The sequence below is a fragment of the Magnolia sinica genome, chromosome 11 (genome assembly GCF_029962835.1).
Source record: "Magnolia sinica isolate HGM2019 chromosome 11, MsV1, whole genome shotgun sequence".
Lineage (NCBI taxonomy): Eukaryota > Viridiplantae > Streptophyta > Magnoliopsida > Magnoliales > Magnoliaceae > Magnolia > Magnolia sinica.
The window spans coordinates 25,815,881-25,887,969 of NC_080583.1; the positions used below are offsets into that span (position 1 = coordinate 25,815,881).

Here is a 72,089-nt window from a genome sequence, read left to right on the forward strand (position 1 = left end):
ACTTGGATGAACCTCTTAGATACCGCAGTATCCATTTCATCGCTGTTTAATGTTCTTTGCTGAGATTGGCAAGATACCGGCTAACAACACCAACCACATATGATATGTCTGGGCACGTACACACCATAGCATACATCAAACTTTCTACTGCTAACGCGTAGGGTATCTTCTTCATCTCATCCACATCTGCCTTCATTTTAGGACACTTCTTGTCACTCTATATGAAGTGACCATCCAGTGGAGTACTGATCGACTTCGCTACATTCATATTGAATCGCTCTAGGACTTTCTCAATATACCGCTCTTGTGACAGCCAAAGTTTCCTGATACTTCTGTCATGGGTTATCTCCATTCCTAGGATCTGCTTAGCTGGCCCCAAGTCTTTCATTGCGAATGAATTGCCCAACTCCTATTTTAGCTTGTCAATCTTCTTGATGTCTTTTCCCATGATGAGCATGCCATCAACGTATAAAAGCATAACTAAGAAATTACCATTTGAGAATTTGCGTGTGAACACATGCTGGTCCGACTCCGTTCTATCATACCCATGCTTTAACGTGAACGAGTCAAACTTCTTGTACCATTGCCTTGGAGTTTGTTTCAGCCCATAGAAGCTCTTCCTCAGCCTACACACTATATGCTCTTTGCCTTTGACTTCGAACCCATTTGGTTGATGCATGTAGATCTCTTCTTCTAGGTCACCATGGAGAAAGGCATTTTTAACATCTAACTGCTCTATCTCGAGGTCCATGCTAGTCGCCAACCCAATCAACACCCTTATGGATTCATCTTCACCACTGGTGAGAATACTCCTCGAAGTCTATGCCTTTCCTCTGACTAAACCCTTTCACCACAAGTCTGGCCTTGAACCTCGTTTGTGAATTCTTCTGCTCAATCTTCTTTCTAAATATCCACTTGTTGCTTAGAGCTTTCTTGCTCTTAGGCAATCTCACCATATTATAGGTGTGATTCTTATACAAGGATTTCATCTCCTCTTGCATAGCTTTCAACCACTCCCTCTTATGCTTGTCGACTAGGGCCTCAGAATAATCCTCTGGCTCCCTCCCCCCATCAATGAGTATAATGTACTCATGCGGCGAGTACCTCTTGGATGGCTGTCTGTCCCTATATAACCTCCTCACCTATGGCTCAACAGGTGAATCAAGTGGGGGTTGCTCCCCTTGTCCATCTTCTGTAGGAACTCCCTCATCCTCTGTGCCTTGCTGTACTCCCCTGTCATCAGGCACCATGGGAGGAATAACCGGATCTATGTTCTTTAACTCACCTGAACTTGGCTGGTTCTTCTCTAGCTTACAAATGTCTTCTATATTGATCTTCAAAGAATATCACATCTTTACTCCTGACGAGCTTCTTCTCGGTCGGATTCCACAATTTGTAACTGAACTTTTCATCACTATATCCTAAGAACACACACTGCCTAATCTTCATATTGAGCTTGGACCTCTCATCCTTTGGTACGTAAACAGATGCCTTAAAGCCAAACACCTTGAGATGACTATTCGATGGATTCTGTCCAGTCCACACCTTCTCAGATACTTCTCCATTCAATGCGGCAGATGGAGACCTGTTTATCAAATACACTATCGTGTGCATTGCTTCTCCTCAGAACATCTTAGGCAACTTCGTATGGGATAACATGCATTTGATTCTCTCTACAATGGTGCGATTCATTCGCTCAGTCACACCATTATGCTGGGGGTCTTGGGAACCGTCTGTTCATATCGTATACCCAGTGACTTACAATACTCATGAAAGTCACCGATGTATTCACTACCATTGTCAGTGCGGATGCACTTCAATAATTTACTCGTCTCTCTCTCTCTCTCGACCATAGCATGAAAAATTTAAACACACCAAAGACCTCGTCCTTAGATTTCAAAGCATAAACCTAAACCCTCCTAGATGCATCATCTATAAAAGTGACAAAATACAATACCTCACCTAAGGTTTTTGTCCTCATAGGACCACAAACATTAGAATAAACCAAATCTTATGCATGCACTTTATTAACATGAGAAGAGATTTAACAAATGAAACTTTTTTTATTTCCCTGATAAACAATCAATACATGTTTTGAGAAATATATCAGTCATGTTTGGGAGGAGCCACTTTTTTGCTAGTAGTTGAAGCCCTTTTTTCACTCATGTGGCCTAGATGCCTGTGCCACATGTCAATAGCTGAATCTTCCACTGCGTTCAATCCACCCTTGCACAAACTGAAACTTGCCTTGTAGAGGGTGTAACACTTCTTTCTTCTGGCTACGATCAACAAACCCTTGATGAGCTTCCAACACCCATTAACAAATTGACTTTCATAGCCATCATCATCCAACCTTCCCGTCGATATCAAGTTGAGGCGAAGGTCTGGAATGTGCCTCACATCTTTGAGAACCAATGTGTAGCCCACATCGGTCTTCACACAAATATCACTGACCTCTACGATCTTCGATATGTCAGAATTTCTCATCTTCACGGTCCCAAAGTCACCTGACTTATAGCTTGTGAAGAAGTCCTTGCGTGGAGTAGCATGAAACGAGGCTCCTAAGTCTATCACCCAGTCGATGTCCTGACTCGTAGCCGTGAGACATACATCGTGATCTGCTGAAAGAATAACTACAACGTCGCCATCTGAAGCGACCGCAGTGGAGTCTAATTCATCTTCCTTCTCCTTTCCTTTTCTTTTCTTGTCGTTTTTCTTCTTACGACATTCATGCTTGTAGTGGCACTTCTTGTCACAATTCTAGCATTCAATATCCTTTTTGGTACTTGACTTGCTTCTTGATTTATCTCGGGCCTTCACGCCCTTTCTGTTCTTTCCTCTCCCCCGTTCTTGTGTTACAAGGGCCTCTTACTGAGTAGACCCCTGAGACTTCCTCCTTCTATCCTCATTGAAAAAATAACTAGTTACCTGTTCCATGGACACCTTTCCGCCTGGCACGGAGTTACTCAGAGACACCACCAATGTCTCCAATTATCAGGCAATGAGCTAAGGAATAGCAAAGCCTATAATTCTTCGTCCAGGACCATCTTCATAGCGGAGAGCTGATTCAATATATTGCTGACTCCATTCATGTGCTCAGCTATAGAACCACCATCTTTAAACTTGAGATTCACCAGTCGTCTTATTAGAAAAATCTTATTATTGGCTATCTTCCTCTCATACAACCCTTGTAATTTCAGCCATAGGCTAGCGACTGAGGTCTCCATAGACACATGGTGAAATACGGAATCGTCCAACCATTGTCTAATAAATCCCACCACCTTCCAGTTCAATTTCTTCTAATCATCATCTGTCATATCTTTTGTTTTTGCTGATATGCCTAAGATTGGAGCTACAAGTCCTTGCAATAAAGTAAGTCCTACATCTTAGCCTTCTATATGGTCCAGTTAGAACCATTGAGTCTGATCATCCTTGATGAGCCACCTTCCATAATTCAGAACCGATCCCACTCCGTTCAATAAACTTGGCACTCTAATACCACTTTGTTGGGGGCCGTTACACAAAACCTTAGGATTTAGACTTCCAAAATACCAGAATTATGGGATAATAAAGTAATGAAATAAATCAAAGCACAAACCACATAACACAAGAGATTTTTACATGGAAAACCCTCAAAGAGGTAAAAACCACGGGACCTCGTCCATATCAACAATCCACTATGAAGTAGAACGTTACAACCAATCATAAGCACACACCGCTTAGATCAAACCTTCTTCATTCACGTAGGAGTGGATAAAGAATAAGAGAATAAAGAAAAACAGAGAGATCTCACTGATTACGAGGACGTAAAAGCGCTGAGATGTCAAGTGCACAGTAAATCACCTCTACGAGCAGAACCTTCCTTCCACAAGCTTCCTTTCTCTTTCTCTCTCTCTCTCTTACCTTTGATAGCTCTAAACCCTTTAGCAAACCCCTGCAAAGCTTTAGGAAACTCTCTTGCATTGCCTATAACAGCCCTATGGACCCATATTTATAGTTTAGGCAACTCCCTTTAACATCTCTTGCGAAACCACCTCAAATTTACGCAGTCCGCACAAAATACGAACATGAATCTGTGTAACCTCGATTGGTTGAGCAAGGTCCTCGACTGGTCGAGCGACCCACTCGACGGGTCAAGCACCTCCCTCGACTGGTCGAGCATCATGGAGTCCCAAACCAATTTGCTCGCTAGACTTTGAGTCAAGCACCACTCGACTGGTCAAGTGAGCGTGTTCTCTCCTCTTTCTAAGGAGGAAAAACCCATCAATTTGAGCCTTTAAAAAAATCAATTTGATCTACTCCAAATCAATCCTTACGACAACCCATTCACCCACTAACTCGAATCTAATCAACTTCATTCATACTTGCATTTGCATTGTGCATCATCGTTTTCACTCCCAACCTAGCTGCTTATCTAATTAGTTCGAGTATATGCTCTGTGCCTCGTCGGCATACCGGATCTTGCCCATAAAAAACTCAGATTAACTAAGCTTTCGACTACTTCTCTAAGTAGGTGAGTCTAGGTAGAAAAGTATGACCTAATCCATCGCTTGAAGTAGGCACCGCATTACCACACTACATTCGCACACACTCACGTCATCTGTGTACAAGAACTTATCCAATCCTTGATATTTTGTTGTCCTGTGAAGTAGATATCGCATACTTATATGGGCAGAGAGGGTGCCTAGCCCCTTCCATCTTTTTCATCGTGGTCTCTTACTCAAAATTTTTTATCACTGATTAAGAGTCATTTTTAAAACATGGAATCCTCTTATCCCTTCTCTTAAAGTTTCCACATGGTCTAACTGACTGTGGAAATTTAAGTAATTGGTTAGTGGCAACTCTGTTTCATTGCTTCATATCTCTTATCCTTTCCAACTCTCCATCATCCACATCATCTTGTTAAAAGACGGTCTTAGACATGTTTCGTCTATCATTCTGTTTCATTACTTCCTATCCTATCCTTTCCAACTCTTCATCTTCTCTTGATATTGTTCATCTCTCTCTCTCTCTTTCTTTTGTTCTCATGGCTTTTTCGTCTTCTGAAGCTTTTAGTTTCAAATTTATCGCGATGAAGATTCCTATCCTTGAAATGGTTAATCCTATTAACGAGCGTTTTGAGGACTCTAATTCTCTTCAATGTTCTTTCTCCTCCCGACTCTCCTTCATTTTCTTCATCATCAAGTTCTTCCAATTAAGGGTACATTCTTGGTCCAGCGTTCCACTCGTCTTTTATTGGTGATCTTTCTTCCCTTTCTCCATACTTCCCTTCTTATCTTAAAGAGAAACTTCTTCTTAAGTCTGACCATCTTGACTGGTTAGTGTGGAATCCCACATCTTTAAAGTATAGACTCTTACCGCATCCACATTTTAATTGGATTATTTGGTTAAATCAAGTGGAAGCTGAATTTGGGGGCCATTGAAGGAAAATAGGAATTTATAATTATATGTAACTTTCACCCTCGATTCCATTATTCACCCCGCTTTGTTGGCTTTGGTCATTTACTTTTAAAATCGATCTTCAAATGTTTTCATTTTTAGCATGGGCCCATGAGTCCCACAGTCTTTGATATTTGCAACATCACTAGTCTTTCGATTGTTGGTGAGTTTGTTAAGGCCAGTATTCTACGGTTTTATTCCTACTTTAATAACCACAATGCCCATATTTTTTATGATGTTTATATTAGAAAGAAAAAGGGTATAGGTAATGTCACACCCCAAACTCGGAAACCGGGCTCACAAAATTTTCGATCGTTGAATCCGGCGCCGACAGCCTCCATAGAACCCCATTCCCGGCTCCTAGCGCCCATTCGCCAGATTCCGATCCTTGGATGCTACGAGGAGGATTTTCAACATAAGTTTGATTCATAATAAGCATAACCAAAGGCATAACCCACAAACAACAACCAAAAACTTCATCACATTTTCACTATAATAAAAAACTTTACAAGTACAATGAGCATAAAGGGAAATACAATGATGATGAACAAAACTCCAAAATAATCTGTCACGTGCTCAAGCCTCAGCGTTGCTGCGATCCAACGTCACCTGCACGCAACGATCGTGCATAAGCTTATAGAAAGCTTAGAGGGTGGTGAAAGTGTATGCTCAAGGTGGTAATGCAGTTATGCAGTATCAGAGTAATGTGGAACATGCTGATGAAAAGCCAAGAATACCATTAGTCGTACCAAGGCCATGCAGTGCAAAATATGAATAATGTCGGCCATACCAAAACCATGTAATACGAAATGCAACTCAAGTATACAAATTCTCATCTAAGTCTACATATCGATACAGCTCAAAATCTGAAATATCACCGGGGTCCAGTACACTCTAAGCCAAATTACCGCCCCATCGTGCACAATAAGGTGAGTGGAAAAGACCTCACTATCCGCCTGCCAATATCGGGCTCAGCTCGTCAATAGCGGACCCATTCCTCGAGCTGGTCAGACTCAGCCCAGCATTGCCCCCTACTCTCAGGCAGGTAAGGCCGCACCCCCTTCCAACCAACCACGACACAGTGAAAAGCGTAACCGTCAGGTAATCGGCACTCGGCGCTCATGCACCCACTCGGTCTATACGTTGGAGCAACCTCTTGGTACCATAAGGGTTTAGGGACTTTCACCCAGGGATATCTATATCACCCCATGTAAAACAATATTTTCGGTATCCAATCCTATCAACCACGATACGTCAGTGGAGGCTACGGCCCTGATGTCGCTAGGGCATACAGTAACTATATCACACAATGCAAATGCATGAATCACACCATCCAGTTATACAGTAATCCTACGCGTATCGTGCACTCATGTAGGGTAACACCCCCTATCCGGGAGCCCCTAAACAATCTACCTGAAGGCATATGCTATGATCAGCCACTTCTCATATCAAGCATACATATGATGCGTATGATCATGAGTTATGGAGCTATACTACACATGTTATAAAGTAATGCACTATCCTTACAACGCAGATGGCCTAGACGGCCTACACACAAGTATGGGCCAAACAATGGGCCCTAGGGAGAGTTGTTATGTGGACATTTAACCAACATTATACTTGCAATGTGGACGTCAAACCAACATTGCTCCCAAGGCACGACCGTCATAAACATCATTACCTAAACCATGTTGGGATCACACATTGCAATGGACCTTAGGTACATCCCATTGGGCCTTAAATACATTAAATGGGCCAAATCACATGGGCCTTATATTCACCAAGTGGGCCACATCAATGGGCCACACCAATGGCCTTATGTACATTGCAATGGGTCATAACCCGTGGGCCTTAGAATGCATCAAATGGACCTAATCTCATGGGTCTTATGTGTATCAAATGGGCCACACCAATTGGGCCTTATATGTACATCAAATGGGCCTCAACCCATAGGCCCCAATACATCTTTGAAAAGGCCAAGCTATATGTCCTAGAGGGGGGGTGAATAGGACAATGCCAAATAAAAACTTATAACAGCGGAATAATAAAGACAATGATAGCCAAATTAAATAACAATGCAGGAAAGTAAAACAACCTCAAAATTCAGATCTTGAGAGGTTGATACAAACGTTATTCTAAGGACAACCTTACACCAAAAACAGAGTTTATGGTAGGACAACCTTATTTCTAGAAAGGTCTTTGTATCAAGTCTCAAATCGAAGAGGAATACAGAATTAAATATAAACTGAAATGAAATAACTTGTAATTAAAGATGTATTGTTCTAGGGACAGCCATACACCATAAAAATGGCAGGGCAACCTTGCTGGAACAACTTTCAAATGAAATTGAAAATCAAGCTTATAAAGGAATAGCAGAAAGTAAATTCTAAGCTATTACAACATTCTCACAAAGCTTGAAATAATTACAACATTCACCACCATATATACATCCCACAAAAAGAATAAAAATTAGAAGAGTAAAACAATCAACCACAACACAAGGGTTTATAGTGGTTCGCCTGTGTGTTCACCAACTGTTATCCAACAGCCACACAAAAAGCTACTCCACTCCTAATATCCTCACACAGGGGATATTAGCGTTCACTAAAGATAGGTTTTCCCAGGTTCACCCAAAACCCTTACAATTGTGTCTTTGTATGTGGGCTTACACAATTAAAAAAACCCCCACTTCTGAGTTTTCCTGGCTCTCCTCAGATAACCAAAATAACAAGATTTTTCTAGCAAATCTTGAAAGAAACCAAAATAATAGAAAGGAATTTACAATATGTAAAATACCTGAATATCTTCTTCGTTGTAGCAGCCCGGTAGAACCAAATCAAAGTAGATGATTGAATGTCCAAGTTCAATGTCCAGTACTTGATTACAATGGTTCTAGTTCTAATTGATTTTAAATTAAACCAAACAGGGCTTGCCTTAATTGATTTTGATTCCAAAGAAAGGGAATAACAATTCCTCTTTTCAAATCAGATTGGAATAACAGAAACAAAATCAATTAAAATAAAGCTAAGGAAAGAAGATATTAAATAAGCACACTTAGCTTAGATGGAGCACAGAATTATCTCTCAGAAGTTCGACGAAGATTGGCTTGAATACTATAATTAAATCGATGATTTCTTCTGAGATTCGTGCTCTATTTATAGGTGAGAAGATCAGGTCTTCGACTGGTCTAGAGTGCTCTTCGACTAGTCGAAGCTCTAACAGATATTTGAAAAATCCGGCGGGATATGCTCAGACCGTTTTACGACTGGTCGTAGCCCTCCTACGACTGGTCGTAGGTTTCCTTCGACTGGTCGTAGGTCCTGCAAAGGTTCGCTGGACTTCGAGTCGTAGATTCTACGACTGGTCGAAGATGCAGAAACACTGTTCCTACGACTGGTCGAACAGATTCCAGGACTAGTCGAAGGCTAACAGATTTTATCCGGAATTTGTAACAAACTTACGACTGGTCGAGGATTTTCTTAGACTGGTCGAAGCAAGTCTAGGACTAGTCGAAGAAACCCTAGGACTAGTCGAAGAACAGACCAATCACATGTAAAATAACATTCGGCTTATGTATCCGAAATGACCTACTTCTAAGGTCATCCTATGGTCAAACAAACCTCAATCATGAAGTATGGACATTGAAACAAGAGACCATGAAGAATGAGCCTTGAAGTCTTGATGTAGACTAAACCTTGAAGTAGCTCAATCATGAAAGTGGCTTGAGTTTCAGCTTGAGTCTTGAGTTCAGCTTGACTTTCAACTTAAGTCTTGAGTTCAGCTTGACTTTTTCTTTTCAGCTTGAGTCTTGTGAGCAGTTCTTGCATTCAAGAGTCTTGTCTTGTGATCAGTTCTTTCATTCAAGATCTTGAGTCTTGTACTTGAGAGCTTTGCTTGATGTGAGCTTAGTTTGTTCATGAAGTCATGAATGTTGATCCTTGAGAGAGCTTCACGTAAGCAGGTTATATAAAACATAACAGAGATTTTGTCACCACAAATTTGACAACTTACAGGGATATAAACTATAACACTTACAATCTCCCCCTTTGTCAAATTAGTGACAAAACACATAACCAAACAAAAGTAAATCAACTGGTTAATACATGCAAATCAATATTCAACATTTAACATTCAACCAGTTTCACATATACTCCCCCTAATCAAACATATACTCCCCCTAACTCCCCCTGGGTAACATAACCACTGCTATTCTTCAAGATCTTGAGTCTTGTACTTGAGAGCTTTACTTGATGTGAGCTTAGTTTGTTCATGAAGTCATGAATGTTGATCCTTGAGAGAGCTTCACTTAAGCAGGTTATATAAAACATAACAGAGATTTTGTCACCACAAATTTGACAACTTACAGGGATATAAACTATAGCACTTACAATCTCCCCCTTTGTCAAATTAGTGACAAAATACATAACCAAACAAAAGTAAATCAACTGGTTAATACATGCAAATCAATATTCAACATTTAACATTCAACCAGTTTCACATATACTCCCCCTAATCAAACATATACTCCCCCTAACTCCCCCTGGGTAACATAACCACTGCTATTCCCCTCACACAATCACATTAAGAACAAACCATTCTCCCCCTTTTTGTCACAATATGACAAAGGAGAACTAAATAAAGGAAGTCATGAGAGGAAACATGAGGAAGTAAGAGAGTATAGCAAAAGAAATATTCAGAGCTACATAGAGATACTCAAGATAGCATCACATATATCCAGCATTACATCAAGAACAAATATTCAACATAATACATAAATAGAATCCAACTCATACCCAAGCAAATAAGTGCTAAGTAAGAAAGTTATTACAGACCAAAAAGTCTCATAAAAACTAGTCAGAATTAGAACTTGAAGATGGAGCAGGAATAGAAGGATCAAGTTGGTGCATGCCTTTGTTCAAGCGCCTAAGATATTTGCGCATATACTTGAATTGCAAATCATGAACAACAGACATGTTTTCCAACTTAACATTTATATCCTCAACTCTACCTTCTAATGCACTCAGACGTGCATCAAATGAAGAAGGCTCATAATCTGGATCATTAGCAGAGTCAGAATCCAGTTCCTCAAAAATATCATCCATATTAATATCAACACCAGCTTCTTCAGGACCACCATCAACACCACCACCTTGTTCAGGAAGCAGATCCAACTTCATCTTATTAATATTTGTATTGATGAAGATCAGATGATGGATTAGTGCTTCATCAACAGGCATATCGACTAACATATGAGTAGCCAATACAGTCATAAAGTATGCAAATGGAATGTCACTATGACCAGGATGGAGTCGAAACTGAAGAATAAAATGACAGATTAAGGAAGGCAAACAAATCTGAGTACCATTTGAGATAGCATGGATACCATTTAAAGTGAAACCCGCGCTCCACGACTGGTCGTGGGTATCTACGACCGGTCGTAGTACGACTGGTCGTGTATACTCACGACTGGTCGTATAAACCCCAAAAATTCAATTTTCTAGCAATTTTTACAAAAATTGAAATACAATCTAGCAAATATATACAATATTATACAAAAAGGCATAAATTATCAATTTAAAATGCACATGCCAAGATCAAATTTCATCTTTTTGAACTTGCTTTTATCAAGAGGTTTTGTGAAAATATAAGCACGTTGATCTTCAGTAGGAATATATTCTAGAGATATAACATTTTCTTCTACTAATTCCCTTATATAATGAAATCTAATGTCAATGTGCTTAATACGAGAATGCTGAATAGGATTTTTTGAAATATTTATCGCACTGGAATTATCGCAATGTAATAACATAGAATCCTGTTTAATTCCGTAATCACTTAGCATTCGTTGCATCCAAACAAGCTGTGTACATGCATTACCAGCTGCGATGTATTCAGACTTCAGTTGTTGAAAGTGATATAGAATTTTGTTTCTTACTAAACCAGAAACTAGACAATTTCCAATGAAAAACAACCACCACCGGTTGATTTTCTATCATCTAGATTAGCAGCCCAGTCAAGTACCCAGCTAATTTGACATTGGTTTCATGAGGATACCAGAGACCAAGATTTACAGATTGCGACATATCTAATAATTCGCTTGACAAAGAATCAAGTGAGATTCTTTTGGATCAGATTGATATCTTGCGCAAATACCAACACTTAGAGAAATATCAGGTCTACTAGCAGTTAAATATAACAAACTACCAATCATACTCCGATAAAGTTTTGAGTCAACATTTTTACCATTAGAGTCTTTTGATAGTTTCAGGGTAGTACTCATAGGAGTATCAAAATTTTTGCCATTTTCAAATCCAAATCTCTTGATTAGGTTTAAGGCATACTTAGATTGAGAAATGAATATTCCTTCAGGTTGTTGCTTTACTTGCAATCCAAGAAAATAAGTCAATTCCCCAACCATGCTCATTTCAAACTGTGATTTCATTAAATCTGCAAACTCAGTAGTCAAGTCAGTACAAGTTGATCCATAAATGATATCATCAACATAAATCTGTACCATTAAGATATGATCATTATGTTTCTTAACAAACAGAGTTTTATCAACAGATCCCATTTGAAAATTATGAGTTAAAAGAAATTTTGTTAGTTTCTCATACCATGCCCTAGGTGCTTGTTTTAATCCATAAAGTGCCTTTTTAAGCCGATATACATGATCAGTATTTTTGGAATCTTCAAAACCCATTGGCTGTTCAACATAGACTTCTTCATGTAAATCGCCATTTAGAAAAGCACTTTTCACATCCATCTGATAGATCTTTATCTTTCTAAAACATGCAATGGATATAAATAGTCTGATAGATTCAAGACGTGCTACTAGTGCAAAGGTTTCATCGAAATCAATCCCTTCAATTTGAGTATAACCTTGTACCACCAGTCCGCCTTGTTTCTAATTATATTTCCACATTCATCAGACTTATTTTTGAAAATCCATTTTGTTCCAATGATGTGTTTATCTTTAGGTCTTGGTACGAGATACCAAACATCATTTCTTATGAATTGGTTGAGTTCATCTTGCATTGCAACAATCCAGTTTTCATCAGCCAGAGCTTCTTTTACGTTAGATGGTTCAATTTGGGATGTAAAACATACATAATTACATATATCCTCAAGTTGTCTACGGGTGCGAACACCGGTGAGAGGGTTTCCAAGAATTTGTGTTGTTGGATGATCTTTAACAGTCCTTAACTCAGAATCAATCTGATTCGATGAAGTATCGGGTTTATCAATGATTAGTACTTCATCATTATCTGAATTAGAGATTGGTGTGTTTAAGTGATCATCAATGACAACATTAATGGATTCTTGAATCACACCAGTCCTTTTATTCAGAACTCTATAAGCTCGACTGTTTAAAGAGTATCCTAGAAAAATACCTTCATCACTCTTCGTATCAAACTTTCCCAAATTTTCATGATCACGTAAAATATAGCACTTGCTGCCAAACACTCGAAAGTATTTAACAGTAGGCTTTTTATTGAACCACAATTCGTAAGCCGTTTTATTATTATCTTTTCTAGTGTATACTCGGTTAATAATATAGCAAGCTGTGTTAACTGCTTCAGCCCAAAGATTTTTAGAGAGCTTCATGCTATTCAACATGACATTAGCCATTTCTTGAAGCACCCTATTCTTTCTTTCTACAATTCCATTTTGTTGTGGAGTTTTGGGAGCAGAGAATTCATGTAATATTCCTTGGTCGGTACAGAACTTCTCAAAATTGCTATTCTCAAATTCAGATCCATGATCACTACGAATTTTACTGATTTGAGAAGATTTTTCAGTTTGAATCCTTTTGAGAACTTTTCTTACTTCTTCAAGGGTTTCAGATTTATCCCTTAAGAAGACTACCCAAGTGAATCTGGTAAAGTCATCAACTATTACCAAGATGTACTTTTTACCACCACGACTTTCCGTTCTGGTAGGTCCTATCAGGTCCATGTGGAGAAGTTCGAGTGGTCTTGATGTGGTATTTGAATTCACCTTTTTGTGTGAGTTCTTTGTTTGTTTGCCTATCTGGCACTCACCACATATTTTATCTAATTTCTAAAGTTTGGGTAAACCTCTTACAAGTTCTCGTTTGCTCAATCGATATAGATTTCGATAATGTACATGTCCAAGACGTTTGTGCCATAAATCAGTCTCGTCTGTATGGACCATGTAACATGTTTGATTAGATGAGCTGGATTCGCTAATAATATAGCAATTTTTAGACGTTCTACGTCCAGTTAATATTACAGAACCCTTATTATTTAGTATTTCACAACTTTGATTAGAAAACCGAACATTATGGTTATTATCACATATTTGTGATATACTAAGCAAGTTGTGCTTTAGGCCTTCAACATATAAAACATTTTTAAACACAGGAAGATTAAAAAGTTGAACCGTACCTTGGCCTAAAATCTTGCAGTTGCTTCCATCACCAAATGTGACTGAACCATCAGTCATATCTTTCAGATCGGTGAATAAGGCTTTGTCACCTGTCATATGCCTGGAGCATCCACTGTCTAGGTACCACTTTGAATGACTTGTTGCTTTGAAAGCAGTGTGAGCAACCAAGCAGGTGACTTTAGGAACCCATTTCATAACTGTTTTGGGTTTAGGAACATAGTTGGTCTTCTTTTGTGTATACTTGTAGGAATGACCTATAGAGTTAAATTTTAATAGCTCCTTGAGTAAATCAACTATCTTTTCAGCTAGTGGATTTCGATTCTGATTAAAGTTGACATGGCTGTTTCTAGGTTTTTGAAAAGTTTTTGAATTTTTAGAAAAATCTTGATAAGTACTTTTCCCTTTTAAGTTTGAGGACTCTCCTTTAACAAACATAGGAGGAGTATACTTTTGTTTAGGAGGTAGATTTTTATCATACCCCAACTCGGATCGATCGCCACATTTTCTTGATCCGGATAAAAGTTTTTCTAACTTTGGATCACCTTGGGCATATTTCCATGTGTCCTTTAAACTCAGAAGAGAAGATACTTCAGTTTTAAGATTCTCAATTTCAGATTTTAAATCAACAATTAGTGAGTTTTTGAATTCCAAATCACATTTTGATTTTTCAAAACTATCTGAAATTTGTGATTTTTCTAAGACAAGTGAATCAAAACAATTTTTGAGTTTAGAAAACTTTTCTTTTTGAAGTTTAAGTTTGATAGACAATTTTACAACTTTCCTTATATAGGGCATTGTAAGCGTCTTGAAGATCATCTTCATTTTCACATTCACTATTCGATTTTCTTCACTTGTAGAGTCATTATCCGAAAATGTGAATTTGGCTAGAGTCATAAGAGCTTTGACCTCATTGCCCGACTCAGTTTCAGAATCTTCCGATTCAGAAGAGCCTTCAGAATCAGATGATTCATCCCATGTAGCCAACATACCCTTCTTCTTGGGTTTGTCCCTTTTAGGACATCTATTTGCTAAGTGCCCATATTCTAGACAGTTGTAACATTGACTATCTTTCAAGGATTTTTGAGATTTGGGTCTAAACTTCTTTTTGTCATTTGATTTTTGAAAATCAACCCTTTTCTTGCTTTTGAAAATCTTATAAAAAATTTTAGCCAAAAGAGCCATATCATCTTCTGAATCAGAATTTTCTTCTGAATTACATTTAGAAGATTTTAGCGCGATAGATTTACCTTTAGGAGCTTTAAAGTTTAACTCGTAGGTTTGTAGAGAACCAACTAGTTCTTCAACCCTCATATTATCCGTATCACGAAGTTCTTGGATTGCGGTTACTTTAGAATTGAACCGTTCAGGAAATGAGCGTAGTATTTTTGCACACACTTTACTTTCTGGGATTTTATCGCCAAGACCCCACATTGAGTTTACAATGTCATTCAATCTAGTGTAGAAGTCCATAAACATTTCATTTTCCTCCATATGAATTTCTTCAAATCTGGTTATGAGGAGTTGGACTTTAGATTTTTGACAATTGTAGTACCCTCGTGTGTCATTTCTAATACATCCCAAGCTTGCTTTGCAGAGTATCACAAGAGATGATTCTTTTGAACTCATCCGGTGATAGTGCATAAGTAATTGCATTTAGTGCTTTAGCATTTGCACTACTCTCACTTTTCGAAGGGTGGTCCATTGGTAATATGGTGAGGATTTCATAGACTATGAACCATCAACACCAGAAACATCAATGATAGGACGAATCCATTCAGACACAGTGGCTTGCCACACATTTTCATCAATTAATATGAGCAAGATCCTCATTCGGCTTTCCAATAAGCATAGTTGGAGCCATCAAAGGGTGGAGGCCTAGTGTGAAAGGCTATCAAAATTTGACATCTTAAATAGCTTAAATCGTTAGCTCAGAATTAAATCCAAAAAAATGAGCTATTAGGCTTTGATACCACTTGAAAAGGCCAAGCTATATGTCCTAGAGGGGGTGTTAATAGGACAATGCGATTTAAAAACTTTTAACTGCGGAATAATAAAGTAAATGATAGCCAAAGTAAATCACAATGCAGTAAATTAAAATAACCTCAAAATTCAGATCTTGAGAGGTTGATACAAACGTTATTCTAAGGACAACCTTATACCAAAAAACAGAGTTTATGGTAGGACAACCTTATTTCTAGAAAGGTCTTTGTATCAAGTCTCAAATCGAAGAGAAATACAAAAATAAATATAAACTGAATTGAAATAACTTGTAATTAAAGATGTATTGTTCTAGGGACAGCCATACACCATAAAAATGGCAGGGCAACCTTGCTGGAACAACTTTCAAATGAAATTGAAAATCAAGCTTATAAAGGAATAGCAGAAAGTAAATTCTAAGCTATTACAACATTCTCACAAAGCTTGAAATAATTACAACATTCACCACCATACATACATCCCACAAAAAGAATAAAAATTAAAAGAGTAAAACAATCAACCACAACACAAGGGTTTATAGTGGTTCGCCTGTGTGTTCACCAACTGTTATCCCACAGCCACACAAAAAGCTACTCCACTCCTAATATCCTCACACAGGGGATATTAGCGTTCAATAAAAATAGGTTTTCCCGGTTCACCCAAAACCCTTACAATTGTGTCTTTGTATGTGGGCTTACACAATTAAAAACTCCACTTTCGAGTTTTCCTGGCTCTCCTCGGATAACCAAAATAACAAGATTTTTGCAAATCTTGAAAGAAACCAAAATAATAGAAAGGAATTTACAATATGTAAAATACGAATATCTTCTTCGTTGTAGCAGCCTGGTAGAACCAAATCAAAGTAGATGATTGAATGTCCAAGTTCAATGTCCAGTACTTGATTACAATGTTTCTAGTTCTAATTGATTTTAAATTAAACCAAACAGGGCTTGCCTTAATTGATTTTGATTCCAAAGAAAGGGAATAATAATTCCTCTTTTCAAATCGGATTGAATATACGAAACAAAATCAATTAAAATAAAGCTAAGGAAAGAAGATATTAAATAAGCACACTTAGCTTAGATGGAGCACGAATTATCTCTCGAAGTTCGACGAAGATTGGCTTGAATACTATAATTAAATCGATGATTTCTTGAGATTCGTGCTCTATTTATAGGTGAGAAGATCAGTTCTTCTGGTCCAGAGTGCTCTTCGACTAGTCGAAGCTCTAATAGATATTTGAAAAATCCGGCGGGATATGCTCGACCGTTCTACGAGTGGTCGTAGGTCCTACGATCGGTCGAGCAATCCCTACGATCGGTCGTAGGTCCCTGAGTTCATTTGGACTTGAGTCGTAGATTCTACGCCGATCGAAGATGCGAAACACTGTTCCTACGATGGTCGAATGCATTCGGGACTAGTCGAAGGCTAACAGATTTTATCCGAAATTTGTAACAAGCTTACGACTGGTCGAGGATTTTCTTAGACTGGTCGAAGCAAGTCTAGGACTAGTCGAAGAAACCCTAGGACTAGTCGAAGAATAGACCAATCACATGTAAAATAACATTCGGCTTATGTATCCGAAATGACCTACTTCTAAGGTCATCCTATGGTCAAACAAACCTCAATCATGAAGTATGGACATTGAAACAAGAGACCATGAAGAATGAGCCTTGAAGTCTTGATGTAGACTAAACCTTGAAGTAGCTCAATCATGAAAGTGGCTTGAGTTTCAGCTTGAGTCTTGAGTTCAGCTTGACTTTTAACTTAAGTCTTGAGTTCAACTTGGCTTTTTCTTTTCAGCTTGAGTCTTGTGAGCAGTTTTTGCATTCAAGAGTCTTGTCTTGTGATCAGTTCTTTCATTCAAGATCTTGAGTCTTGTACTTGAGAGCTTTGCTTGATGTGAGCTTAGTTTGTTCATGAAGTCATGAATGTTGATCCTTGAGAGAGCTTCACTTAAGCAGGTTATATAAAACATAACAGAGATTTTGTCACCACAAATTTGACAACTTACAGGGATATAAACTATAGCACTTACAATCTTAATGGGCCTTAACCCATGGGCCATAAATACATCTAATGGGCCTTACAACATGCTAAGGTGGGGTCCACTTGGACTATAGATCTGACCCATTCTCTAAGCCCATGCCATAAAATAACCTTTTTAAAATGGATGGACAGATTGGATGCAACACCTGCCTCATGGTGGGGGGTCCACATGAAGGCCAACCATCACATATTTTATATAATATAATATATATTTTATATATAGTATATACAATATTATATATATAATATAATATTATATATATATATACACACACGCACACGCACACACACACGCACACTCACACACCCACCGTTCCCTGGACGGTGGGGACAGAACACATATATCACAGTGGGCTCCACCGTCCACCTGGACAGTGGTAATAAAACACATATATCACTGTGGGCTCCACGTGGGGCCCACCATAATGTTGATACGCCATCCAACCCGTTGATAAGGTCACGTAGACCTAGATGAAGGGTAAAAGCAAATTCCACCCTGATCCAAAACTTCTGTGGACCCAAAAGGGTTTCAAGGGCAGACATTTAATCCCACTGTTCCCTACGGTGTGGGCCACCTGAGCTCTAGATCAGGTTGATTTTTGGAGTAGGCCCACTTCAGGAAGTGGCTTACACGATGAACGGAGTGGATATAAAATATACATCATGGTGGGGCCCACGGCAGGGGCCGTGGGTTCCTGCTTTCCGCCCGCCCGCTGGTGCGCAGGCAGCGCTTGCTGCCTTCTGACACAGTAGCAGCGCCTGCTACTGCTGTTATATTTTTTATTTTTTATTTTTTTTATTTTCTGGATTTTCTACGGTTTTGCTCATGTGGGGCCCACATTAGGTGAATCTACCCCATCTAATGGCCCTCCACGGCTCAAAACAAGCAAAACAAGCCCAATATTGGACCTGTTTCGGTGTATAGAAACAACATGGGGTATTTCAACGGTAAACCCGCTGTTTGCCATGTTATGGCCCGCCTGAAAGTCTGATTGGTCCCATCTTTCGGCTCAACGCCTAAAACGAGCTTGGAAAAGGAATGGACGGCGTGGATTGATTACATACATCGAGGTGGGGCCTATAAGAGTGGGCCACCCCAAATGCTTGTTAATAAGATAAAATATGTGTTTTCCCTTTTTTTGTCCAGCGTCCAGGGACGCTGGATGGTTTGGCAGTCCACATGCATTGGGGTGGGCCCTGCTTAGGTGGGCCACCAAATGATGGATGGTGTGGGTACTACACATATAAGGTGGGCCCCACTTATAAATGGTTTGGATAAAATACCTACCTCATGGTGGGGTCCAACCTAATGGGCCACAAGACCATATTAACATAAGAAGAGAAAAAAAAAGAAAAAAGAGAGGGAAAGAGAGAGTGGGACACGAGTGATGGAGGGACCCCGACACTATGGGCCCTCCCTTGCAACCAAACATACATCAAGTGGGTCCCATTACACATGGGCCCATTAAATCAAAATCCAACGGTGGAGATCCCTTCTCCACTAAAATAGACGGTCTAGATGACCCTAGGTATGTAAGGAAAATAAACATCATGATGGGGTCCATGGAGAATGGCCCCATCATGGAATGATCATGATGATCCAAGTGGGTCATCGGCCACATCTTAGGGTCCAAAGTGAGATCCAAACCATTGATCGGTTGGCCTCACTTGGCCCATCTAAAAAAAGATTAAAACTACCTTATCAAAGCACCCCACCGCTTGATCTTCTTGCTCCCTTGGCTTCCTTAGCTCCTTGTGCTTCTCTTTGATGGAGGAAGATGAGAAATGGATGGCTAGGATGGGAGATCTAGGGATAGAAAGGTGGGCCTCACACATGCATTTTTCTCACCATGGGAGGGCTTGGACGTGAGGCTCTTAGTTGCTTAGGAATGACTTTGAAAATGAGAGAGAGAGACTTGTAAAGAGAGAGGGATGGGTGATAGATGTGTTGATGTGGTGAGTGATGGGTGTAAGAGCCCTTTTTGACTTTTGTGGCAAAAGTTGTAAGAAAAGTATGGGTTTTGTAAGAACTTTTTGACTTTTGGGGCTTGCTTGGGAATGGGTGAAAGGTGATGTGTACTTGACATGATGGGATTGATGGTTTGATTGATTGATGTGACATCTTATAGAGATTCTCTCGAAATTCGCACGCGCGGCGTTTTCCACGCACCGAACACTAGCCCACATCTCCTAACCATGGTATCGCCTTAGCTCGCGAGTTGCGGTATCGGAACCGCGGCAACGACGCAGTCGCTAAGGTACAAGTCTTGGGTTGAGTCAATTCAGGTTGACGGCATGTGAATCAGGGTCGCGCGTAAATACTGGTTAAGGGTTGAAGGTTGCCGGAATTCGACCGGGAAGACCGCGGAAGTCTATAGAATGGTACGGTCTAGGATATGAGCCTTATAGGTAAAGTCACCAATTAAGAATATTGTGCTTTTCTCTTGATGTGGATATGTCATTTTCTTTTCTGCATCAAAGCCAATCAAATGACCAAAGAATACAACTCTTTGGCTAATGCATTAGCTTCTGACCCAAAACTTTCCCTTGCTCCGTTTATTCTATCCCATCTCTATTGAGCTCTTCAGGAGCTTTTTGATAAAAAAAAACCTTTATATGGTTGGAGGTCCACTTTAGATTCTCTAACTCTGGTTATTCAAGTACTTCCCTTCCTTTTTTGTTGAGGCATTTAGACCTCGACCTCCTCATTCTCCAACCTATATGGCCATCGTTGTTCATTGTTTGTCTTATTATTGCCTCATTAATAGGTCTTTTCAAGATCGTCTATGCTTCTTTCTTTCTCGCACCCTTGATTGTCCTGATGATTTTTTATTTTTATTTTTCATTTCAAGATATGTCTTTCAGCCCCTCGTGATTTACTAGCACGGGATTAAACCCCATAACCCTAAACACATTAGGAATTTAAACTACTTGTGGGCTAGTTATTTAGTTGCCTGTGATATTCCCTATGGTGGAGCCTTTGGTATGCACTCATTAATTTCGACTAATGTAGAGCATTCCTCTCTCACCTTGCCTTTTATCCCATAACATTTATCCTCTTTTGCGGAAATTCTTTTACTTAAATAAAGAATACCTCTCCCTTCACAAAGACTTTGAACATACCATGAATCGGTTCTCCCTTTCTACCTCTCTATTGTATTGGTCATCAGCAACCCTAGGGTTTCGCATTTGATGGGTGTCTTATTACTAGGGTCGTCTGTGTTTTAAGAATGCCTTCAAACTTCAGTGTCTCTTTCCTCCATCTCGACCTCCAGTATCACAGGCTCCTCAACTTCCTACCTTGGTGGTTGTTGGGGTGTCTCAGGCTACCTGTGGCTTAGATACTGTTAGGGTGACTTAAATTATTAGGGGATGAGTTGGCCAAGGAAAATGAATGTAGGCATTAACCAATCCCACTCATGTTAAAAGGGTTGCACCCACGTGTGAGAATCTGCAAACAACATTTATTGTTGGCCGTGCAAGTACTCCTTCTAGTCCCTCATTAAATATCGGTGGCTCTCAGAATGTGGTTTGACCATCATTAGTAGTTACACCAGTCTGGGTTCATTATGTTACCTCTACTCTTGTTAGAGGTAACTCTCTACTGCATAACCTTACTGTCTGTTACAACATTTTTGCCTTCTTTGATTGATCACTTATTCTCCTTATTGCAATAACCACTGTCCTTGGTGCTAAGGAAGAGAAAGAAGAAGACCAACGGTCGTTGATCAAACAACACCAAGTCCTTATGAAAACTCTAGTCCCATTCCTTAAGCCGGTTTCAGTTGATCAAGGTTTCTCAAAAGATAATGCCACAAAAACTATTACAACTGATCGTAGACTAGGATAAAACATGGGGTCCTAGTTCGATCGATCAAACGATAAATGAAAGGACAGATCCCACCTCCGTTCCAACTCCCCAAGAAGTAGGAGCACTTGAAATTAGGATTGATGCCCAAGTACCTTTGGCCGAATAGGAATCAATCGAGGAAGATTCTCAATGAACCTCGATAGATTATGGAATGGGGGAAAGACCTCAGCCAACTCTTTCGACTTAGGGAATGCCACCGAGATTAGGGGTACTCTAGAGCCAATCTCAATGGAGTAGGGGCTACTGATATTCACACCGCAAATGTCTCTTTTATGGAATTCACAATTATTGTCTATTGCCCTCGCGTCATTGAAACCCCGCTTGTAGTACTAGAACCTTTACAGCTACCAACCGATGAAATCAATTGTCAATCATGCGACAATCCTTCTCATTCCTCTCTAAGTCCATAAGCTCCCCAAGTTCTCTTAACTGGGACATTTTTACTTTCATTGAAGCTTGGGTAAGCTCATGAAATATTTTGGGTAGTCCTTCAAAAGATAAAGATGAGGGGGCATTGAAGAGACTTCTTTTGGAATTCCTTGAAATGGAGTTATCATATCTCCCCATCTCGAAAGAGTTTTGACTTCCTTCCTCTAGTCACAGAGGAACTCTATAGAGTTGTTAATTTTGATATTAAATGGGCATTAAAGTTAGATCACACAAATGAAATGATTTCAGTAGTGTTCTACTACCACGTCACTAGGCATGATTTTAAGGAAGTGACCACATTTATAAAAAAAAAAAAAAAAAAAAAAACCGAAGAAAAATGACTAAGATTTTCTTGGCACTGAAGAATGAACGTGACTCCAATATCTCCCAGAAAGAGGATTTAATGGAAGAAATTCTCTAGACCAACTGTCAAATGAGGGAGTTGGAGGATAGGATTCAGGTACTAATGAGACATGCTGCACACTTGGATGAACAAATCCGAGCACTAAAGGACTATCATAAGCATATAAAAGTCCAAATAAATTGCCTCGAGGGAGAGGGAGAGGGAGAGAGGGAGCACTCATCTAAACAAAATGAGGGAAAGGATGAAGGAAGCGAGGTATCACTTCTTAGTGCATCAAAAAGTTGGTTTCGGGCTCGAAGGATGAGAGAATCCTCATTTTTATGACTTAAAAAAATAAAAAAAAATAAAAAATCATGGCACTAGTATGTCAAAAAACTGAATTTGACCTTGGGCCAAATATTTTGTTAATGTAAAACAGGTTTGAAACAACCATGAACTGTCACAAGTGTTTACACCCAATTTTGGTGCCCCGATGTGGACCAATGAAAGGTTGCCATGTATTGACACTACAGAGTTAATACTGGTATAAATCCTACCCTCGCCCGAGAGTATCTTCGATTGATCTTCCTTCGGTGTTACGCATGCGGTTATTAATACAAGGCATAGACACTTACGCTCATTGTTGGGAGAACGAATCAGCAAATGCTACATGGCCACGTTTATCGTACAATTAATGAGGTAGTGTGCTCAACATGACTATAAGAGACTTGCTGAGAGAATTAATCTTATCACTATTTAGCAATGACACCATCAACGAAGCCATCTCCCATAACCCTTCCAAAATGGGAGATCTTCTTGGAGACATTCGGAGACTCTGTAGCATTCAAAAAGGTTTCAAATATTGGAGGATCGAGCCAATATCCAAGTGAATTCGGCTACGAATTGGGCCTAAGTCTAGAGAGATAAACATATTAGCTAGATCAGGTCCGAAATCGTGATTCGATCGAGATCAAGAGAATGAGAGAATGAGATATAACCTGGTCTGTATCAGGTGTCAACTCCCACTGGTATCCCAAACCATTGGGACCGTCCAACACCTCGAAGCGAAAAAGCAAGAGGTGGGCCACCAAACGAGTGGTCATGATCAGTTTCAGGTTTGGGATAACCTTTGAGATTCCCATATTTTGGCCTGGTCATCTCTTCAATCCATTTATCTTAATGTGGAGGAACACCAACGATTCAGTCAAACCTTGAGTTGAATAGACTCCGGCACTTCTTACCTACATATGAAAACTAAATATAGGCTCTGGTTCACATGAGTGCCCAATTTGATGGAATTGACATCAACAATAAGTATCACCAAATGATGAATACCAGCAAAAACTTTTTCTTTCTGCTTTTATTGGGCAAAACCAAAATGATATATATGAGAAATGCTCACACACAACTAGTTGGACCATTCAAATTGGTCCAACTGGCTGTGCATTAAATAGAAAAAAAAAAACCTTTTTTTATTCCCATATAATGCCTCCTTGTGAGAGAGTACATGACATTAAGTTTTATATAGGTATAGTGGGAATAAGTGTTACATATCGCGCTTGTTTATCAAATAAGGCATACTAATTTTATTTTATCCACAAAAAATTGATAAATGATTTTAATTACTTGAACTATAAATGCAAGTTGAATGTGGAATGTTAAAATGAATTTCTAACAACCCAAGTTTTCTTGTATGAGAATATCTTATTATTAATTATAAAAAATATTTATTTTATATATTTCATCGGCTTATATACTTATAAGGAACCCTAACTGGTTCAAGGACAGATTTGTTACATATACCATAGATCATCCCAACAAATAATAAGTGTACAACCTAAACAAACTTCTTCAATCAGCCTCTCTCTCTCTCTCTCTCTCTCTCTCTCTCTCTCTCTCTCTATTAATGCTCTCTCCATGTATTATAAACGAAGCCCAAAGCATCATGTTGCAACCGGATGCTAGGTGGGCCCACTGCGATGTTTGTGTAAATCTATCTTACCCTTCAGTTTTGCTGGATCATATTAAGATATGGACCCAACAATGGTATAGATCCAAAACTCTAGTGAGCCACACCACAAGAAAAGGTGAGGATTGAACTTCCACCGTGGAAATATTTATGCAGGCCAAACTCTTATATATTCATCCAATGATCAGAGTAGATCTCGTGGTACGCATCACGGTAGTCTCTGTCCAAGCATAAAAGGTGGACCTCTTGGACGGTTGATGCCCATAAATGTCGGATGTTACCGAGATTGGCGGGGGGAGTGGATCGGTGTTACCCGGTAACGAAGCAGCAGGGTGATTACCTGACCGTGTGTCCCACTTTCATGTATAATATGCATATCCATGCCATCCATCAGTTTTTATACATCATTCAAGTCTATAATCCCAAAAATAAAATATTTCCAAATTTTAAATGGTCCACACCATAGAAAAGAGTAGACATTGAATACCCACCATTAAAATTTTCACAAGGCCTATTGTAATGTTTTTTAGCCATCAACCCTGTTAATAAGGTCACACTGACATATATAAAGGAAAAACATAAATATCAGCTTGATCCAAAACTTTTACAGCCCTAAGAAGTTTATAATAGTCAATCACCACTATTTATAGTAGTGTGGTCTACAATATTTTATGTTTATAATGCCAGCATTAGGAGGATTATTTACGACCTTAAATTACGCTACCCCGCTAGCATTGGACGCTAATTACTAATGAAGTGCTGTCACAATGTTCCGTGAGCCCAACCACGGTGTATGTGTTTTATCCACACCGTACATCCATTTGGAGAGATCATTTTATGTCACTAAAAAAAGAATGAGGCGGATCCAAAGCTCAAGTAGACCCCACCATAGAAAAAGTGGGGATTGAACGCCTGCCCTTAAAAGCATCTTGAGGCCTAGAAGTTCCCGATTAAGCTGATATTTGTGTTCTCCCTTACTCCATGTTTTTATTAACTTATAAACATGTTGGATCTCAAATAGACATCATGGAAGGCTCATGAAGGTTTCGACGGTGGGCGTCACTGTCCCACTGTTTTCTGTGGTGGGGTTCACTTGACCTTTGGATCTACCTCATCCTCTGGCTCATCCCCTAAAATGATCTCTCTAAATGAATGACCAGTGTGGATACAGCACATACATCATGGTGGGGCCCACAGAACATGGTGATATCACTTCATGAGTTAGTTACTGTCGGGTTTAGTAGCTAATCCACGACCGCCGGCACCATGAGCGTTAACTACCGCCTTAAATTAATCCTGATTAGTAGTGTTCTGGGTGTTTTGGAAACGGGTATCACATGGACTCCCACTCCTGATTTTTTTTTTTTTTTGGCCTACTCTAATATGTGTGTGAGATCCAATCTGACCATTAGATGTGTAACCAATAATAGGCCTACAGCCAATAAATCAATTTAATCCGTGATTCATATGGGCCACACCAATGAGAAAAATTAGGAGAGAGACATCCACCCTTGAATTTTACGGGGCCCATCATGATGAAACTGTGAAATCTTTTCCAGCCATTGGATGTCACACCAAAAGTAAGCCTATGTCTCAAAAATCAGGTTCAAATATGATCCATATGAGCCACGCTAAGGGAAATTGTTTGGAGGGTTAACTTTTTCATGTACACTAATTCCAATCGCGTGGTCCTTTTGAACTAAGGATGGGGATAAATTTAGAGATCTTGATCTAAGGTGGAGTGACATAAGTGATGGTCGGGTCAATTTTACATTAACACCATGATGGGACCCACCCAATCCGTGGACACTTTTCCATGCTAAAATGAGATTAGCACGGAGTGAAAGCATTTACTTACATTAATTAAGAGGAAAGTTGTCATTAAATGCATAGCTAGTTGGATGAAAATGAACCTTCCAACTAGTTGTGTGCGAGCATTACTATATATATATATGGACACGCTTACCTGCAAACCAGTTCGTACGTACTATATATGAACTTTTTCGAGAACTCATCATATTTGATGAGTCTCGAAAATCTGAATGGTCCATATGAAGCAGAACTTCATGAAACCTCCTAGTACGGAATTTTATTTTGATCCAAAACTTTGGTGGGCCATGAAAAATGCAAACAGTTTCTTTCCTTGATTTGAATTTCTCTTTTCTATGTCCCACCAAAATCTTAGATTAGGGTGAAATTTCACCCCTCAAGGTTTCATGGGATTCTGCATCTTATGGACCGTTCGGATTCGACACCCATAACATGTGTGCAAAGGTGCGCATGTGCGTAGGTGAGCATGCCTCTCTCTCTCTCTCTCTCTCTCTCTCTCTCTCTCTCTCTCTCTCTCTCTCTCTCTATATATATATATATATATATATATATATATGGAAACAGATTGGCTACTCCCCCCGACACCAGCTCTGTGGTAGATGGTCGGTGCTCTGTGGGCCCTAACATGATGTATATGTTTCATCCATGCTATTAATCCATTTTTACATATCATTTTATTGCTTGATCCCAAAAAGGAGAGGGATATAAATCTCAGGTGGACCACACCACATGAAAATGATAGTGATTGGATATCAACCATTAAAATCCTCTTATGGCCCAACATACTGTTTATTTGACATCCAATCTGTTGATTAGGTCGTACAGGCCCAGATGAAGAGAAAAAACAAATATCAGCTTGATCCAAAACTTTTATGGCCCCCAAAATGTTTTTAATGTTGAGATTTGGATATACCTCACTTTCGGATTAATACCGTAAAATGATCTGTAAAAACATATGAATGGTATGAATGAAACATATATATCATGATGGGGCCCACAGAGCACCGACCATCAGCTGCAGAGTTGGTGTCAGGGGGAGTAGCCAATCCGTTCCCTATATATATAGCCTTGGATCGATACTCCTGGTACTATTAGACTTCTTTCGTACTTCTGCAAATTTAGCATACATGCTTGATGGCCTAAGTTTTGTGTAGTGTGGTCCACTTGAGTTTGGATATAGTTCAATTTTGGGCCCTTCAAGTGGGGAAAATAAATGATGGCGTGGGTAGAACACATACATCCTGATGGCCAGTAAAGTTTACTCGGGTAAGCTAAATTACTCAATAGGCATCCATTTTCACGGTTTGTATGGGTTTTTAATGCTGACAAGTGGGGCCCATGGTTCGGAGATTCAGGAAGAGGATTGCCTGGTGTGCTACACACCACTGGTGTCAGTGGTGTGTTGACGTTGCCAAGTTTTGTAGGCTTTACCATGAGGTATGTGTTATATCTAAACCGTCTATCCCTTTGACAAGACTGTTGATAGGCTTGTTCCAAAAATGAAATAAATTCAAATCTTAGGTGGACCACACTAGATAAAGCAGTGGGAAATTGAACATCTACCATTGAAACCTTCTCAAGGGTGATAGAAGTTTTGGGTCAATGTCATATTTTCTTTTACCCTTTATTTAGGTTTGTGTGACCTAGTTTGGATGAAAAATAAATATCCCAATAAGCCTTGGAAATGTTTTAATGCTGAAAATAATTGTCACTGCTTTTTATAGTGTGGTTCAGTTGAGCTTTGTATGAGACACAATTTTGAGCACATAACAAATATATCATGATAGAGTTCATGGAACTTTGATCTTCTTTACCGCGTTCCATGCCTATACAGCTGCCGGACCACTGGGCTCCTGTACATACTCCGACGTTCACAACACCGAGGTTGGTGGTGTGTGGCACACCAGTCAATATCCAGAACCTTTCCGTTATCTGCGGACGGTTAATGTATTTCTCTGCTCAGAAGCCTCACCAAAAAGGTTCTGAGTTTTCTACTTTAATACATAATCCGTTGACGGTGGTACACATAATGTCGGGAGGGGATTAGGTGTTACCGGGGTAACAAATTAATGAGTGTTACCCTTGCCGTAGGGCCCACCTTGATGATTTTTTTGTATATCCACGCAGTCCATCCATTTTTTAAACCCATTTTAAGACGTCGTACTAAAAGTTAAGGAGATAATCTCAAGTGGACCATACAATAGGAAACAGTGGTGATTGAACGCCCACCGTTAAAATTTTCCCATGGCCCACCGTAAGAAGATCTGTAATATGTTTTCCATCCAACGTAGTGATAAGGTTTTTTAAAAAAAAAGAGACATGGATGAGGGGAAAATGAAAATATCAGCTTAATCCAAAACATTTTTAGTCTACAATTTTTATTTTTATTTTTATTTTTAAATTTTCATTCACCACTTTTCCCACCGTATAGTCTACTGGAGAATTGTATCTACTTAATTTTTGGGATGACGTCTGGGCTTAAAAAACGGATGGACGGCGTAGATCTGCAAAAAATTCATCCTGGTAGGTCCCACACAGTACGAGTAACACCTACTAAAGTGTTAGCCGGGTAACACATAATCCGTTCAACAAAGTCAAAGTCGAAGTCGGATTCGATAGTGACCCATTGGCACCGTTCAACCACGCTAGCCATCCATCCTGAGTAGTTGCTCCGAGCCAATATATACTCGGCCCAAGTCTTTGAATAGGATACAAGTGGGCCCCTAGATCTGTAATCCTGACCATTGGTTTAATGACTCCACCCTGGATGGACCCTGCACAATCACTGTATTTGTGCCATTTGAAAATGATCTGCAATCCAGACCATTTGTCTATGGGTGGACCGTGCACAAATGGCTGTATTTGTGTCATTTGAAAATGGTCTGCAATCCAGAGCATTTTTCTGACGTCCCGTGTTTCATCCTGCAGGTTTTGGTACGCAGTTTGGCAAGTGATCCAATACCAGCCATCTAGCTGGTGCCAAAGTTTTACGAGCCCACCATGCTGCATGTGTTTTATACATGCTGTCTGTACATTTTTTTCAGCTAGATAAAAATTACAGGTAACCCATATCATAGGAAAACAATATTATTTGAACATCCAATGTTAAATTTTTTTTAGGCCATTGTGATGTTTATTTGCCATTTAGTACATGGAGGAAAACACACGTATCAATTTGACCGGAAACTTCTATGGCTTGAAAAAGATTTCAATGTTAGGTGTTCAATCCCTAGTGTTTCCTTCCTGTGGTGTGGTGTGGTTTAGGGTTTCCTGTAATGTGGTCCACTTGACGTTCGGATCTGCCTCATTTTTTTAAAAAAAAAAAAAAAATCAAAATGGATGGACAATGCATATAAAATACATACATCATGGTGGGGCCCACATAGCTTTGACACCAGCTGGGTGCTAGTGTTGGGGTCACTAGCTTCCGTGGTTTTGGGACTTCTATCATTTGAACGTCTTCCTAACCGTTCATTCGTAGGCCAAAAATCCAAACAATGGTCAACAAATGGTAAGAAGCACACCAGTGGTCTAGATGGGAGCGGATTATGTGTGGCCTGGCCTCACTGAACACGGTGCAGCCCTAAGCGTGGGCCCCACCTTGATGTATATGTAATCTATGCACGCTGTTCATCAATTTTCCAACTCATCAATTTTCCAACTCATAAGGTTAAGAAACCGAAAAAAAAAAAAAAGGGCCAAAAATATCAGTTAAACAACAGTAGAGAAAACAGCGGTGACTACGGCCAATCCAACAAGTCACAGAGACATGGATTTTTAAAAAAAAAAAAAACAAATCAGCTTAGATTCAAAACTTTTGTGGACTGCAAGGAGTTTTTAATGGTCATTCACCGGTTTTCTGTAGTGTGGCCTACCTGAGATTTGGATCTGCTTTAGGTTTTGGTCATCTTCCCCAAAAGGATATGGAAAAACGGATGGACGGAGTGGATATGATACGCATACATCAAGGCGGGCCCCACGGTGAGGGACGCACCAAATCCGCTCCTGGTCTGGATCATCGAACAATGGCCCACTTTTCAGAGTTGAAAAGCTATGTCGTGGAAAGTTTCGGTCCCAGATCGTACACAGGCTTCCAAAAATACCCTTGTGACTCGTCCCCGTTCGTCAAAACCCCCCATACTATCTACAGTTCCTGTAAATTAAATAACACCCAAATACCAATCTATTGCAATTTTTTTCTCTTGAATTCTGTAATCGATATGGAGAGCTCAGTTGGGTTTTTTGTGGGCTTTCTGTGGCTGCTCTTGGGGGCGAGAATTCCATCTGTGTTGGCAAGATTCGTAGTCGAAAAGAACAGCTTGAGGGTAACTTCTCCGGACGCCATTCGTGGAAATCATGATAGTGCGATTGGGAATTTCGGCATTCCGCAGTACGGCGGGAGCATGGCGGGGAAGGTCGTCTATCCGAAGGAGAACAAGAAGGGCTGCGTTGAATTCGGCGAGTCGTTCAAGGCGAAGTCAGGAAAGCTGCCGACGTTCCTGTTGCTCGATCGCGGAGGTTGGTTCTTTTCTTTTTTTTAGGTCGAAATTTTGTTTGTTTGGTGATTTGGGTATTTGAGATTTTAAGGATTCTAAGCTGGGTTTTTGATGAACTGGAATCCTGTGACACACCTGCTTTATGCAAGTATGTGGGGCCCATTTCTGTGAAACATATCATTCTGTTGTATATGTGGAATCCATTCCGTCTATACCGTTCAATCCTCGACATTAGGCCTATGGTTGAAAACTCACCTAGATCCACAACTCAGATGGGCCACACCATATGGAACATTGGGGATAGGATGTCAACCATAGGTTTGTTTGGGGGGGCCACCATGATGTGTATCTTTCATTGAAGCCATTAATCAGGTGTAACTCACCAGGAAGAAGAGAAGCGAAAATCACCCTGACACAAAACTCGTATGGGCCACACCATGCGACATTAGTGGTTCTGGAGCAATTTTTTATTGTTTCCATTGGTGTGGCCCATATTTGTTTTCTAATCAAGCTTATCTTCTGTATGTACAGTGCAAGTAATGGCTCTTGACACAGGGATGGACGTGACGAGGTCGATCACTGTCTTCCTCAGGGGATAGTTAGTCTGCATCCACGGAGCTTCTCTGGACTCCTCACAGAGATTCCCAAATCCACGAGAAAAACAATAAAAAATATAAATAAATTCTAATAAATTCGAAAATAAATTGATTGATTATAAAAACGAATTTACAATCCTTTAAATACCGATATCCAACCTAGGAAGAAGTTTAAGAATCAAACTCCAACTCAAACTTCCTAAAAAATGTGACTTACTATAAATAGTAAACTTACTATTTGTAGACGGTCATGATTTCTACTAGACTTCACGGTTTTCGTCCAAAAATAGTAAGTGTCCAATTTGGCCTAACCATGTTATTCTCTTAATTTTTCTAAGCTATTTTCATGTTGGGCACAACTCATAAAGCTCAAAAGATCAAGAGTTATGATCGAACTAAAACTTACTATAAATAGTAAAAATGAAATTAAAATGGACTTTCGACCGTTGATCTAATGGAATCTCACAAATCCGACTGGGCAACCCAGCATAGCGGGGTTGGCTGGCTAATGTAGCTTCTCATACCCCAAAGTCATATATGATACGTCGAATAACTAATTTTGGTTTGCGAGATACGCCTGCTTCAGGGTTCTGACGATCCTGATCACTTTCACCTCCGATTGGGCCGTCTCTGGTCCATCTTGGCCATGAAAGTGTCCGCGACCTGCTCTACATCAGTTCTCACTAGATGGACATAGTGAATTTTACAAACACACCGTGGTGGGGCTCACAGAGCATGGTTGTTTAATCAGCTGCATGAAATGGGTGTTGTAGAGGATTTGGTCAGTTCTTTATGGGGAGGTGAATGTGATGATGTGCCTTTTTCTAAGGGTTTATGGTTCATACACTGTACAAATGGTATGCTTATCTATCTGGACTGTCCAAATTTTGGGCCCTGTGGTCGATGCAGTTCAGTGTAAACACCTTGCTGATGGATGATTGCAGCCATCTATATGGTGGTTGTTAAATGGATAGTTAAAGAAGAAAATGGGCAGCAATTCGTAGTTCAACAGGCAAAATCAGATGTTAATACTGTCGGATCAATTTGATATTTTAGTCATGCTTGATCAACAATATGGCTCGTAGTTTGGATGGTCTGGATTAACAAACATGCATACCATGTATATGATGGATGAGCCAATGGATACCGGTCTAGCCCTTTGTGTATTTATTATTGTATTTTTAATGTGAAATTTGGTGAATGAAGCTCTTTGGGGGAGTTTTTTTTATAACATAATTGCTTGTTTGATTATCACTTAAAAATGAATTCATCTCATTTTGGTTGATACCAATTACATATTGGAGATCATATTTTATATAAATTGTTGGTTGTACTTTTAATCCCTATCAAAAAAAAAAAAAAAAAAAAAAAGAAGAAGAAGAAGAAAAAGAAAAGATAAAAAGAGAAATTGATCTCTTATGCATAATTACTATTAAATGAGATGAACTCAATTCATTTTTAAGTGGCAACTGAACAGGTGCTAAGATTCTGTTTTTTTTTTTTTTTTCGAATGAATGAATTGTATGAAATTCAGAACTTTCTGTGCACCCTATCCTATCACCATTCCTATGAAGTTAAGACACTTTCATATCAATGCTTTGATGCCATTATGTATTGACAACACTAGTATATTTGGTTGCTGATTTATGTTAAGGTGGGGTGATTTCAAAATTGAACTAGGCTTGATCCATCTTGGATGTGTGGTGCAACTGCTCATTTTCATAGTGAGGCATACATGATAGCAGATATTGGTCAATTTAAAGGGGGATGGGGAGCTTGTTTTCAATTTTGTCCAGAATGACTCAGTTTTGTCTGGGTTTCACTGGTTCCAGTCTGCAGCGAAATGACCCAGCATACCAATATGGGACCAAAACGGAGTCATTCTGGTTTCACTCCCTAGGCGAGTCATACTCCGAAACTGCTATTTAAATCCATTCCATGAACCCATGGTTCCAGTTGTAACTGTTTACATGTGTGTGTCATGTACTCTTTTTGCTCTTCTTTTTGCATTTTCAGCCTCTTCCTATCATCCTTTATAGACAATCTGTATATTGCATCACCAAGAAGCATGGCTTAGATGTTTATTCTATCTTTTTATTGGGAAATCTAATGTGGGCACATAACAATAGTATGGATAACCCTCGACGTGGACCGTTCATCTTTTGGGTTCCACTGGAGGATCCACTACCTACATATCTGACGGATTAAATAGCTCTATCCAATTAGTGAACCCTTTTCTTTCTCAATCTGAATTGCTGATTGTTGTCAATACTCTTTCCAACCATCCAATTATAGGTTCCAGATTGGATGATCAGGATTATCCAATCAGTGGGGTTGTTCTACCTTAACCAGTCAACTGTGGGGCCAACCCTATGGACAATCCAGATTGTGAACTCTTGTGCTAAATGCCCAATTTTTATGCAGCACATGAATAAATTGGTGGGCTGTGTACAGGTCAGATTAGACCACTTCTTAATTGCATCCCCTTGCTAAAGTTTATTAGGCGGTAGATGAATGCTAGCCACCATCTTATATTATACTATGTGTTTGCTGTAAGATGTTGCATGGATCATTGCCTGTTTTCTTTCCTAAAGATTGGATTTGTTGGATGTAGTTGTATTGCTGCTTCTGATATGCAAGCTTAATAAAATACCAATTTTAATGCACTCAAGTACTTTATGCTCCTGTACAGATTGTTTTTTTGCTTTAAAGATTTGGAATGCACAAAAGGCTGGGGCTTCAGCACTACTTGTTGCAGATGACACTGAAGAACCTTTGATAACCATGGATTCACCTCGAGAGGATGAAGAATCTGCAAAGTACATTCAGAACATAACGATTCCATCCGCGCTCATTGATAAAAACTTTGGTGAACAATTAAAGAAGGCAGTCAACAGTGGAGAAATGGTTAATGTGAACCTTGACTGGCGAGAAGCTGTTCCACACCCGGACGATCGTGTGGAGTATGAGTTGTGGACCAACAGCAATGATGAATGCGGGCCTAAATGCGACATGTTGATGGAATTTGTGAAAAATTTCAAGGGTGCGGCCCAGATACTTGAGCAAGGCGGTTATAGTCAGTTTACGCCCCATTATATAACTTGGTACTGTCCTCAGGCGTTCACTTTGAGCAGACAGTGCAGATCCCAATGCATTAATCATGGAAGGTATTGCGCACCCGATCCTGAACAGGATTTTACCCAAGGTTATGAAGGGAAAGACGTTGTTATTGAGAATTTGAGGCAACTGTGCGTGTTTCGAGTTGCAAATGAATCCAAAAGACCTTGGGTTTGGTGGGATTATGTAACTGATTTTCAAATAAGATGCCCCATGAAGCAGAAAAAGTACGACAAAGAATGTGCAGACACTGTCATCAAATCTCTTGGTAGGTTTAATATCTTTTGATGAGTAAGAGAGATTCTATGGATATTGTTGCTCCCCTTTTCACCTTTATGTGTTCCATTTATGATTAACGGAAGTTCTCTGATGGTATTTGTTTCATTTTGGTAGGACTCGACAATAAGAAGATAGAAAAGTGTATGGGAGACCCAAATGCCGATTCTGAAAATCCTGTTCTAAAAGAAGAGCAAGATGCCCAAGTAGGTGTCTCTTGTTATACATTTACTTTTCTTGAAATTTTATGATGTTTGACTGAAGATACACTTTTTGGATCCTTGTGCCTTGAGTCCGTGTAAATGGGGCTCAAGGTTCAATGATCCAGACTGTCATCCGATGGGCCCACATTAGAATAGACCATGCCCCCAAAATATTATGCTTGGAACTAGATTCTGAAGCCTACTTCTATTGCTGGGTCTGGTCCCTTGACAGCCCAATGAGTTTCAGTTTGTGTTTTATGGTTAGATGATGGAAACTTTTCCATGTAGGTTGGAAAAGGATCCAGGGGCGATGTTACTATTCTACCTACTCTTGTTGTTAACAACAGACAATATCGAGGTGAGTCTCAGACACATCTCTCTCTCTCTCTCTCATATATATATATATATATATATATATATATATATATATATATATATATATATATATATAACATGCAGATTTGGCCTAGTTCTAATGTATGTGATTGCAGGGAAGCTAGAGAGAGGTGCTGTTTTGAAGGCTATTTGTTCGGGTTTCGAGGAAACTACTGAGCCACCTGTTTGTTTGAGTGATGGTGAGCTTCAAAAATATTCTAATGTCTAGTTTTTGAAATATATTAGTCTGCATTTGGATACTCAATTCAATAGAATTGCATTGTTTCAATTCAATAATGTCAAAGTGACCCAACTCAAGGAGCAACTTGGGTCGTTTCAAGTCCAACTTGAAAAGGCATGCAATTGCAGCTAGGGGCTCGTTGTCATCACGAATTAAAATTGTCAACCTCCGTTTCAGTCATTTCTTCTGTGTTTAAATTTTATTTTTTTATTATTATTATTATTTTTTTTTTTTGCAAATCCATCCAACTGAGCATCCAAATGTACCCTAACTCTATCTTGCTATGTGAAATTCTAATTTGCAAAACAAGTTTCTAATGCATGTATTTTCTTTGTCATATAGATATGGAGACAAACGAATGTTTGAAGGATAATGGTGGTTGCTGGCAAGATAAGGCATCCAACGTCACTGCTTGCAAGGTAGAAACCAGAGCAGTTGGCTTGAGTGACATGTATCTGGTTGTTTCTATGCTTATTGATGTTTTCTTTATTTACTCAGGATACATTCCGTGGAAGAGTATGTGAGTGTCCTTTGGTTGAAGGTGTGCAGTTCAAGGGTGATGGTTATAACGCTTGTGAAGGTAAACTGCAGCATCTCTCCTTCCTCTGTGCTACCTCAAGCGCATTCTTATCATGGCTAGTGATTTGCGAGCCGCACAAACCTGCATGTGCACCTTTAAACAACACGTGTCAACCCGGCACAGTGTGGAATATCAGACTTGCGCGTAAGGTGGGTCCCATTGGGGAGCTGACCTGGCACAAAAATTAGGTCACTCCACTCATTGGGCTGGCTACCTGTGTAAGTTGGATGTGAACCATCGGCCAGTTCTTTAATTGTCCACTATTTTTGTACAAGGGTGACCCACCTGATTAGTTGATTTGGCCTGAATTTTGTACCAGGTCGACTGGACGGAGGACCTATCTTAATCATAGCTCCGATGTCCCACCTGTGTTATAGGTTGCCACATCTGCTGCACGTAAAGGCATGTGTAGGGCTGGCAAACCTCAGTATTGCTAACTCAAGGACTGCATTCCTCACAAGCTACTTCAAATTGCAGTTTTCCTCTGTTGCAGATGAAGATTTTGACTGACTTAAAAACTCTAAAACTCTTCCATAAACTTGTGTCATACACAGCAAATTTTTTAAAAGGTTCAATTGTAGGGGTATGTCATCTTCTAATCCTTATCCTAGCTAACTGGGGCCGGTGATGGTGATAATTCATACCATTTTGCATTATGGATGCTCCGTGCATAGAAATTTAAGTGAAATATCTGTGGATCTTTGCTTGTTATGATTATGGCCGGCATCTTGGTATAGAAAAGAAAGTCTTCTTCGTTGGTTATAGATAATATAGATTGATTTACATCTCTTGCTTCAGCATCCTTCTATTCCATGGTGCTTTGCGTCATAAAACAACTTATTATCAAGGTATTCTGTAATGGTAACAGTGGCTGTAACGGCCGCCGTCGGTACATTTATGATACGGGCTGCAACGGTCATTACGGCCCCCATAACAACTGTTACGGTCTCTCTCTCTCTCTCTCATTTTTTTTTTTTTTTTTTTAAAAATTTTAAAACCGAAAAACCTGTATTGGTCCCATAATGGACCATTACGGGTTTTACGGGGGATGTGACGGCCTTTACGGGTCATTTTTTTTCCATAATGGCCCTTACGGCCTTTACAACCCCATAACGTGTAACGGTTGCCATTGTTACCTTTACGTAACAGCCTTTACGACCCCGTAATGGCCGTTACAACACACCATGCTTATTATGTACTTCCCTGGTCTCATAATGGTGATCTTGGTATCTTTTGTCCAATTAATAGCATATGAACCAATTCAATTTTATATTTTTATTTTTAGTTTGTTAGTGATCTAGCAATATGATGGAACTCAATTCATTGAAGTGTATTAGTTTTGAAGATCAAATCCACCTCTGGTTGCCACAAAATTAATAATCTCTTCACTTGCTGTTGAACATTGATAAAATAAAGCGAAATGATAGAATACTAGAGTCTCATCGCCAGATATGAACTAATGGTGTCTCATCAATAGTTCTTTTGAAGAGTTTCACTTATAGGGTTGAATATTAGCTTAGGAAGTCATCATCATCATCATCTAAGCCTCATCCCAATTAATTGGGGTTGGCTACGTGAATATTGTTATGTCTTTGCACTCTCTCGAGGGCCATACCTTCAATTAGACCATAGGGCATCAAGTTTTTTCTTACTACCTTCATGCACATCCTTTTGGTCTTATCCCTTGCCCTTTTAGAGCCTTCAACTTTTCCCAACTCACTCCTAACTAGCATGGTTCTTGGTCTCCTTTGCACATGACCAAACCATCTTAGTCTACTTTCCCTAATCTGATTTTCCTATTGGTGCTACTCCTAAGTTCCCTGAATGAATTCATTTCTAATTCTATTCTTCACTGTCTTGCAACTCCTCCATCTCAACATCACTTAGCCTATGAACATATTGTTCCTTATCCGCCGACAATTTTGCCCCATAAAGCATGGGTGGACTTATAGCTATCCTGCAAAATTTCCCTTTCAATTTGAGTGGTAGATGACAATAACAAAAAACTCTAGAGGCACATTTCCATTTCTTCCACCTAGCTGGAACTCTACGAGCAACATCCATCTCTACCCCCTCAAGCATGGTTGGTCCTATAGCTATCTTGTAAAATTTCCCTTTCAATTTGAGTGGTACACGACAATAACAAAAACCTCGGGTGGCACATTTCCATTTCTTCCACCTCTCTCTCTCTCTCTCTCTCTCTCTCTCTCTCTCTCTCTCTCCACTTTGATGAATTATTGACACAATGTATCTAAAGTGGTCATTTCGAGAAGCTTCTTGGTCAACAATCTTAACTAATTTCTCTTTTTCACTCCCATTGTTACTAAAATGCTATCAGTATACTCTATTTTAGTCCGACTGAATTTTAAATCCTTTTAGATTCTAAAGCACACCTCCACAAATCTAGCTTTATGTTTACACCCTCCCATGTCTTTCCAATCAAAACTATGTCATTTGCAAACAACATATACCATAAGATCTCTTCCTGCAAATCCCTCGTTAACTCGTCCATAACTAATGCTAGAAGGTATGGGCTCAATGTCGACCCCTCCTGCAAGCCTACAATAATTTGGAACTCACTTATCTCTCCACTAGTAGTCCTTGAATACCATCTTAGGAGGTAGGAAAATAATAACCATGGAATCAGAAGAAGAAGAAAAAAAAACCATGGAATCAAAATCTCATTGCAGTTGCTATTACGTTCATATGTATGGCTTTATATAACTCCTAGTCAAAGTTAAGAAACCAAAGCTTAAAGCTTGTAAAGTTGTGATACATTTGAATTACTGGGTTTATTTTGAAGGAGGTTCATCAAATGCCATCATGTGGGCTAATGGGAATCAATATCCTTGGAGAATTGCGGAGATTGTGCGAAGTTAGGGAGACCTGTGTGTGGGGTGATCGTTCTTCTTTGCTCAAATACTGAGACATGCAAACTCGGAAGCTGATACTTTGGTGAAAGAGGGAGCCTCCAGATCAAGGTATCCCAAAACGGTTACGTAACGGCTGTTACGTAAAACTTGACCTGCAGCGGCTCGTAACAGCCCCATAACGGTCTTGTAACGGTCTGTTACGAGGCCAAAATAGGTTCCTTAAAAAAGAGAAGCAATAACAGATGTTACAGCTGTATTGTATTGGGAATGGTGGTGGCTGTTACGGTCACCGTTATCGTTATGGAATACCTTGCTCCAGATCTGATCTCCTATTTCAATTGTATAGATAGTGCATAGTTTTCTTTGGTTTGCTGTTTTGGGCCGCATCTTGTTGCCAAAACTTTTTCTTTTCCTGTTTCTCTGCTGTTGTATCCTTTTGTTTTCATCTTAATAAAATTCGCTAATCCATTGGAAAAAAGAGGAAACCAAAACTTAAAGCCTATTGATCCAAATTAGCCTTTCGTATTCTGTCTCACACTTATCCTAATTAATTTGCATTAAAAATGGTAAAGGGAATAACCGGATCGAGATGCAAATAATAGAGTCCAAAACATACAAAATATCTCTATTTACCAACCATGTGAGTTGGGGAATGCATTGTATGACTCGAACGCCCCCTTATAAAGTCTATAGTAGGTGTATATAAGCTAGAGATGTACAGTCGGACTTGTGGATTCCATATTCCAACCAATTGTCCATCAAGCCATCTGATTGGACTGCGGTTTCCAAAGTACAATCAAACTGTTGATCTACATCCTTCAAGACATATGATCTGATCTAGATGGTTGATCATGTTAACCTGGGGCCTTAATGTAGTCCATACTTCAATATGGACAATTGGATTGGTCTGATTTCCAATCTGGAAGATTGGATAGACATGATATGTAGTATAGACCATTCAATGTGCCTGATCTACAATCTGAACCCTTAAATGGGATTGACTACAAAATCAGGGCCATTAATGTGGACAAATCTGGTCCTTGATCAGATGATTGTATCGCTTCCGTGCATCAACTCCCTGTGGCCCCAGAGAGAGCTCGTCCTCGAGTTGGAAACTAGTGTTTTTCCATGGTCCAGACCTTTATGTTGCATCTTCTCCTGCCTTAGTTGAAGTTGGTGTTGAACACCTAAGCATTGTTCCAATGCAAATTTTTTCTAGTCCATTGTAGGGTATGTTACCTTTGCCAGTGATTTCGTGGATGTCAAATCTTCTCTTGTAGCTTTTAATTGTTTCCTTACATCTGGAAACATCTTCTCCGATTTTCATGCCACAATCAGGGTTTCAATGGGTGCCTCAATGTGGACCTTGTCTGGATCAATCTACCCATCTTTCAATCAAGCATTATTCCAACTGTCCATTAATTAGTGGATCCATCGTTTATGGACCGATGGATTCAAGAATCAGTCCAATGGGTAATGCACTCAATCTGTCACTGCTTTCATTGACCAATCTAATGATGGTTCCTGTAGCAGACCCAATGGTTGATTTAGAAGGCAATCAACAACCATTATTGTTGATATGTGCATCAATTTTTTTTTTTAATTATTATTATTATTTTGATTTTATGGATCCTTCGTTTGATCCAGTCATTGATTAATTTTTTGACCCATTAGTTGATCCAACCTTTGATTCATTTCTTGACCCATCGTCGATTCTTTTTCTGACCCAAGAAAGGAAAATGGACCGTTTAGTATGGTGAAGGTAGTTCATTATGCCGAATGGCCCGATTGCCTTCGTCGACAATCTGATCACATGATCCTGCATGGTGCCGAACAGCTCATTTGCCTTCATTGACGGTATGAGGACCAAACTACCTTGCACCATACTGAATGGTCATTTACTTTCATTGACGGTGTGATGATCAAGCGACCTTGTACCATGCCTAACAGCTTGCTTTGGTTGACAGTGTGAGAAAGCAACCTTTCACCATGCCAAATGGCATACTTACCTTTTTAGACGGGGTGAGGACCAAGTGACCTTGCACAATGTTGAATGGCACACTTGCCTTCATTGACAATGTGGAGATTGAGTGTCATTGCACCATGCTAGATATCGCATGCTCGAATTGCCCAGATTTCTTGTACATCATCCGACGCATCTTTGGCCATGTGGAGGATTCAGACTTCCTTCTATGCTTGTGTACATTGGATCTCTCTACCAAGCTAATGCTCATCCCTAGAACTGAGAGGTCACCAACTCAACAAGATGGTCTTTCGATACTTCGTGGTGATTGACCAACCGTGCAACGATGTTGAGCTACTCATTGAGATCTTGGACAAAGAGCCCTCCATAGATTAATAGAATCATTAGCTTGACACCAAGATCGATTTGAAGGGCCGCTTCCCCTGCCACTCTTATCCAATCTTCCTCTTGGCATACCACACCATGTTTGGTGGCATGAGAAGATGAGAGGTAGCATCCGAATAATCCAATGTTTCCAGTTCCACTTGCCTGCAAAAAGACAACGAATCATGTCGCAAAGCTCCTCTGGTGCATCAAGTTGAGACATGATCTTGTTTTGTTGCCAAAGATGCTTAATCTCCACATAACAGGGTCTACCTTGACCTCCCCTCACACTGCCATGCATTCACACCCCTTTCCACATGTGGCATCACACAATCCCATGCAAATGTCAAGATAATATGCAATCTCAAAATCCACGCGTATATATATGTGCCCATAGAGCACTCCTTGCTCACGCCTATAGTTGCATGAAGTGTGAAGGCAAGTGGGAACAAATTTAGGTGTGGGTGTGGGGAAGCATCTTTTTTAAAATGTAAACTACATATAGGTCGAAAGTGGGCGTGGGATTGAAGAGTTCGAAACAAGGATTCAAATTGGGAGTGACACCCAGCTAGAAGGATTTTGCAAAGTAAGCTCATGCCCAAGAATCATCGACAGTCGTCATTCAATCTATTGCCTCCACATCTATGAAGCCTTCCCTCCCTTCCTAAAGCCAAATGACATAAGAATGTAAATCAATAGATACTCGACGATCTTGTTCATGTGTGCCGCAACACACTCTGAATAGAGAATGATTTGATGATAATAATATGAAGAAAAGAGGAGAAGATTGAGAGAGGAGTGTTTGGGAAAGATGTTGTGTTAGGCTTGCTTGCCCTAACACACAATATTTTATTATAATAGAGGATATAGTACAACGCAGGAGAAGAGGAAAGTGTGCACATGCACTTACACTAAAAGGGTCACTACTAACCACATACACAATACATTAGCATTCTCTATACTCCTCCTCAAGTTGGAGCATAGATGTTGAACATGCCCAACTTGTCACGAACACGATGAAGAGCATCTCGACTCAAGGACTTTGTAAGGACATCAGCAAGTTGATCCCTAGATCGAACAAAAGGAGCGACGATTTCCTTAGAAGCTACTTTCTCCGGAATAAAGTGATAGTCGGCCTCAATATGCTTGGTTCGCTTGTGGAAAACGGGGTTATGAGCAATATGGATGTCCACTTGGTTGTCACAGTGAAGAAGAATAAGATCCGAAGGAGGATAGCCAAGTTTTTCAAGAAGGTTGCAAAGCCACACGAGCTCACACATCGCATGAGCCATATCACGATATTTTGCTTCAGTCAAGGACCGGGCAACAACCGGTTGCTTTTTGCTCTTCCATGTTATAAGATTGCCACTTAGGAAGATACAGAAGCCGGATGTAGAGCGGCGATCATAAGTACTCCCCACACAATCAACATCGGAATAGCCAGAAAGATGAAGATGACCATGCAACTGAAAGTGGAGGCCAAGACCCGGGGCTGATTTTAGATACCGAAGTTTGTGATAGATAGCTGTGAGATGGGAAGTACGGGGAGCTTGCATGAATTGGCTAACAACGCCCACCGCAAATGAGAGATATGGGCGAGTAATAGTTAGGTAAATAAGCCAGCCTACGAACAAAGCCGGTCTCTATGAGAAGATCGAGCACATATTTTCGTTGTGATAAGACCAATCTGGATGATGAACGACCAACTTCAATTCTGAGGAAGTAGCGAAGAGGACCAAGATCCTTAATATCAAATTTGGTCTTCAAAAATTCTTTGACCTCCCTCATTCCAACAGAATCACTATCGGACAGAACAATATCATTCACATAGACAATGAAAACCATGATGCCTGTCGATCGACGAGATATAAAGAGAGAATGATTGGCATGACTATGAATAAAGTCGAACTCTAAGAGAGCCTGCTTGAATTTTTTGACCTATGCATGTGGGAATTGTTTGAGTTCATAAAGAGCCTTCTTCAACTGACATACAAGCGCAGGGTTGTGAGAAGCAACAAAGCCAGGAGGTTGATGCATGTAAACTTCTTTTGCAAGGTCCCCATGGAGAAATGCATTCTTAACATCAAGTTGAAACAAGGGCCACGATAAATTAATGGCCAAGGAGATCACAACGCGAATCGAATTAAGCTTAGTCACCAGAGAGAATATCTTGAAGTAATCCACACCATGAGTCTGTGTGTAACCCTTAGCAACAAGACGGGCTTTATAGCGATTAACGGAACCGTCTGAAAGAAACTTAATCGTATAAACCCATCAACATCCAACAGGTTTATGACCTGAAGGAAATGACACAAGGTCCCAAGTATGATTCTTCTCAATAGCAGACATTTCTTCTATTATCGCCTTTGTCCAATCAGGACTTTGAAGAGTATGTGAGAGAGACCGAGGAATAGTCTGTGATGAAAGGAAGCTGCAAACGACTGAAAAGACATGAAATGAAATTACTAATAGGGAGTTGAGTATAAGATCGTGACCCTTTGCGCAAGGCAATGGAGAGATCTAAACTCGAGGTAGGAGAGTCACCTAAGCCAACATCCAAAGTGAGCGGGAGGGTGGATGGCTGAGCGTGTAAAGATTTATCTCGATGATGATACACCCGCAGAGGCTTAGGCTCACCCAAATCACCAACAAGATGCTGAATAGAGGGGAGATGAGTTTCCCCATGATCACTAGTGGAAAGAGGAAAAGGATAAGAGTCATACTCCCCCTGACTCGCAAGAGAATCACATAGGGATCGGCTTAGAGCTGAGAAAAAAAAAATCCTCAAAGAAAGTTACATCGGTAGAGACATATTTCTTGTGAGTCAATGGGTCAAAACATTTATACAATTTCTTGTGTGCACACTTCATGATAAAACACTTTAAACGCATCAAACATTTTACTTTTAGATTTCAAAAGATAAATCTAAGTCATGTATGAATAATCATTAATAAAGGTAACAAAATATCTAAATCCAAAAGTGAAGGTAACTAGAGCTGGTCCCCAGACATCCGAGTGAACTAGAACAAGAGGTCGAGATTTCCTCCTAGAAGAGCTAGGAGGAAACGTAGCACGATGATGTTTAGACAATTCATAAATATCACAGTATAACAGTCTAGTGACAGATAAGGAGGGAAACAAAATTCTCAATCTAGCTATTAATGGGTGGCCTAAGCGGCAGTGCCACCGAGTAATACTCTCGATCTAGAGAAAGGGTACTAGAAGCGGCAATGGGTGTATCATTAAGAAGATAAACGCCTCCTCGCTCATGCCCTCCACCAATCACTCTCTTTGTCTGTAGGTCCTGAAACAAACAATAAGAAGGGAAGAAGGTAATGGAACAATTTAATGATTTAGTAAGAGTGGTAACATACAATAAGTTTAATGGAAGACGAGGCACATGCAAGACTGAGGACAGACAAGTAAGAAGAAAGAGGGATGAAACCAATACCAGAGATGGGAGTTTGGGTTCCATTTGCGACTGTGACATACTGAGTGTGAAGAGAAGGAGAATAAGAGGAAAAGAATTGAGACTTACCAGTTATATGGGAGGAAGCTCCAGAGTCTATGACCCAGGAGGTAAGAGAGGATGACGCAAGAAGAGTAGTACTTGATTGGGGCATCATATGTAGCTCGAGAAATGATAAGAGACTCCCCTGAAGTAGACTGCTCAATTGCCGGGGTGGAAGATTGTCTCAGGAGCAATTATGGATACAACAGAAGCAGCGGCATACGTAAGACAACCATGTATCTGCCAGCAATAATCAACGGTGTGATTAGTTCCACCGTAATGTGAACAAATGCAGGAACCATCACGTCCTCATCCACGTCCACCACGACCACGAAGATTACGGCCGCCACGACTGTGATCTCCCTCGCGGCCTCTACCACGACCACCAAAATTAGAAATGCGCCATAAACTCAAGGATAGTACTCGAAGGCCAAGAGAGGACTGATCGCCAGCAAGATGTGCTGAATGCTCGAATGGTACAAATGAATGAGAAGGAAGAGTAGAGACAATAGCACGCTTACACATGGCATAGACTGTCGTCAATGGGGGAAGAGGAACCTGCATAATAACCTGATCTCGAATATGAAGATAATCGGAATTCAACCCAGCTAGGAACTGCATGATACGAGTATCATCCCGCTGCTTATCAACCCACACAAACGTCATCCTTGTATCGCTGACACCATTTCTACACAAGAACCCTTGCACATCAATAGAAAACCCTGCAACTTATGAAATTCGTCACGATCTCGTCCACGTGTGTTGTGACACATGCTCTGTAGCACGAACGTTGCGCTGCCGACAACACTTATATAAAGCTTCTTGCTCCCCTCTGAGAGCCAACATAGAATTCCACCAAATTGCAGCTCTGATACCACCTAACATAAGCCGGATTGCTTGCTTAGGTGGGTTTAGAAAGAGCCCTGCTTTGTAATTAGAAAAGGAAGAAAGAAGAAGGGAAGATTTGGGGTTTTGGCACCTAAACATTCTCAAATGCACAAGCAATCCTCTCTTCTCAATCCTATTCCAAAAGCCAAAACTCCCTTTTAGTTCTTTGTACAAGGTACTTATATATCTCCTACAAAAATCTCCAACTTCCAACAACTCATAAGTAACTCCAAGCTAATCATATGGTTAACACTACCTAGTCATGGTGATTAGTTGCTAATCACAACTAACCCAACAACCTAAAATTAATTCTAACAAACTTTATAACTCCTTAACTATCAACTAACAACTAACCAATACAAAAAAGAAATTACAAAGATCCCGTCAAACTCCAAATTAACAAAAATACACCACTTGACCTCATTTGTCTCATATGTGCCTCACAAGCCCGATCATAGGTAGTGTGATCCAAATTGTCTGACTAGGCCAAGGCCACGTCTCATATGTGCCTCATTTTTTTATTTTTATTTTTTTCTGGTGGAAATGATTACATGGAATTTGCAGGAAATAGAAATGGTGTATTCCATAGGGAAATTTGTTTGATTTATCGTTTAGTTTTCCATGGATTCGTGTAGAAATGTAAAAAAGTCAATAGTCAGTGTTCACTTTGGTCATGTTTGAATAACAAGAAAACCGTAGAATCCTATGGAAATGAAAACTAGGGATGACAATGGGTATGGTCGGGTTGGGTTTAGCTCAAGTTAGGTTCTGGTCATAACAAGGATGGCTCCAACTCATTTATTAAACTGGTTCAAAATCTCCATCCCAACCCAACCATCTAAACCTATTTTATATTCTTTTTACAAATTTTTTTTTTTTTTTTTTTTTTTTTTTTAAATTTCAAATATGCAAATATGTGTATTTAGCATCTCCTGAAATTTCACTGAAAAATCTACCGTTTTCCCCATGTTTCCCCAAAGTTTCCCCGAGTTTCCGGTTATCGGCGGTATCGATATTGTTTCCATATCCCTAGCTAATGAAACTTGTAGCGATACCGATACTTTAAAAATGATTACCGCCACCATAAACAAGTTTAGAATTTTTAAAATTTAGTATATATTTATAATATGCACGCACGCATGTGCTCACACACATATTGTAGTTAGCATTTAGTGAAGTGACAAGGGGGGGACCATATTCATGACCCACCGGATCCGTCTTAGCAAACTGAAACCCGGCATGTTTAATTTTGGGTTGACAAAACACAACCCATATAGGAAATGGGTTGACCCAAACCCTAGCTTTTGAGGTTGGTTATGGGTTGAGTTGGCGGGGTTGGTCAAGTTTTGCCACCCCTAATGTAATCGTTGTTCTCTGAAGTGACGTTTTCTTTTGCCTTGGGAAAAAAAAGAGAGGAAGTCATTTTCTTTTCGACAGATTTTCCCCAATAAATGTGCAATTCAAATTCTTTCCAAAAAAGTGGGTTTTTGAGATTTCCACATCATGGTGGAAACCTTTTGACCATTGACTACCCTCATAAAGTCCACCTACGCAGTTGTTGTAATAAAGAGGTGGTAGTCCACCATACATAAGAGATCAACCTCTCAAAAATAATCCATCCTTTTTTGAACCGTCTATCTTGGCTTTCCCCATATTGAAAGTATAATACAACCAAGTTGACTGGAACAGAAAACTGTTTTCCATGGCAAATTGGTCTCCTAAACAAACGGTGGGTATGGAGCCCTTTTTTCTCACGTTTTCTTTTCGCTTTCTATGTTTTAGAATTCCTTTACATTTCCACATTTCGGTTTCACCTTATCCAATTATCAATTTCCTTATTAAAAGAAAAAAGAGCAATTTATTTATGACTTCCTCGGTAGACACTGATTCGCCTTGTTGTGTAGATTAGATTGAAATTTTGAAAATGGAAATCGGATTCTACGCATTTTTTGTTCCACAAACGTAGGATACTATAGATATCATTTTCATTTCAAAGGTATTTCACAAAACAACAATGCCTTAATTGTCTTTTGTACCTTATTCCTCGACTACCATGTTTCTTCACACATGTCTTCCTTGCTTTTAGATTCCCGAAGAACTTGTTTCACCAATCTTTTGACAGTCAGCCAGCTCTATTCACATTTCCAGACCCCTGCTTTGAGATCCAACTTGCCTTCTTCTGTTACTCTCTCTAAAAAACAGACCTTTCCCCCTTTACATTCAACTGTCATGTTCCTAGGAAGTTTTTACATGTGCTTCCTCTTTTCAAGATCCTAACACATATCTAAGACCACTACCATCTGTTGCATTGTGAGCAGTTCACCTTGTGTGTATGTGCGTATAGGCATTTCAGAGAAATATTTATTAGTTTTTCATTATTGGACTAGAATTTTCTAATTCATATTACTTTAAAACAACTAATCACAATGTTAAACTTGCATTAACTCTTAAATACTTGTCAAGCAGCAAGTGGGCCTGGAAGATGCAAGCTAAATAATGGGGGTTGTTGGCAAGAAACTCGAGATGGTCGAACCTTCTCCGCTTGTCAGGTTGCTTTTTTTTTTTTTTAAAAATATATTTTTATTTATTTGTTTGTTTCTTTGAGTGGACTTAGGCATGAATTCTGATCGTTTCTATCAACAGGATGCTGAGGGAAGTAAATGCAAGTGTCCTCCAGGCTTCAGAGGTGATGGCATTAAAAGTTGTGAAGGTAAGCAGTCCTTTAAACATCCCATTCTTCAGTAATATATTCTGGCAAATGATATTTATGGGAATTTCTGGAAATAAGTAGATCAAAGGAATACCATCAATTTCCAAGTGAACGGGGAGCAGTTGGAGAAGTAAACATCTCCGTTCGGGCTCTAATATGAACATAGAAACTTCTCTCTGGTAGAGCATTTCAAATCATTGTAGCAGTATCCCGGGCATTATCCGTAATCCTAGGGAGGAAGGGAGGGAGAGGCTATTGCCAAGAAATCCAAGATTCCCAACTACACTGACATTGCATGAGAAACTCACTATGGGCCCTGCTATGGCTACTTGTGACAGTAGGACCTCTGATCATTCTGTCCTTGCATGTGCCAATGTGGCAGAGGATCCAAGCCATTTCTCAGTTGGGCCTCACCATATATGTGCAGTGGCCGGAAAATCATGCCACATTCATCAACTGGGCTTAAGACCGCCTGTGAGTTCCTCTTAAACATCTATTTCTTCCTTGTGCATTTGTGGCCCGCTTCCTGATGACTGAACCCATCCGATTTCTGGAGCATGGAACATATGCAGTGGGGTTACCAGATGAATGTCCCGTATCTGGCATGAACATTCCATGTTGGCATGTGTAGGAAGGTTGAATTCTAAATCCCACTCCCATGAGAAGCCATTGCATTTCTCAACTTTTTAACATATTCCAACCAGTTGCTGCTTAATTCAATGATACATCATTCCTGTGTAACTGTTTTATTTATTTATTTATTTAAATTTTGCGGATGGCAGATATCGACGAATGCAAAGAAAAGATGGTTTGCAAGTGCCCTGAGTGCAGCTGCAAGGATACTTGGGGCAGCTACGAGTGCACCTGTAGTGGTGACCTTTTATACATTAGAGACCCTGACACCTGTATAAGTGAGTTCCACAGCTGCAATCTTGTGCTGACTTAATATTACCTTCATGCCTGCACTGTTCGGCTTACTATCATTTCAATTGTCATCTACAGGCAAAAGAGGTAGGGAAGCAAAGACTGCATGGATTGCTGTCTGGGTCATTTTGATAGGTTTGGCTGTTGCTGCAGTTGGAGCATATATTGTTTACAAATATCGATTAAGAGTAAGTATGGCATACTATAAATTTTTTATTTTTATTTTTCCAAGCACCAAGTATTCCCTCTTGATCATGGTTTTTTGAGTTGGCAACTTGGACTGACTTGTTCAGTTCCCGAGTCAAATCGGGACTGAGCTGAGTTACCCTCTATCATCAATACTGACTCGTGTTGCTGAATCGGAATTGGACTTGATCAAGTCTGAGTCAACTTTGACAAGTTGCATCTGACTCATCTGAGTCGTCAATCCATGCTCTTGATAATGCCGTTGGGCCCTCTATGAGAGTAGCTGGGTTTCACAGTTTTCCACTTGTCAACTGTGCTTTGGGATTTTTTGCTAAAATAAACCTCATCACGTTCTGAACAAGCGATTGTGAAACAACTCAACTTGGATAAACAAACTGTGAAGATGCACTGCCCTTTTATCAAAATTTCTATAAATGGTTAACTCCTGTTTGAATGGTGGGTGAATCCCTAAGTGTTATTTTTCCCAGATTTTCTTATCCAAAAAGATTTAGATCCTGAGAAATCAGCAGTTTGGTTTCATAAAATAAAAAGACCATCGGAAGGAGAATTGGCTTAAAGGCCCACCCTTTTCCAATAGGTTCATTTCATATTCCACTCAAAACCAAATGGATAGGTGTATCCTATCTTATTCGTCTGGTCTTACCCAGCATGCAAATGGGCCCTGATCTTTGTCACTTAGTTCCACCATCTTTCATTTGTTTTTTGAAAGAGTAGGTTTCAATTTCCACTTTTGTCATCTGGCTCAATTACAACATTGTGCTATACAAGTCTCTCAACAAGCATTGTGCTATACATTTGCCAACCTGGAATCCATGGGACATCAAAATGGGTATCATATGGAGCCCACTCAGTAGATGAGCTGGCCTAAATTCAGGTTGGTCCATAAATGGATTGCATACCTGATGAGTTGACAGGTCATCTACATCGTGGAGATGTCCAATATGTGTCTGTGTTGAGGTGCATGTGGACTTACCAAAGCTCTTGATTTATACAACCCATTCATGACCATGGTGTGCCATAAAGGCTGTTACAGGGCTGTAAAGGCCGTTACATAAAGGTAACAGTGGCAGCCGTTGCGTCAAGGTAACAGTGGCAACCGTTACATGTTACGGGGTCGTAACGGCCGTAACAACTGTTATAGAAAAAATGACATGTAACTGCCATTAACGGCTCGTTATGCCCTTGTAAAAGCTGTAACATCTCCATGATGGTCTGTTACAAGGCAAATACAGGTTTTTTGGACTTTTTTTCAATGTTACGGGGCATATACAAGTTTTTCGGGTTTTTTCTTTCAATAAAAAAGAGAGACGGCATATGGAAGGAACAGAATGACTGCTGTTTCAGAGATCTCAGCCATCCCTTGCATCATCTTTTTGCTCAAGTCTCTTTGCTGCTTAAGGATTGGGATCCTTGAACATAGAGCTGCTCTGTTTTATTTTTAGTTTCCTTTCTGTTTTTCTGCTTTCTTCCTGCTGTTTTCTGTTTTTCTGCTGGCTTCGCGCCTTTTTTAATAATAGTTCATCCTTCATCAAAACAGAAGAAAAGAAAAAAAGAGACTGTAACGGTCAGCACAAAGGCCATAACAGCTGTTACGACCCGTATTGTAAAGGTAACGGTGGTGGCCATTATGGCCACGGTTACCATTATGGAATACCTTGTTCATGTCAGACAAAACCCTGAAACTACCCGCAAGTTAGAAGGGGTTTTATCTTTTTTTATGGTGTTTTTTTTTTTCCCTGCTCTTTTTCTGCTTTTGTTTTGTTTATGTTTTTTGTTTTTAACTATAGAGAATGTTAGCTTAATAGCAATGTCCTCGGTAAGGATATCCTTCTGTTATGGAATGATAGGCAGAAATTAGGACTAATGTTGAGATATGCACTTACTATCATTTAAGATATTAGGATGTATTTAGATGCACCTGCTCTCTTGAGGCATGGCACGGGATTTGGTCTCCTTACTGTAGTGGTTGGAGAAGCAGTGGCTCCAATTCCATACACCAAAAAAAGAAGTGGGAATAACCAAATTCTCGTTGCCTGAGCATTCGAAGTCTGGGCTCCAGATTGCAATATGTTACTTCCAAGCTGGAATTGAAAGGGAATGAAACTGCAAGTTTAGGGCTATTTTGTGAATAACTAGAAAACATCATCAGCTGGCAATTCAATCTACTTGTGTATCCAAACGCAGCGTCAAGGAATTCAAGGTGCTGAGCTGTTTCTTGCTAGTGTCTGAGATTTTTTGCATTTCTTTTTTTCAGTCATACATGGACACGGAGATTAGAGCTATAATGGCACAGTACATGCCACTGGACAGCCAAGGAGAGGTCCCAAATCATGTCCACGAAGATCGTGCATGAAAAGCTGCTTCCATTAAACTTATGAAGATTTGAAGCGACACAGACAAGGTGATTGAATTATTCACCCCTTCGTTCCATTAATTACACAAGATTCTCTCAGTTTAGAGCGGCTGGTTTTGTCAAAATATGGGGGGTAATAAATGACAGGCAAGATTACATGCACAGGTTTATTAGGACTGGAAATGTTGAAGTAGAGACTGTGAGGGTTTCAACAGTTGGGTTTGAGGAATTTCTTTATATTTCAGCAACTGTATAATCCATGTATAGTTCTCTGTGATGTACTCTATCATCTTTAGATTATCAGCTTTGTTTCTTTTTCTTCTCTTTGTAAAGATTATATATCCTTCTTGGATGAGTGGAAATCAGAAAGTAACTGAGGAAATGAAATTGATTTCTTCAGATATGACGGTTTCCCTCACTTGTGAAAGACAGGAGGACGGAGGAAATCGATTTCCTTTTCCTCAGATCCCCTCGGATTTCCTCTACAAAGTGGCCATTTCCTTTTCGACTCTCATATATAAAAAAACTGAAATATTTTTCTGTCTTTAATCTACTTTTTGGTTTCAACCAATCCATTTAGGCCCAACGGGATCCATGTTTCAATGATCAAGATTGTTGATTCGACTGAGGCAGGGGCGCCTTAAAAATATCTGAGATTGGATGATCCTAACCAGTCGTTATGTGGCTTGGGAGTAAAATATTAATGAAATGAATACGTCAAATTTTTAGAGAAAAGGCCAAACGTTGGGTGGCTATGGTTTTCTAAGCATGCATTTTTTAAGACATTCCTCCACGGTCTGAATAATTGGATTTGGTGCTTGAGGCCTATTTTATGAACACACTGAACATGTTGAGGTTGATAATTATTTTTAAAATGATTTTCTTACTGAAGTCTTTAACAGGATTCAAATCATTCACTAATTGACAAACTCTACTTGGATAGTTTTTAGCGCATTGCATTTCCCAATTTGAAAAACGGACTTGGAAGTCATGTGTTCTTTCTCAGAGAATGCGTGGTTTCTTTGTTTATCATGGATCAAGATTTTTGGTTTTTCTCTCAACGGAGGACGAATCTAAATGATATGGGGGTAACTCAATAAGATTGGAATATGTTGACTTAATCTGGAACAGCCAATTAATTTGCCACTCAAAATTTCCATTAATTGGATTTTTTAGCCATCCAACTTATTATAGACATTTTCTATGTTAATGCTCTAAACATTTATTTATTTAATTTTATTTTTATCATCCTTAAATGATAAGTGCCAATTGTGTATTTCTGGGACTGCTCCCCAGCTGTTCTTCCCTTTCTTGATAATTCAAAGGACGTCACTGTCGTCCCTGCTTCTTTTTTTTTTTTTTTTCTAAATTCTTCGTTCTTTCTTTATAATTATTGTTATTATGTCTTTCATTTTTGTATACTTTTGGTCTTAGAAGTTTACCATTCATGCCACTCGGGGTATGGCATGTGTGACGCACCGGAGTTGTGTAGCGAGTTGGGGGCAACCCATCCCATTTTTTATTTTTATTTTACACACGCACACACACCCCCACACACTCACGCTAGTGGAATTTCACCACCTATGGGTACTCGAACCCTTGACCAGGAGTTGAAACTCTTGACAGTCTACCACCCGAGCAAGAGTAAGGACCCATCCTTATCTGTGGCCCCCTCAACTTCCTTATCTACCTACTTTTTGGGCTACCATTACCATTTTAACATGAGTCTAATGTTAGAGTGTATGTCTCATAGTCTAGTCATCCAGGTGGGCCCCCACAGTCTTTGTTACACAATCTTTCTAATTAGACCTTTGCACACACACCCCCACACGCCGTAGTGGGATTTCACCACCTATGGATGCTTGAACCCTTGACTGGGTGTTGAAACTCCTGAGAGTGTACCACCTGAGCAAGAGTAAGGATCCAGCTTTGCACAGATTATATGCATTAACAGAAGTAAAATAGAGTGGGTATGATCCACATTGTTCATGGCACCTTGCCTAGTAAAATCTAAACCATTCTTTGCCAAGCTGCTATATTTTTAATGACGGTTTTATTCTACAATAATTACTGCTCCTAAGACTAATTAGGATAGTAAAAATGTCTAAAAGTATTTGTGATCCGTATAGCATGGGTATAGATTTAACTCTAATATCCATAATGGGCTAAGGGGTACAAACATCACAAAAGAGATGCGATCCACAATTTATATGCAATCAACCATCCAAATTTATTTAATTCTTGTGCATTGGCATCAAATTTTTTGATTCATTCTATTTATTTATTTACTAAAATGAAAAAGAAAAAAAAGAAAAAATGCTTGTGTGGTAAGTAATCTTTACAAATTCAGGTAGCATCAGCTGAGCATCAGCTGCTACGCATTTAAATTTACACATGATATTCCAAGAAAATTCTGGACTTTTGATATTTATCAAAACATTCTTCTAACCATGTGGACAAAATGGTCTAATTTCTCCTTGAGAGAGACCACATGCATCCAAAAATCCCCTCTCCACTAGAGCTGGGCATCGGGTTGAGTCCAACCGAGTTAGGGCTGACCTGACTCGATCCGGTTTTGAAATAGGCTTGACCCGAACTCGGCCCGATTCGGTACTCAGTCCAACATGCCTTACCCAATCTGAGTCCAGGTTTGGCCTAGACTAATCTGGACCAAGTCTGACCCGGTCATAAATATTGAGTCGGGTTGAGTCAGCACCGAGTCAGTTTAGGTGCAACGGGTATCCACGGGCTGAAATCACAACTCAAAACCTAGAGTCACTTGCCAGAATTGCAGCCTCTCCATCAGCTACACATCATCTCATATCTGAAATGTTAGATCTCATTTTTTATTTTTTGTTTTTATAAAATATATATGTATGAGTCGAGTCAGTATTGAGTTGGATTTCGGGTTGAGTCGAGTTACTGGGTGACTCGAACCCGACTTGGTTTGAGTTCGGATTGGACGAAGTCAACTTGATTCGGATCGACTCACCCACTCGGTTCTAATCGAGTCGGACGAGTCGAGTTTGCTAAGTCGAGTCTCCACCTATGAAAACCAGAAGCTGTGTACCACAATGATGTATTTCCAAAATCCACTCCAACCATCAGTTGCGTGATCCAATTTTTAGGTGTAGGTTTTAAAAATAGTCCCATGATTTAGGTGAACCACATGATTGGAAACAGTGTACATGGTGGTGCACACTCTCTACACCATTTCCCTTGGTGTTGCCCCACCTATTTCATGAATTGTCCTGATTTTTGGGCCCCGTGGATAAATTTTTGTATGGCATCTAATCTAATGGTTTTAGTGGATTTTACAAAATCATCATGGTGAGCCCAGTAAAAAATCAAAATCAATGGTCGACATCTCTCTCTCAACTGTTGCCTTTGGTGTGGCCCATGTGAATCACCAGGTCAACCAGAATTTTTTGGCCTTGGGATGAACATGGAATTACCCATCTAATGGTTGAAGTGGATTTTACATACACGGTGGGCCTATAGAAAACCCGGTGGGGTCTCTATGAGAGAGATATATATTTACAAAGAGGAAAATTTGTGGATTGCATGCCTGAGCCACTATGATGTGTATGTGAAATCTATTCCTACAATTGGATGTGTAATCCATGTTAGGCCTAAGGCTAAATAATCAAGCTGACCTGTGATTCAGATGAGCTAGAAATAGTTGGGAGAGAGATGTCCACCATTGATCTTTTACATGGTCCATCATAATGAATATATGAAATTTACTCAAACGATTAGATGCCACGCAAAAATTTAGGCCTAAGGCCTAAAAAGGACAATTGGTGATTTAGGTGGGCTACATTGAGGGAAATAGTTTGGAGGGTTTGAGATGCCATGTACATTGTTTCCAATCTTGTGGTTACTTGAAACATGAATTGGGCTAATTTTCGAGCCCTAACTCTAAAATTGGATTACGCACCTGGTGGTCCTAGTGGATTTCAGAAAGTGGGTCTACTCCATTTGGCGCTTCTAAGATAGGAGGCTTATTTGCAATCAGTTAACTGGTCCCATGTGAGAGAATGGATGATGTTAAAAACATCCTTTTACCATCTGCAGTGAAGTTGGAGCCTAATTTCGTAAATATAAAATTTAAACGCATTTTATAGTAAAATTAATAATCAGGAGAAATTTTACAGTAGAAATCCTTCTTATTAAAACTTAGAAGTCTATGAGCTTTGCTAATCTCACACGAGTGTACAAGGAAGCTCATGTACACGCCACCATGTGCCCCAACGTGGTGTAAAGGTGCATCATCCAAGCCGTCCATCAGGATCATTTTAACGTATAAATGTTTTTAGATGAAAATAAATCTGATCCATTTAGAAGGGGGATTATGATTTTATAAGCAGTTGAAGGGTCATAAGGGTTTTTTTTTTTTTTGGCCGTATATTTATCTTTATAAACTGTGGCCCACCTGATGAGTTGACTGACCTAATCCTTAGACAAGAGGCTACCACGTTAGGGAATGAATTTAATCTGGCATCAATGTGAACCGCTGGCAGATTTATGGGGTGTACCTGAGCTTATACGGCATAGTAAAGCTTGAATATTAACAAAGTTTTTTGAGCTTATTTGGCATTTTATGATTTTCTTAATTACAAAATTTTATAATTGAAAATAACATTTTCTCCATTTAACTGAAGGGATTTCAACGAGGAGGGTGCTTTTGGCAGAAGAAATTACAAAAATGCATTCTTTTTTTTTTTTTTCGGAAGGAGTAGAAGTCCAGACTTGTGGGGCCCACATGTTATGTGAAACATCCAGCCCGTCCAACATGTGGACCCTACCATGATGGTCACACGAACAAACAATTACCCACATCTTATGTGAAACATCCAACCCGTCCAACATATAAACCCTGCCATGGTGGTCGCATGAACAGGCCCGATCAAATTATCAGATAGTATGGATTAACTCACTTTATGATTGGATTCTTCATAATTTTGGTTCGTCTAATAATAATCTTAGTTTGCATATATTGACAACTATGCACGTTAGACAGTGCCAGTTTACATATATTGACAACTTTGGACGTTAGACAGTGCCCCTGCTCTTGGCTCGGTGGTAGACTCGTAAGAGTTTCAACACCAAGGTCATGAGTTCTGAGTACCTATTGTTGTGTGTGGGTAAAAAGATAAAAAGAAGAAGAAGAAAATGGGTTGAACGTTAGACAGCACGGGTCTCATGATTCTCATTCCTTCTTTAAATCTCCTCTTTGTAAAGAAAATATAAACAAGAGAAGCTTAAATTCATATATGAAAAGGCACCAGAAGTAAGGTCTAAACATTTTTGCGGTAAAAATTTGAGCGTGACCTATTTGTTATTGTTGAAAAAGATCACTGAACGCGGAGCTCTAAAAAGTCTTGGTATTTGTTACTGCCGAATCAAAAAGTACTCTGTGATATTTTTCTAATTTTTGTATGCAATGGAGATATGACTTAATGGTAAATATCGAACTTCTCTAGCCCCACCATGATTTATGTGTTAGTTCCACATTTTCCATCAATTTTTTCAGATCATTCCAGAGCGAAAGTTAAAAAATAAGGCACATGCAAAGCTCAAGTGGACCACACCACAAAAAGCAACGGGAAACCACACCACAAAAAGCAACGGGAATTGAATGACTACAGTTGAAACCTTCCTAGGGTCCACTGCGAGGTTTATTTGTCATCTAACCTCTTCATACGGTGTCATGTCTCAAATTTCGGGTACTTACCTTTGGGATCTCCTATAAACCCCCATGATGCGGTAAAGGGAGGATATTAGGAGAAGCAGAGAGCCGGATGAGGGGATACCTTCACGTCTGGTTTGGAGGGCTCTTGACATTGTTGTGCCTCCTATGCCAGCAAAGCATCGCATCATCAATGAGGTCGTCATGTGTACCATTGGCTCCCTCGTCCTCCAACTTGAAAGCCTTGAAGTACTGCTCCATCCGCCGCAAGAAGTTCTCTGACTCCTTAGCATCCCTTGTCCCATTAAAGGACTTAAGGTCAGGGATCCTGACGTTTGGTGACCTCCCTTAGAGTAGGCCCACTATTGGCCATAGCCTTCTCGAAGATAATGACCTTTGCCCACAACTCCTTGTTTGCAGCCTTGCGATTCTCAATCTAGTTGTATTTTATTTCAAAATATATTAAAATTTTGGTTTTCAAATTTTCAGTTTCCCTCCACATAAGGAATTTTTGGTGTTTTTGAGTTGTGAGTTTTATCCCATATCGGATTTGACAAAGAAAATCCTCTTATATATAAGATAAGCCTTTTGCCTTGGACTTGAGCCCCATTCAGGAAGCATGTGAAGGGGGGGGGGGGGGGGGGGGGGGAGGCTATGCTAATAGCTCTAATCTATACCACTGACTACACGCACGTGCGTGCGTGACGCGACACGACGGGATGGGCTGGGTTGGGCATGGGTGCGGGTGCGTGTGTGAGTGTACTCATGTGGGTGTGTGTGTATGGGTACTCGCGGGACTTTAATTGCGAGAGTGTACTCGCACTTGTGTCTTTTCGTTTTAAACTAGAGAGATGTATTCATTCAGATTGGTCACACCTGTTGGGTTTAAATCCAACGGACCTAACCCTTTGTAAAAGGTGCTTATGCACCACTTTGGACTCTACATAAAGACTTCCGATTCACATTTCAAAATACAAAAATAATTTTCTTTTATAAAACTCTCTCTGATATCTTAGTTTAAGAATTTTACTGAATTCATCGCTGAGTCAACTCAGTACTTTCGGGTTAAATTGCAAGTGGTTCGAGCCCGCGTACAGTGAGTGCACCGCTGGGACAGGGTCATAGTCGTTATATCCTGGAGGTCGATTGCTATGAAAACCTATTGTACTTGGGACACTATCCAAAGGGAGCAAATTCGATTTCAAGCCGAGTGACTCAGTCACGCCTCGACTCAATTCAATAAGTCATCTTTCTCAAATTTTTTTTTTTGTTCTTAATTTTCATAGTCTACTTAATTCAACCAAATATTCTAACAATCTTGAAATCGAATTGTTGAATTACATAGATTATGACTACCGTAACAGTAAATGCTTCTGCTAAATTAGTCAAAATCGAACCGTTCGCTGGATAATGCTTTAAACGGTGGAAACAAAAACTGATGTTCGCACTGATCACCCTTAAAGTTTCATACATTTTATCTGAATCATTTACTATACATCCAGCAAATCAAATTGAAGTAACAGATGAAAATAATTGTAAAAATTATATTTTAAACTCTTTATCCAACGAACTATATGACGTGTATGCTTCTTATGAATCTGCTAAAGACATGCACTGCTTTGGAAAAGAAGTATATATTGGAAGATGCAGGTGCTAAGAAACATGCAATTGCTAATTTCCTTCATTATGAAATGACAGACGATAAACCTATCATTAATCAGATTCATGATTTTCAAAATCTAGTTCATGAACTGTTGACAGAAGGAATTAAGTTGGATAAAGCGTTTCTGTCAGGAGCGCTAATAGAAAAGTTACCGTCCTCTTGGAAAGAATATAAGAATAGAATGAAACATAAACAGAACAGTATTTCTTTAGAAACCACTATTGTACACATACGAATAGAGGAGACTAATAGAATCAGGGACCAAAAAGAAAATGGAAATGAGATAGATTCAAAGGCGAATCTTATGAAATCAAATCAGAAAAATAATAAGAAAAATGGCAAATGTCATAATTATGGCAAACCTGAACATTATGCAAATGAATGCAGGCTCAAAAAGAATAATGCAAACAATCAATTCAAGAAAAAGAAAAATTGCTACAACTGTGGAAAACTTGGGTATCATATTAAAACCTGCAGGTTTAAGAAAAATAAAGATAAGCCGCAGGCTGGTAGTAGCTGTGGTGTCAGAAGTCTTCCTTATAAACAACTTGGAGTAGAATCTAGACACTGGTACAACTAGGCACGTGTGCAAGGATCGTAGCATGTTTATCTGCTACCAAGTATCAAGAGATGATGAACATGTGTTCATGGGTAATGCTAGAACATCTCTAGTTATAGGGAAAGGGAAAGTACTTTTGAAACTCACTTCTGAAAATACTCTAATATTGAATGATGTCCTCCATGTGCCTGACATTAAAAGAAACTTGGTCTCTGGTTTGTTCCTCAATAAGGCTGGTGTTAAGTTAGTATTTGATTCAGATAAACTTGTAATGACTAACAATGAAACTTTTATTGGTAAGGGATACTGTAGTGATGGTTTATTCATTGTAAATGTATCCAATGATAATAATAAGAAGACATCTAGTTCTGTTTATATCGTTGAACCTTTTTATCTATAGCATAATAGATTAGGTCATGTGAATGTAGTATTTTTGAAGAAAATGAAAAGATTAGGTTTATTACCTAATATATCTAATGGAGAATTCAATAAATGTGAAACATGTGTAAAATCAAAATTTATTAGAAAACCCTTTAAACAAATAGAAAGATCATCTGTTCTATTAAAATTGATACATAATGACTTAGGTGATTTTAGAAATCACATGTCTAGAGGTGGAAAAAGATATTACATAACTTTTGTAGATGACTATTCTAGGTTCACTAGAGATTATCTATTAAGGAATAAAGATGAAGCTTTAAATATTTTTTCTAAGTATAAAACTGAAGTTAAAAATCAGTTAAATATAAAAATTAAAAGACTTAGAACAGATAGAGGAGGTGAATATGAATCTTCTCAATTTAGAGAATTATGTGAAAAGAGTGGAATAGTTCACGAAACTACAGCTCCTTATACACCAGAACAGAATGAAATATCAAAACGTAAGAATAGAACTCTAAAAGAGATGATGAATGTTATGTTAAAAGTTCAGGCTTACCCTTAAATATGTGGGGAGAAGCAATTCTATTTGCTTATTATATTCTAAATATGATTTCTTCTAAATTTTTTGAATAAATACCTTATGAACTTTGGAAGATCATATTCCTAGTTATAAATATATTAAAGTGTGGAGGTGTCTTGTTAAAGTAAGATTACCTGAAACTAAAAAAAGAAAATTAGGCCCTAAAATGACTGACTGTGTATTTATAGGGTACGCACAAAACAATGCAGCTTATAGGTTTATAGTTTTAAAAACTAAAGATAATATTCTAGATCCTAATACAATTATAGAAGCTAGGGATGCAGAGTTCTTTGAGAACATATTCTCTATATTCCCTATGAAATCTAAATATATAGGAATAGAGAAAGTTAATAAATCAGATATCGCGTCTACTAGTTAAAGTGCTTGCGAGTAAGTAGTAGAAGAGATACAATAAAAAAAAGTACTAGAGTTAGAAGAAAAACTAACCTAGAAGATAGTTTTTTCACCTTCTTAGTAGAAGATGATCCTACAACTTATACAGAAGCGATTAACTCTCCAGATGCAACCTTTTGGAAGGAAGCAATAAATGATGAATTAAATTCTATAATATATAATAACACTTGAGAACTTGTAGACCTACCACCTGGAAACAAATCAATAGGCTGTAAATGAGTGTTTAGAAATAAACTAAAACCAGATGGAACTATTGATAAATTTAAGGCTAAGTTGGTAGCGAAATAATTTAAACAAAAGGAAGGAATAGATGACTTTGATACATATTCCCCTGTAACTAGAATTATAACTATCAGGGTCTTAATAGCGATAACCTATATATATAAACTGGTGGTACACTAGATGGACATTAAGATGACTTTTCTAAATGGTGATTTAGAAGAAGAAATATATATAGAGCAACTTGGGATGCTGATGAAGTCATATCTATTGACTTTGTGAGGTTAGAAAAGAATCTGGCAGATCCTCTGACCAAAGGACTATCTAAAAGGTTAGTCAATGATATATCGAAGGGAATGAGGTTGAGCCTAATATATGAGCTGCTAATGTCAGCAACCTAACCTGTACAAGTGGATATCTCATGAGGTAGGTTCAATGGGTAAACAACAAGACACGAGGTAGACGATTGCACTGAGTTATATAAGCCCCTTCTATGGTGTACAGTGCGAGAAGCAACGTAAAAGGATGAGTTTTTAGAACTCTTAATGGATCCATAGCCATATACTTGGTGGTGTATATAGTTGCTGCATACACTTGATGAAATTCACCTATATAGGTGTGAAGGTGGAGGCCTCTTCATATGAGAATCTAGGTGAATTCTGTTAAGCACTCATGAAATTCAGGTAATAGTGTATGGCCAAAACGCACCGAACCGCAGAATTACTTATAGAGGAAGAGTTGTGTGAGTGACATGTACTTGCAATTTATATTAAAAGGATTCAGGTTCAAGACTATGATGTCACCTGATTCCTGTAGACTTATCTTGCTTACTCTAAGTCGGTTCAAGTCTATGGTAAGCCTTGTTGTATTTTGTTTCAAAATATATTAAAATTTTAGTTTTTAAATTTTCGGCTTCCCTCCACATTTGAAATTTTTGGTGTTTTTGAGTTGTGGGTTTTGTCCCACATCGGATTTGACAAAGAAAATCCTCTTGTATATAAGATAGGCCTTTTGCCTTGGGCTTGAGCCCCATTCAGGGGGCATGTGAATTTGGTCCCGAGGGGGGGGGGAGAGGCTATGCCAATAGCTCTAATTAATGCCGTTGACCACACACGGGCGCGCGTGCGCCGAGCCATGTCGTGTCTATATCCGTGTCCATGTACGCATGCGCGACACGATGGGACAGCCTGGGCTAGGCTAGGCGTGGGTGCGGGTGCGGTGTGTGTGTGTATGGGTACTCGCGGGATGTTAGTTGTGAGAGTGTAGTCACACTTGCGCCTTTTCATTTTAAACTAGAGAGATGTATCCGTTCTGGTTGGTCGCACCTGTTGGGTTTAAAGTCGAGTGACCCAGTCATGCCTCGACTCAATTCAATAAGTCATCTTTCTCAAATTTTTATTTTCTTTTTTTTGGTTCTTGATTTTCATAGTCTATTTAATTCAACCAAATATTCCAACACTACTTCCCTAATGCCTCATGAATTTCAACCATTTGGGCCTTGAATACCTCTAGGAAGAGGGTTTCGAAACGCATTGAACCTCCCAATCGAATGAATCGTTACATTCATAATGATCAACTTTATGGAGCTCTATTTCTCTTCTTTGGGTAGATCTTCTAACCTTTTCACTATTACAGTTCACTGCAGGTTACTCTAGCTTACTTCGTGAAGCTTCGCTCGCTGCTTTGAAGCCAATAAGCTGAAAAATGTATGAGCACATGCTAGTGCATAACGAATTTAAAGCAGAGAGAAGGTCAACATGCTAAACGGATCCCTTTACGAATTTCCCCACTCTGGTTTATTTCTATACAACGAACATAGGCTCACCTTTTCATTGTCTTGCGAGGGTTGAGCGTACTCGATGCCTGCATGTTGGGGAGTTCGCTCCCTTGCTCCATTCTACCACAATAGGGATGAAGTTCATCTTCCTTGTGAGCCACCTTCACCTTTTGTCTTTTCACTCCCTCTCATAGTCTTTCTTTTGAGAGGTTTGGTTGTGGGGCTTAGGAAGGAGCCCATGGTTCAGAGCGGGCATCACCTATCGCCATGGGTAAGAAGAGGAAGAACGCCTTACACTCATTCATGACTGTTTATTTAGTTAATATGTATTGTGAGAAGGCAAGGGATGTGAGGCTTCACCGACTAATTACACCTGTAATAAGAATGTTTGAAGAAATTATTGATTTGGATTTTAACTAGGAGGGAGTGAAAAGAGTTATTACTCACCCCCATAACCTAAAAACGAATGGGTGAGCATAAGATGGAATTTGTGAGCGACCCAATGTGAGGAGTGGGAGTAAAGGGCTTCCCAGTGAGGAGAAACCTGAGCTGAGTTCCTTCGGTTAAGTAAAGCAAGGGATGTATATAATAGACTGAATATTTAAGAGTAAGACATTCCTACCTACAATTCCTCTTTGAGTAATTGAGGAAAGGCGGATCATATTCCGTACCTAAGAAAGGTAGGAAGGAGTTAAGAGCAGTTAAGGAGCTGATCAATTGACGAAAGAAAGGCAACAGGCACCTGGGTTACCTCACTACACCGAGATAGATTATCCGAGTTCATCACAACAAGTTAGGATGGCGCACCCCGAGAGAGTTGTCGAAAGGTGCATGAGTTTGAACATATGTCGGATCGGCTTGTTGCACTAGCTTCTCTAACTTGATTCTTCTTTGAAGGCTAGGCCAAGGGTTTTGAAGCTAGGCTAACGCTGCCTTCTTTTAAAGATTGCTATGAAATAGTGAGCGGAGCTTCAAAAGTGAAGCGAGCCAAAGTAGCACGAGAGCCCTATTAGTGACGGCGCACAACTCTTCCTTGATAAGCGAGACTCTATGTAAGTCCCGTATCCTTGACCGTACCGTTCCATAGGCTTTCGCAGTCCTCACGGTTGAATTTTTGCGACCCGCGATCTATAACTGGCGTTTGCACGTGATCCTGAGTCGTATCCTGCATTCCAGATTCGGCTCGACCCGAGACTTGTATCATTGCGACCGCGCCGTCGCCACAGTTCCAACGCCGCGTATTACGCGCTGAGACAATGCCCGAGCCAGGAGATGTGGGCCCGCGTTCAGTTCGAGGGAAACGCCGTGCCTTGCAAAACTCAAGAGAAATGTCCCATCAATCAATCCCATCAATCACCCCACATGCCAAGTACAATACCCTATCCCCAAGCAACCCCAAAGTCAAATAACCCATACCCCTCAAGTCAAGTACACCCATCACACCCATCCCTCTCCCTTATAATCACTCTCTCTCTTCCTCTTCACTTCCATTGCTAGCCATGGACATCCAAGCAAGCTCCATTTTTTCTAGCCCTCTTACCTTTAGATCTCTCATAATCCAACCCTTAAAAGCCCATCTCCACCATTGAAAGGGATCCTAGAAGGCTTGAGAACCCAAGGGAAGAAGAAGAAAATCATGTGGGTCTCTCTCTCTCTCTCTCTCTCTCTCTCTCTCTCTTTCCCATGTTATGTTGGCCCACTTGACGAGCATATGTGATGGATCCGAACCGTCCAGCAGCAAGGACACCCTTGCTGTCCAAGTTGCTGGATGTCCAACGATCACACAGGGCTTGATGAAGGGAAAATCCCAAATATCGGTTGGGTCCCAGCTTTCTAGCCACCCCATTAGGCCCCACATGTGGATCCCACCGTGATGTGTGCATTTGTTATCCCCGCTGTTCATCAGCTACTCACTCAGAGCATGGCCAGATGGGCCAGGTACAACCGGACTTGCTGCTGTCCAGCAACAAGACTGGACGAGGGGAAAAACGCTGATACCGGCCTGATCTGATGTTGGTGGGCCACCATGTGGACCCCACCTTAAGGTATGTATTCTATACCCTCACCGTCCATCATCTGGCCATCCGACCATGGGCCAGATGGGCTGGTAATAGCTGGACAGTCTACTGCCACCCAACAGAGCCACCATACTATGCATTCTGGCTAGGCTCTGTTTGAAGGGAAACCACAAATATCACCTTGATTCCAATAGGGTGGCCCACTGACGTGGACCCCACCTTGTTACATGTGTTGTTTATGTATGGGGATGTAGCCACACCGTCCATCTGCTGATCATCCTGACCATGAGACACGGACAGGTCCAGCTGGGCAGAAAATCTGTCCATCAGCAGGCCCCGCTGTTGAAGGTAAAACACATATATTAATTTTGATCTAAAGCTGGTGGGCCACGCTGACGTGGACCCATCTTGATATGTCGGTTTCACCCACACCATTCATCTGCAATGGTGTAGATTCATTACTGTTGTGAGCTACAGTATAGCAGCAGCAGACTATCCGTGCTTGATGACCTCAAATGAAAGGAGAATGCAAATATCAGTTTGATTCAAACTGTGGGCCACGTACACGTGGACCCCACCTTTATATATGCATTGTATATCCACCGTCTAGTACTGACGGTGGGACCCACCTGATGTAAATGTTTTATCTACACCGTCCAGTACTGATGGTGGGACCTACCTTGCTATATGTGTTGAGTCCGCACAGTCCAGTAGCTGGATGTGGGACCTATCATGATGTATGTGTTTCGTACCCATGCTGCCCCAGCAGAGGTGGACCCCACCTTGTCACTCACTTGATGTATGTGTCTTACATCTCTGCCGTCTGTCTAATGGAAGTGCAGGACTGGACGTTTAAAAAAAAAAAAAGAAAGAAAGAAAGAAAAGAAAGCAGAGATACAGATAAGGTAATAAAATAATAATATATGACATATATATATATATATATATATATATATATATATATATATATATATATTATACTCATTGTATATATACATGGCTGGTGGGCCACACGTGGGACCCACCAGATGTGCGCGTTCACCCACCCTCCACCGTCCAACAAGCTGGACGGTGGGGCCCACCTATGATGTATGTATTGTAGCCGTCCATCCACAAGGGATGTGCGGACCCCACTTTGAGATCATGCTGCCTCCAACACGTGGGACCTGTGTGATTGTGTGTGAGGCTTACCATGATCATGTGGTATCCACACCGTGTAGACCTTGGACGGTGGGACCCACCATGAGTATGTAAATATCCACACTGTCCAGAATGTGTTGGACGGTGCTGGACAACATTTGGATGGTGCTGATCATCATTAGTGGGCCATGTGCCCCATAGAATGATAGTGTACAGCGATATACATGTTACACATACAACCATTGAAATGATTTTTTTATGTTGTCCAAGTCCACTTGAGGACCATCGGTACGGTCCATCCATGAGGTCCATCAGGGTGCATTTTGGCCCATGGGCGGGGACTACCTGTTTGTATTGTTAGGCCCAGATGCGTGGCCCACATGTTGTACATGAGGCCCACATATGGGGCCCATGGTGATGCATTTACAGCCTAGTGGTGTGGCCCACTTGATATATATGATAGCCCATTAGTGCGGCCCATTGACGTAGCCCTTTTGATGCATTTGAGGCTCATGGGTCGTGGCCCTTGGTAATGTATATTGGGCCCGTGTATACTGTCCGCCGTGATGCGTGTATTATATATCTATGACGTCCATTCAGGCGGTCGCCGTGTTGTATGCATTGTACACCATGCCGTCCATTTGTGCGGCTCGCAGTGATGTATTTGCGGCCCATATGATGGGGCCCAATGTGGTATATTTGTGACCCATCCATGAGGCTTATCATGATGTATCTTTGGCCCATGAGTGAGGCCCACCTGTTGCGTATTTATGGCTCATTGATACAGCTCATTTGATGTATTTGAGGCCCAGATATGTAGCCCATTTGATGCATATGAGACCCATGAGCAGGGCCCACTTGTTGATGTAATTGAGGCCCATGATGATGTATATTAGGCCCTTGTGCTAGGCCGTGGGTCCCTATCCGATTGGCCCTATGAGCATCATTCCTTGAGAGCAATGTTGGTTAAATGTCCACATTGATGGGCAATGATGGTTAGATGTCCTCATTGTGATCTTTCCTTAAGCCTTGTTAAGCCCATTCTTACTGATTCTGATTGACGTGATCGATTTACCGATTCTGATTATCGATTGATTTCAATCGTCATGACCGATTGTTGATTTCGATTGATGTGACCGATTTATCGATTCTGATTATCGATTGATCCGATTGTCGTGACCGATTTGCCGATTCTGATTATCGATTGAGCCGACTGTCATGACCGATTTGTCGATTCTGATTATTGATTGATTCGATTGTTGTGACCGATTTGTCGATTCTGATTATCGATTGATCCGATTGTCGTGACCGATTTGCCGATTCTAATTATCGATTAATCTGATTGTCGTGACCGATTTGCCGACTTTGATTATCGATCAACCCCGATTGTCGTGATCGATTTACCAATTTGGATTATCGATCAATTGATCCGATTGACGTGATCGATTTGTCGATTCTGATTATCGATCGATTAATCCGATTGTCATGACCGATTTGCCGATTTTGATTATCGATCAATTGATCCGATTGTCGTGACTGATTTACCAATTCTGATTATCGATTGATCCGATTGTCGTGACCGATTTGCCGATTCTGATTATCGATTGATCCGATTATTGTGATCGATTTGCCGATTCTGATTATCGATTAATCCGGTTGTCGTGACTGATTTTATCGATTGATTCGATTGTTATGACCGATTTGCCGATTCTGATATCGATCAATCCGATTGTCGTGACCGATTTGCCGACTTTGATTTTCGATCGATCCCGGTTATCGTGACCGATTTACTGATTTTGATTATCGATCTATCCGATTGTTGTGACCGATTTACCGATTCTGATTAGCGATCAAGGCTGATTATCGTGACCGATTTACCGATTCTTATTATCGATCGATCCCGATTGTTGAGGCCGAGTATCAAAGCCGATTCCGATTGTCGAGGTCGATTGTATAGGCCGACCCCAATTGTTGAGGCCGATTCCGAGTGTTGATTCCGATTGTCGAGACCTTTATGATGTATATGCGAACCGTAGTTGAGGCCTAATGTGATGTATTCATGGCCCATGGGCAAGGCCCATTGTGGTGTATTCGTGGCTTATGGGCAAGGCCATTGTGATATGTATTAGGCCCAGGATGTATGACGCATTTGATGTATTCGTGACCCATGTGTAGGGCCCACATGTCATGTATTTGAAGCCCATGAGCAGGGCCCACCTATTGTGTATATGTGGCTCTTGAGTGAGGCCCATGGTGTTGTATATTTAACCCTTGTGAGAGGCCATGGGTCCACTATACATTAGGCTCTATATGGGCTATTCCTTGGGGGTAATGTTGGTTAAATGTCCACATTGTAGAGGTCGATTGTCGATGCCGGTTATTGATACTGATTATGAGTATGTGACAGCATAGCATCATGATACATGCCCATACGCATCATCTGTATGTTTGTTATGAGATGTGGTCGACCATTGCATATGTCATTGGGTAGGTTGTTATGAGACTCCTTGATAGGCAGAGATTATCTCACCTGAGCGCATGGTATGCGTAAGAGTGATGCATGATTGGATTGTATGACTCATGCATTTTGCATTGTGATCACTATACGCCCTAGCGACATCAGGGTCGTAGCCTCCACAGGTATTTTGTGGATGGCCAGATGGGACACCGAAAATCTGTTCTACATACGGTGCTATAGATATCCCTGGGTGAAAGTTCCTAAACCCTCTTGGTTCCGGAGGTTGCTCCAACGTCTAGACCGAGTGGATGCATGAGCGCATGAGGACCGTATACCGTTAGGCCGGGTCTCCCACTGTGTCGTGGTCGGTTGGAAGGGGGTACGGCCTTACCTGCCCAGGAGAAGGGGGCATTGCTAGGCTGAGTCTGACCAGCTCGAGGAATGGGTCCGCTATCGACGAGCCGGGCCCGATATTGGTAGGCAGATAGTGAGGTCTCTTCCACTCACCTTGTTGCGCGCGAAGGGGCAGCAACCTGGTTTGGAGTGTAATAGACCCCGGTGATTTTCCAAAGAGTAACCGTACTGATATGTAGACTTATTGAGCAGGAATTGCATATTCATTCACTCATTCATTCACTATCCACTCGGGCTAGTGGTGCGCAACTATTTGTTACATGTACCTTCGCATGGCGAGGATTTTGGTTGGGTGCGCGACTAACATGAGATTAGGAGTTTACCACATTGAGTCCGACTATCCAAATTTAGGTATGGGACTAGTTTGGATAGAAGTCCCTTGTGGTGGACCCCGTAGCCTATGATACTACGTACTATCATCCCGACTTCACACTCCCGCATGGTCATTTCATTCGCACTGCATATCATATTGCATCCACAGTACTTAGCATTTTGGGTTACTATGTTTCTGCACTTATATGGTCTAGACGGACTTAGTAGGATTTACATACTGCATTATACTCTCGACATCTGATATTTTGGCTCTCTTTGACTCTTCATTTGTATAAGTTGATCTGTATTGCGTGTTCTGATATTGTTTGACTCATGGACTTGTCAGTATTTTCGCTTACTCTGATAAAGTATGAATCATGACCTTGCACTTATTTCGATAATGTATGATTATGTCATTGCGTTGAATACTTGACACTTACCCTATGCACACACTTTTACCACCCACTAAGCTTTTGATAAGCTTATGCACGATAGATGCGTGCAGGTGGTATTAGGTTGCAGCAGTGCTGAGCTTGGAGCATGCAGCGGACCTCGGGAGCTTTGATTTTCGACATATGTATTTCCCTTTAAGTATTGTATTCAAATGTTTATATTAGTGGATATGTGATGATGATGTTGCCTTTATGATTTGGGTATACTTTTGATTATGCTTATTACGAGATAAATGTATATATATAAAAAAAATCCTCCTTGTAGGATCCCAGGATCGAAATCTGGCGTATAGGGTTGGAGCCGAGAATGGGGTACTGCGGAAGCTGTCAGCACTGGATTCGGCGTTCGGGAATTTTGTGAGCCCAGTTTCTGAGTTTGGGGCGTGACACTCTATCCAGATCTATAGATCTATTGATCTAAAGAACTCCACGAGTGAACTGAGCACGCCATGAGCTGCCTATCAGCAAGGCTTGGAAAATCTGTAAGGCTTTCCTAATTTCCTAAATTGATTCACGAGGTCCAAACCACAGAGAATCCCTAATTACCTTCCTACCAGCATACGAGGTATCACCCCCAGCTAGAGAGCTAACATAGGGATACGTGCGGCAGCTAATACTAATCTAATAAGTTTAATAATCATCGTTTGACCAATCGACTCAGAGACTAGTCTGCTCGAGCCCGCCCATTCTGTCTCACCTTAAATGGAATGGCTCTCGTTAGTTACATTGTACCTCGACCAGAGTCCCCATGTCTGGTTTTCTTTGCCCGCAAATCCCCATCCATCTGGACGCTAAAAACCTCTTGGCAAGGCTGGCATGCTTGTGTGGAAATGGTAGCCTTTTATTATTTCTAACCCATTGACCACGTTACATAATCCTTACATCACTTCGCCTTACTCCTCCATATAGTAAGAGGATTGAACTCAGCAATATTGTGCCAATTCCAGTTTTGAACTACTGCAGACTTGTTTCATAGCTTTCAACTGAGCGACAACCTGACATGACTGACATATGAGCCGACATTAATAGCAGGTCTAATTTCACGATAAAAGAGCTCTGTTTCTGAACATATTTGTCCATTGGTAATGAGGATCACATTAGTGGGGATATAGGCCAATATGTCTCGAGCTTGTGTTTCAATAACGGGTAACGCGATCAAGCTACCTACACCTGTCTGGTTCGATCATTTAACAACTCTTTCTAAGAGACGGGAATGCAAATAGAAAACTTATCGTAGAGGCTAATGAAAAGGCCAAGCTATATGTCCTAAAGAGGGGGTGAATAGGACTATGTCAAATTAAAATTTAACAGCGAAATTTAAATGAATAAGAAAAGATAGCACTTTAAACAAATCACAGTACGGAAATGTAAAGCAACCTCAAAATTCAAGTCTTGAGAGGTTGATACAAATGTTGTCCAAAGGACAACCTTGCACCATAAAAACTAAGGGTTTATGGCAGGACAACCTTACTAGAACAGTTTAAGTATCAATATCTCAAATTGAAGAGGAATAACAAGTAAATAGCAGGAATAGAAGTCTAAACTATTACAAAATTCTCCACAATGCTTGAAATGTAAATATTACAACATTCACATCCACATATACATCTCACAACTTTGAATGATAAAAGATATAGCAAATAAACAAACGTTCAAATCACAAGACACAATGAATTATAGTAGTTCGCCTGTGTGTTCACCAACTGTTAAACAACAGCCACACAGCTTGCTACTCCACTCCTAATATCCTCACACAGGGGATATTAGTGTTCACTATGAAAATAGGTTTTTCTCAGGTTCACCTAAAATTCTTACAATTGTGTCTTTCTAAAGGGCTTACACAATTCAAAAACCCCATATTTTGAGTTTTCTGGCTCTTCTCAGATAACTAACACTTAAAGATTTTTCTGGCTTAATCTCAAAGAAACCAAAAGTATAGAAGATTTACACAAATCTAAAATACCTAAATTTCTCCTTTTATAGCAGCCCAGAAGAAC

The 72,089-nt window shown here is 40.0% G+C and overlaps 1 protein-coding gene across 2 annotated transcripts; it reads left to right on the top strand.

The window, feature by feature from the left end:
- Nucleotides 1-30,394: 30,394 nt before the first annotated feature.
- Nucleotides 30,395-52,331, top strand: LOC131218971 (vacuolar-sorting receptor 3-like). 2 transcript variants are annotated; one of them, XM_058213889.1, is made up of 13 exons: nucleotides 30,395-30,834; nucleotides 34,101-34,793; nucleotides 34,919-35,007; nucleotides 35,293-35,362; nucleotides 35,496-35,579; nucleotides 35,963-36,039; nucleotides 36,119-36,200; nucleotides 48,286-48,368; nucleotides 48,463-48,529; nucleotides 49,312-49,440; nucleotides 49,532-49,641; nucleotides 51,915-52,061; nucleotides 52,179-52,331. In XM_058213889.1, exons 1-12 carry the CDS (start codon nucleotides 30,537-30,539, stop codon nucleotides 52,011-52,013), a joined length of 1,881 nt encoding a protein of 626 aa, XP_058069872.1. In that variant the 5' UTR covers nucleotides 30,395-30,536; the 3' UTR covers nucleotides 52,014-52,061; nucleotides 52,179-52,331. The 2 variants fall into 2 exon arrangements, with proteins under 2 accessions (XP_058069872.1, XP_058069871.1); XM_058213888.1 differs by having other exon boundaries at nucleotides 30,396-30,834; nucleotides 51,915-52,331.
- Nucleotides 52,332-72,089: the final 19,758 nt, after the last annotated feature.

Bases quoted from the DNA above. Each gene is read 5' to 3' on its own strand.
- LOC131218971 (XM_058213889.1), top strand. From the start codon at position 30,537: ATGGAGAGCTCAGTTGGGTTTTTTGTGGGCTTTCTGTGGCTGCTCTTG. The intron at 48,369-48,462 runs GTTGCTTTTTTT...TTCTATCAACAG, and splicing joins GAACCTTCTCCGCTTGTCAG to GATGCTGAGGGAAGTAAATG. The intron at 49,441-49,531 runs GTGAGTTCCACA...TGTCATCTACAG, and splicing joins AGACCCTGACACCTGTATAA to GCAAAAGAGGTAGGGAAGCA.